Source organism: Anabrus simplex, chromosome 8, assembly GCF_040414725.1.
Source record: "Anabrus simplex isolate iqAnaSimp1 chromosome 8, ASM4041472v1, whole genome shotgun sequence".
Lineage (NCBI taxonomy): Eukaryota > Metazoa > Arthropoda > Insecta > Orthoptera > Tettigoniidae > Anabrus > Anabrus simplex.
The window spans coordinates 67,939,823-68,011,911 of NC_090272.1; positions in this window are offsets into that span (position 1 = coordinate 67,939,823).

Below are 72,089 nucleotides of genomic sequence, written 5' to 3' on the forward strand. Positions count from 1 at the left end.
GCTTGCATGTCCTCTAGTAAGCAAAGTGCATTATGTTGAACATGTTTAAAGAACGTTTCAAGCCTGTAATTTGCAATTCGACACTTACAGGCACTATCAATTTTCTCTATGTTTTATCATCTGCTTCACTACATGCATTATTTCTATGGATATTGAACATGAAGGTTGGAGGTGAGTACATCAACATCACACAGGTTACAGTGCATCATTACTGGTTCAACACCTTTATTATGAAATTGCTTTATGTTCATTGGTGAACAACTTTCCTCACACAATTCAGAACTGATATATTTCCGCTTATTAGTTGCTGAGATTTTCTCTCAGTGTGTGTAGATTCTTTCTTACTCGATGATTCTTAACTATAACATAACCACACCTGTTGATGTACGTCTGCTATGTGAGATTGAAGCTGTTTCGTATTATGGAAAAATTGTTTACAGGTTTCACATTGTACAGATGTTGATTGCACATGTTTAGAGTTAATGTGAGGTTCAAGATTATCATGTCTGTTGAATGTGTCAGTACAATAAACACAAACAATTGTTTTTGAGTTATATTGAATCCTTTTATGACGCTGAAAGTTATCGCGTCTTGAGAACTCTTTAGCACACAGATCACACTGGAACATACTGGTTGCTTAGGGAATGACCTCTTCAATTCAGTGGTTGTCAGCAAACTGATGATTAGACACTAGACAAGCGCTTATTCACGACAGTAGAAATCCGTGCGTTATCTTAGGTAATTAGCACCTAACTGATGATTATACAGCAGACTGTCGAATAGTTTGGGAGCACACTGAAAGGAGAAGTGAACACGTTAGTAGCCAACATCAGACTAGTGATTACGCACACAACATTAGCTTTATGTGTTTTATACATTACACATCAGGCACTTCCTCTTGGAGATATTGAATACAAGACGTATTTTTAGTTTTTCAAAACATTACTTCATTACTCTTTATGCACTATATCTAGGCTAGAAGTTACACATATAAATGTAATAAATATAACACCGCGAACTTCTACTCTCACAGAATAGCTTTTTAACATATTTATGAACAATTCGCAACAGTGTGATTTCAAAGATATATGCATTGTAAGACAATCAGGACGTTAGAAGCTAGAAACTGCCATTAACACCACTGCGAAGGTTGTAGCCCCGTCTTACCGAAGTGTAGCAAGTTTCTCTACACCCCTCTGCGGGAGTTCCAACATCGACGGATCAAAGCTCACATACTTTACATAATGTACGTGGAAGACAAGCTCAACTAATCTACAGACGCAAAACTGGCGTATTTCAGCACCTTCAAATACCACTGAACTGAGCCTCCATCGAACCTGCCAAGTTGGGATCAGAAGACCAGCGCTCTATCGTTCGAGCTACTCAGTGAGGTAAGGGCACGCAATTGTGAGCTTGCATTCGGGAGATAGTGGGTTCGAACTCCACTGTCGGCAGCCCTGAAGATGGTTTCTATTGTTTCCCATTTTCACACCAGGAAAATTATGGGGCTGTACTTTCATTAAGGTCTATCTGCACCACTGGCTACAAAATGGTCCCGGTATTCGTTTGTTGTCTCTTCTGTTATTTATAAGTGACCAGAACCTTTTACTGTTGTGTCTTACTTCAAGACAGGCTCGATTAATACACTGACTGATAGAGCAAATGCAACACCAAGAAGGAGTGGTCAGAACTTTATGCCAATTGCAGGGTAGACTGACGTCACTGAGGTATGCTCATGATGTGAAATGCGCCGCTGTGCTGCGCACTTAGCGAACGATAAATGGGACACGGCGTTGGCGAATGGCCCACTTCGTACCGTGATTTCTCAGCCGACAGTCATTGTAGAACGTGTTGTCGTGTGCCACAGGACACGTGTATAGCTAAGAATGCCAGGCCGCCGTCAACGGAGGCATTTCCAGCAGACAGACGACTTTACGAAGGGAATGGTGATCGGGCTGAGAAGGGCAGGTTGGTCGCTTCGTCAAATCGCAGCCGATACCCATAGGGATGTGTCCACGGTGCAGCGCCTGTGGCGAAGATGGTTGGCGCAGGGACATGTGGCACGTGCGAGGGGTCCAGGCGCAGCCCGAGTGACGTCAGCACGCGAGGATCGGCGCATCCGCCGCCAAGCGGTGGCAGCCCCGCACGCCACGTCAACCGCACATTATTCAGCATGTGCAAGACACCCTGGCTGTTCCAATATCGACCAGAACAATTTCCCGTCGATTGGTTGAAGGAGGCCTGCACTCCCGGCGTCCGCTCAGAAGACTACCATTGACTCCACAGCATAGACGTGCACGCCTGGCATGGTGCCGGGCTAGAGCGACTTGGATGAGGGAATGGCGGAACGTCGTGTTCTCCGATGAGTCACGCTTCTGTTCTGTCAGTGATAGTCACCGCAGACGAGTGTGGCGTCGGCGTGGAGAAAGGTCAAATCCGGCAGTAACTGTGGAGCGCCCTACCGCTAGACAACGCGGCATCATGGTTTGGGGCGCTATTGCGTATGATTCCACGTCACCTCTAGTGCGTATTCAAGGCACGTAAAATGCCCACCGCTACGTGCAGCATGTGCTGCGGCCGGTGGCACTCCTGTACCTTCAGGGGCTGCCCAATGCTCTGTTTCAGCAGGATAATGCCCGCCCACACACTGCTCGCATCTCCCAACAGGCTCTACGAGGTGTACAGATGCTTCCGTGGCCAGCGTACTCTCCGGATCTCTCACCAATCGAACACGTGTGGGATCTCATTGGACGCCGTTTGCAAACTCTGCCCCAGCCTCGTACGGACGACCAACTGTGGCAAATGGTTGACAGAGAATGGAGAACCATCCCTCAGGATACCATCCGCACTCTTATTGACGCTGTACCTCGACGTGTTTCTGCGTGCATCGCCGCTCGCGGTGGTCCTACATCCTACTGAGTCGATGCCGTGCGCATTATGTAACCTGCATATCGGTTTGAAATAAACATCAATTATTCGTCCGTGCCGTCTCTGTTTTTTTCCCCAACTTTCATCCCTTTCGAACCACTCCTCCTTGGTGTTGCATTGTCACTGTCAGTCAGTGTATATTCTGAGTAACCCAGCCTTAATAAATACTTGTGGTGTTTGCGAAGGTCAGAGAATATTTTATAATTACTCTAGGAGGGCGCATTCTTCCATTGTCTCCAGGCTTCCAATGTTTCAAGTTCTGCACTTTTAGTATCACTCTTCTTCCATGGGGGGGGGGAGGGGATTTTCTGGACATCTAACGAGTAGGAACGAGGTCACGGATCACAGCAAGGGACCAATCGTAAAATAAGTCCACGGCATCTTGAACTCCATCCTTATAACAAAAGGCCAAGCATTAGAGAGGCTTCGCTTTGTCAGGAAGTCGAAAGGGCATGGCAGAGGCTACTCTAACCGTATAAGAATGAAATAACAAATAAAACTGAATAACCAAAAGCAAAATTTAAGACATGAATAGTAAAAAATTAAAACAGTCTGTTGTGGAGTCAATGGCCTGTTTGGGAACAACGTGTTACAGGAAGCCCAGGGTGTTGAGGGAGAAAAATAGTGTTCCGCTTCAACTCAAAGGTTGTCGGCTTTGGGCACAATGGGCGTGGCGACTATACTACGGTTCTCCCACGATCAAAGTCGACAGCCTCCTGGCATGACTGCTGCATTCCTCAATGAAACAGTGGTAATAACATGAATTAATAATATTGGTTTTGTGGTGGTGATGATTAATGTTTTAAGATGATGTATAACTAGGCAACCATCCTCTAATATTGCCATGGGCAATCCAGACCTGAAAAATGTAATTCCTTAAAAGTTGTACCATACCAGATCATGGGTAGGCTCCATGTGCCTTTTATTATACAGTACGTGTCTTGCATTTTCTCTCAACTTTCTTATGGTGGAAACAGAACCTTTTGAATAGACCATCCTCAATTACATTTGATTACTTCTTAATTACGAGGCCTATAGTAAAGATACTACGAGATTTGTGAATACTATTCCTCAAATAATCAGCTATACAAATTAGGTAAACATTTAAACTTTCTGTTATGTAATTGATTTTCGAGATTGAATATATTTATTTTATTTCCTTTACATTTTTCTTCTTATTTCATATTAAATTTAAATGAACAACTACGTCCTTCCCAGCAAGCCAATGGATGTGGTATATTGTGAATTATAAAACCATATTACAGTCTACCGTTCATCGACACCTCACCCCAGTATGTGATGTTCATGATATCTCCCTGAACCGCCGGCAGTGAACCAAAATAATAATAATAATAATAATAATAATAATAATAATAATAATAATAATAATAATAATAATAATAATAATAATAATAATAATTGTACCAGAGGTACACCTTTGCCCGCTACTTAAACTGCGCGCCTTCTCTATGTCCATCCATGTCAACGGACACGAATTTTTTAAAACCTTCAGAAACTTTCTTCTTCGACGGTTAGATGGCTCTGCCGTCTATTTGCTAGTGACATCTTATGGCTGGGTACCAAGTAATTGCTGAAGACATTTTGTTTTTGTAGTTGGTAAACTTTTTACCTGAGGATTGTCTTTTTTAATGTACTGAAGTTGTCAACACTTCACCTGGTTCCTCATCTATACAGTAGTAATCTCCCTATCACATACTTGTAACTATTTTCTCTAGCCAATGAAACTCAGGGGTGTGTATGGAAATTCAGCCTATCAGCGTATTGTATTTTAATTTAGTCTGGAACTTTCCCCTACGGAAATATTTAAGGAGAGCACTTTAGAGCCGTCTTGTCTGAATTGCTCCAGTTCTTGAGTGTGCGACTTGACGGAGGCCATAGAGGACTAAGGGGCCAGGCGCGGCTGGCTTGAAGAAGATCCAGCGCTACAAAGTAATGGCAGAATTTAGTTAAACATGTGATCATGCCTGCGGGTATTTTGAGGGGTAGGTTTTATCAGCTTTCATAATATCTAACGTGTAATCTTTTCTTTTTGGGTTGAAATGTAGGACCTTCTGCGCATTCTTCAGATTCTATTTCTATTCCCTACTGGGAAATATTTAATTTAAGGGAGCACGAGTGGTGACACTCAGTTATCTCCCCTTCAACTTTTGAATTGGATGACTAACGTTTTCAACCTCTAAATGATGGAAATTTTGTCTCGGATTTTAATTCTCCCCCTTTAGTCACCTTTTTTAGTATGGGATTTGCCTCTGTGTCATTGGGCCTTAATCCCCACTTAGGTTCTATTTTCCTTAACACATTAGCATAGAAAAATGAACACAATGAAAATTATTCTGATGGACTGCATTCTAATATGTGACTGGGAGGCGGGACAGTCTTATGGAATATATTGGGTAGGAAGAGCATTGGGACATACGAGGTTTTGAAAGAAAGTCATCGATATGAAAGAGTGTAATTGATTCTGACAGGTACAATATTAAGAAAGAGCATAGTTGCTCCGAATAGGTACAATATTATAGGAATCTTAGGTCCAAGATACAAGAGGATAGCCTTAATTAGGCAATCATTTTGCTTTTCACAATCTTAGTCACACTCAGCAACCCCTAGAGTGACCACACGTCATAGTGTTCATACACTGGGTGCCCCATGGCGGGCTTATCTATTATCAAGGTCCACAATAAGTTTAAATACTGTTCCCAAGGGGAACCAAAACATAGACACGTTTACCCTAAGAACTATAAAGAAAAAACAGGGGCATAATTGCCCATACTACAAGACCTTGTGAATAAAAGGGAATGGTTACACACAACAGGCCATTAACAAAAGGCAAGGAGACAAAACATCAGCACTCCTTAACGAACATTCTGGAAGAGACGAGGACCTAAGGCAAAAGGGGTCAATTGGATTGAAAATGAGGTACTGAATCAACTTCGTCAGAAGAAGACCAATTTGATGAAATTTGAACTGTACAAGACGTAGATTTATATCTCGAATTTTCCAGGATATGTACATTTGGTTTTGGAGCGAAGGAAAAGGGATGTGAGAGGTAAGGCTAGGACAAGACTTGGATATGAAAAACAAATTGGCAATAGTTATGTTGAAGTTTCGGAGGAGTGCATCATAGCAGTCTACGTACTGGTGGCCCAAGCAACAACACCATCACACTGGCTGACTCTTTCGGATCAGCCTGCATTGAGCCATTACTGAATGATCGAAGGGAAGTAAAAAGACGCGTTAGGATGGTATTGGATCTTAAAGTGGGCGATATTGGCTGGAGAGGAATGTGTTTTACAGCAGTTTTACAGAGCACGTACCATGCTCTGCCGCTGCTGAACTCCCCTGAGGTGAAAGAGCCTCGTGCTATCCCAAGAGTGGTCTGCTGTTGGCGGGTAATTAATCGATTCAATTTGGATTCTTTACAGTCAGTTTAGAAAGAGTCACCTCATCTTTTCAACAGACTCGTCCACTAGTTCTAACGTGTAAGTATTGCCCCATTATGCCTTGTTTTTGTTAGTATAAAAGAATAATGCCTGGCCGTCTAATCAAATCGTAGGTCTAAATAATCATGCTTAAAATAAAAGAACGTCATTCCCGTTAAAACTGGTAGATATGCTGAAGAAATATATATATACACACACATATATATAGTATACCCGTCCATATTTTGGTTTGTTCTCCGAAAAACATTACAAAGTATTTAGTGGGATGTAAAGCCAATACGATTATTATTATTATTATTATTATTATTATTATTATTATTATTATTATTATTATTATTATTATTGTTGTTGTTGTTTCCGCGATTCTGTGGCTCACAGAGGAATAGGAAGCGACTGGGTTGAATGGCTGGACGGGAGATTACTTAGAGTAACTTTTACTTTAACAAATTTGGAAATTTTATTTCTGTTCTGCTTCGATCTCCTTCTTCTGATTAGATCCTGACTCAGTCCAGTGGTATTTGAAGGTGCTCGACTAAGTCAGCCTCGTGTCGGTAGTTTTACTGGCACGTAAAAGATCTCCTGCGGGACTAAATTTTGGCATCTCAGCTTCTCCGAAAATCGTAAAAAAGTAGTTGGTGGGATGTAAAGCCAATACCACTAATTAATTAGAAGTAAGTCTGAAAGCAGTATGGAATGTCTAAGAAGTGTTGGTAGTTCTTTGTGTTTGAAGCCCAAATTTTGGCAGAAGACCCGGAAAATCTGAATTTATCGAATGTGTTGTCAAGTAAGCAGATAATCTTGTAACATTAGGATTGTTGGCTTGTAAGTTAATTAACCTAGCGTTGATATCGTGATCCACAGGTTTACGTCTTCCAAGAATAATCGTATGACCTGAGCTATCGATATGCAGATCTTCTGGAAGTGATGCCACTAATTTTCATATTCTGATTGCGCTGCTATCTAGCAACGAAAGTGAAATTCTTCTTCTTCTTTATTTGTTTACCCTCCAGGGTTGGTTTTTCCCTCGGACTCAGCGAGGAATCTCACCTCTACTGCCTCAGGGGCAGTGTCTTGGAGTTTCAGACTTTGGGTCGGGGGATACAAGTGGGGACGATGACCAGTACCTCGCTCAGGCGGCCTCATCTGCTATGCTGAACAGGGGCCTTGCAGGGGATGAGAAGATTGGAAGGGATAGACAAGGAAGAGGGAAGGAAGCGTTCGTGGTCTTAAGTTAGGTACCATCCCAGCATTTGCCTGGAGGAGAAATGGGAAACCACGGAAAACCACTTCCAGGATGGCTGAGTTGGGAATCGAACCCACCTCTACTCATTTGACCTCCCGAGGCTGACTGGACCCCGTTCCAGTCCTCGTACCACTTTTCAAATTTCGTGGCAGAGCCGGGAATCGAACCCGGGGGTGGCAGCTATTCACATAAACCACTACACCACAGAGGCGGACAAAGTGAATTTCTACTGGACGTATATTGTGGTTGAGATACACTAAGCTCGTCACTAACATGCCACCAGTATCGACATGGTGCGCCACGATCTTTGACCAAAACCTGGGAAGTTGAGATTCGTGAGTCAGACACTCGATCACTGATCTACGACGACAGCTAAATTGTTGGGTTTATCCCATGAATAACTAGATTTGTTAGAAGAGTTTAAGATTTTAAAAAATAATCTAAGTAAAATTCTTGGACTTTTATTATATCTCATCGTAGAAAGAAAGAACTGCACTAACACTCCGTCTTACAAATATATTTCAGTTGAGAGGGCATTGACTTCAGGAGTGTATGAGGATATCCGCCGATAGTTGGAGCGCTTCCTCTGTGACTTCGTTCAGAGATATCAAGAGCTATCAGCACGCAACTCTCTGTGACAATAATATTAAAAGTCTCCGACGCAATGTACAAGTCATACTATACCGTGGGCTAGAGGTTGTCATCTTACAATATCTGTTTATAACACCGCCGTCTCGATCCTCCTATACCGTACCGCCTGCTCTATGCAAGGCTTTTTGCGAATGGCGTGCGACAAACTTTCTCCGCTAGATGGCAGGCATAGACGCACCAAATTCTTAACGCGTTATTTTGGCGACAGCCTACAAAACACTATGCAGTATACTGATATGTTTACCGAAGCTCGAAAATTACATCATTAATATTAAATATGATAATATTACCTGTTTGAAGTGGTAGTTGGCTTCTTCATGTGACAATTTAAAGATATTCCTGGACGAAGGCTTGGAGTGATATACCGGGCAGTTACTATTTTCTGTTCTTTCTTTCTGTCTTTGTTTCTTAATCTGCTTACCCTCCAGGGTTGGTTTTTCCCTCGGACTCAGAGAGAGATCCCACCTCTACCGCCTCAAGGGCAGTGTCCTGGAGCTTCAGACTTTGGGTCGGGAGATTCAACTGGGGACAATGACCAATACCTCGCTCAGGCGGCCTCACCTGCTGTGCTGAACAGGGGCCTTGTGAACGGATGGGAAGACTGGAAGGGATAGACAAGGAAGAGGGAAGGAAGTGGCCGTGGCCTTAAGTTAGGTACCATCCCGGCATTTGCCTGGAGGAGAAGTGGGAAACCACGGAAAACCACTTCCAGGGTGGTTGAGATGGAAATCGAACCCACCTCTACTCAGATGACCTCCCGAGTCTGAGTGGACCGCGTTCCAGCCCGCATACCACTTTTCAAATTTCGTGGCAGAGCCGGGAATCGAACCCGGGCCTCCGGGGGGTGGCAGCTAATCACACTCACCACTACACCACAGAGGCGGACATTTTCTGTTCTTGCCAACGCAATATCGGTTAATAGAGGTCTTACGAATTTGGTTAGGATAATATCACTAACGGTTTGCTGATATTCTTTGACCTCACACTGTAATAGAACACATTCTGAAAGGGAAAAAACTTCTGCAGATGTTTTATCAGCGCAACAAAACAAGGTTTAGGGTATAAAAGTCCTCCTTTTTCCTGATGAATAATCAGTTCCATTTAGTGATGTCAGAGGCTGCCTGGCCGAGGCGGTAAAGGCGTGCTCGGTTCGCCCGGAAGGACGTGGTTCCGAATCCCCGTCAGGAAGTCGTAAAATTTAAGAAACGAGATTTCCACTTCCGGAGGTGCATATGGCCCTGAGGTTCACTCAGCCTACACCAAAAATGAGTACCAGATTAATTCCTGGGGGCAAAGGCGGCCGGGCGTAGCTAACCACTCTACCCCATCACGTGCCGAAGTTAACAATGGTGGAAGCCTTTACCTTCCACTCCTCCAAGGATCTTCATGGCCTGTACGGAGGTGACTTTGCTTACTTGCTAGTGATGTCGAAAGCTCTAGGCAGTGAGATGTTGCTGGGCAAATGTCACACTGCATCCTCTCTCCAGCCACATGAACCATGTACCCGAAAATTAGGAATTGATTTTTTGTTTCTAGATTAATTGGGACATTATCTCATTTGGATATTTGAGGTTGTCCAAAATGTCTAAACATGAAGACGTTTGTTTTGTGATTGTTCGTCACGATTCTTATCACAAGGAATCCACTATCCTCCACGGCTTTAATCATCTTCTGAAACAAAGTGTAAAGGTGTAAAGGCTACAGATGCGAGAGTAATTTGAGGTTTATTAGGACCTTCCCTGGATATAGTCGACAGCCACGCTTTTCTTTATTCCCTTTTAGACGGTATTTCATGGAATCGTATCTATTCTCGCAGCGAACCACCTTACCGAGATTTGAAAAATGGAACACGACAGTTGAATATTTTTGGGGGAAATCTGGTTTCAGTTCTACAAAGCAAAAAATTATAACGGAAGGAAAAAAGTACACTTTAAAATAACTTTTAAACTATCTATAAGCACAAAATGATTAATTCATTTCACAGTTCTATACAAAACACCACTTGTACAAGCGGAAGTGAACAGGCAAATTTACTGATTGTACGAAATAACTCCGTTTTTCACACACACATACATGCATCAGTAAAACAACGCTACGCCCACACCACTGCCCGCGAAGACTGTGCGTCTATGACTGCACGCTTACGGCGATTTTAAGAAATATTGGTATTCGTGCTCTCTTTTTTAAAAAAACTAGTGGCATAGAGCTTCATAGAGCAGGCAATATAAGAGGATCGAGACGACGGTGGTTTATAACAACATCACGTGAGAGCGCTCTATCGAATTTTCTCGAAACTCGATAAAGTTAAGTCTCCTTAATCTGTACCCCCGATAGACCGAAAAAAGAAGTCGCACTCGTACGTTTTCTCTACTACACGAAAAAATCGTAGACTCATGAGTATGTTTTTGGGTTTTTGAAGACGAGAGAGCAAGTTGTTGTTCCCCTTTTAGTAGCCTCTTACGACATGCAGCTGGTACACATTATGCACCCTTTGACTCCACCCACAGGGGAGATAAAGAGTTCCGATAAATCGAGAGAAAAATTAGTTTATCCACAAAAGAATGGTAACTCATGAATTGTGAGAACATGAAAGACAACCTAGAACTCGTAAATATATTATTATTATTATTTATTATTATTATTATTATTATTATTATTATCAGTGGTAGTAGTAGTAGTAGAAGTAGTAGCTCTGTTGTGTAGAGATAGCATGTCTGTCTCTTATTCCAAGGCCACGGGCTCGTTTTCTGGCCAGTACAAAGATTTTAATTCTAGACTGAGGAATAGAACGGCCTTCACTTGATACGAGCTTTTTTCAAGCTTTTATACTATTATCAGAGAGGGACTACAGTTGGGCGATGGTCAGACCCACTCACAAACACGCAGCTGGTACACACACATGCGCAGGGGATTAGGACTAGCCGGACTGTTACCCTATTAGTCACCTAATGGGCTTCAATTGATCAAACCTTGATTTATTTGACATTTTTCTTAAAATTTTTAATTATATATATTTATCAGTCCTATACACCAATAGAAGAAAAATGGTTCCAAACAATACTGAAATTCCCAATTCCTTCTTTCCCGGGTTATTGTTGGATTTAGTTGGGCTTCCCGCAGGTCTTTATTTATTACGAACATCCGGTCATAAAAAAAAACCGCCACGACAAATTCACCTCACCTCATACCCGACCTCGTAGGGAAAACGGGACAAGGGTTGGACAAACAAACATCCAAGTTTGACGACATCTTTCTGGACTTCTGACTGTTTTTTCTATTACTGTCCGAATCACATGGGTCTTCTGTGCTTCTTGTGAAATGACCATACCATCCTACGTTTTTCAGTGATGGGTCTGACTTTTAAAATGACACGAATGTTGTATTTTCTCGCTTTCCAATAGAATGACTCCACCGAGCTGTCCAAGCAGCATTTCTTCCTTACTGCACCCACGCAAAAGAAACACACACACAATAATGAATGAAAATACTTCCCTAATTACTGGCTATTTACAAAAGTCTCTTGTCCTCACAGTGGGTCCTCAGATGGCAGTCTTTACATGGAACTGGCGATCCTCCGTAATCATGACTTACTAATCTCACCCTTCAATTCACTCCGTACGCACCACAGTCACTTCTCACGGCAGCTTAATGCAGTTAGGCTCGAACTCACGTCTATTGGCTATTACAACACAACGCTTGGTTCGACTCCAGACAAGGCCGATAACATGTACCATTAATTCACGTGACCACTCCACACACACTGGACCCTCTGCTCACGACTCGTAACTGACTACTCAACACTCAGCAACAACACAGCCACCTCTTCGAGGTGAGCCTGACTTCATATACCTGGTAATGAAGTTCTAGTATCTTCGGAGTGCGTGTATTCTAGTTTCGGCTTGCAGAAAATTCGCAGACACGCCAGGCGAAGGGGACAATAGAAGCAGAGATTGTCACGTGCCCGCAGGCCAACGGGCAGCTCTCCAGCCTAACTCACTCATCCCTTCTGGGAACTACTGGAGCAGGCTTCAAGAGAGCTGATAGTCGCATTAGTCGAGCATCTCGTCTCCTTACTCTCAAATATTCCCAGCGCAAAGTTCGCAATATTTTCGTAACACTACTCCTTTGTCTGAAACCACCGAGAACAAATCGTGCTGCCTTCCTTTGGATATTTAACAGTTCTCGTATCAAGTTGTGCGGGTGTGGGTCCCATACATTGGAACCATACTTAAATTTGGGTCTTAACATAGACGTATACGCCCTCTCCTTTATATCCTTACTACAATCTCTAAATACCCTTATAACCATGTGAAGAGATCTGTAACCTTTCTTAACAACATCGTTTATACGACTACCGCAGTGAAGATCACTCCTTATATATATTAAGAGCTAGGTCAGTGACGTATGCTGGGATCAAGATGTGGGCTACCACTAGACTTAGATTACCCCTTTTCGATAGTATTGGTTTAGTGTCCGTCAAGCCTTAAGAGTTTTGAGCTGTAGCCAATAGCCAACGGAGAAGCCTGCTGTGTTATCAAGGCTGCTTCACAAGTTACTGCCCTGGCCTCTGCCACTGCCAATACTCAACACCTGATCAGTCGAGACGGTAGCCTAAGGTTTAGCAAATTGAAGTCCGGCTTTTTGGCTGAATGGATAGAATGCTTGCCTTTGGTCCGATGGCCCCGGTTCAATTTTCAGAATCAAACCCCTCATACTGTTAATTCCCCTGGCTTGGGGACTGGGTATTTCGCCACTCATTTTATCAGTCTCTGAAGCCTTGTTCTCAGAAATACGTGCGACGTTTTTTCTCATTGCTTTCAAGGTTTGGAAATGGAACAATGTGTCAGATGCTTACATTATAATGTGCTTTAGATTCCCATCGTTCGCATTTGAGGTTTGGGCTTCACTGATAGCCTTGGTAGTCCTCAGTATACGCCACTGAGCTAGGTGCTTACAGAGATTGCTATGAGGTACTCTCACCCAATCAGCACAATAATTAAAACTGAGAGGACTTTTCCTGTTGGTGAAACTTACAACCTAGCATTTTATCCCGTTTACCATCATACCACTGTCCGCTGTCCATCTCACAGCTTTGTCTAAGTCCTCCTGCAGTCACTCCCAAACTTGCAACTCATTGACTACTCTATACAGTGCAACATCATCCGCATAAAGCCTTCTCTGTGATTCCAGTTCTTTACTCACACCATTTATATATGTAAGAAAACATAAAGGTCCAAATGTACTGCCCTGTGGCCCCATTCTTAATCATTACAGGTTCAGATAATACTTTGCCCCCAGTGGCGGTTCGTGACATTTTACTCTGGCAGGGTTGTGCCGCCATCTCTTACCCAATCGGTCGAGGTTTCACTGACCAGCACCACGATATTTTTTTTTGCTATGGGCTTTACGTCGCACCGACACAGATGGGTCTTATGGCGACGATGGGATAGCAAAAGGCCTAGGAGTTGGAAGGAATCGGCCGTGGCCTTAATTAAGGTACAGACCCAGCATTTGCCTGGTGTGAAAATGGGAAACCACGGAAAACCATTTTCAGGGCTGCCGATAGTGGGATTCGAACCTACTATCTCCCGAATGCAAGCTCACAGCCGCGCGCCTCTACGCGCACGGCCAACTCGCCCGGTACGATAATTTTAGATGAATAATAATAATAATAAGCATAATAATAATAATAATAATAATACAGTAATAATAACAGGCAAATGATAAGAGACAGAAAATAATTCAGAAACAAAATTAGGAATACAAAATTTATAGTAAATGAGAACAAGAAGAAGAAGAAGAAGAAGACAGGAACATTGTGGACAGAACAAAGGAAACAGGAGCACAGCCAAAGGATGAAGAGATTTTGGGAAGAGAAGAGGAAGAAGAGAAAGAAGTGAAAATTGTGTCATCATGAGATATTCGAGTTCAAACACTGTCCATAAGGGAAAAAAATGATATGAATAATAATAATAATAATAATAATAATAATAATAATAATAATAATAATAATAATAATAATAATAATAATAATAATAATAGCAATAATCCGATGGCATTGGCTGAATATAAATCTGCTTGCATTACAACATTAATTAACTACACTACATTGGCATTTATGCACACACATTAATAGGCTAACAGCTAATGCAATCCCGACTACTATGGAATTGCACTGTTTCATTGATCACAATTACAAGTGATAACAACAACATTCTTGAAAACAAATAAACAATACACTCCCGAATTTCTCTCTCCTTGCTCAAATTTCAAAACATGACAACGTATTTAACAATTTGATAACACTACAAATAGTAATGTCACGTTAATGGTTACATTTTGAATCTTTATTTTAGCTTCTTTATATAACTGAATTGCTTAAATAGTCACTATAATGGAATTCATTGTTTTGTAAAATGTTTTGGAATTAATCTCTTTTTTGCTAGGGGCTTTACGTCGCACCGACACAGATAGGTCTTATGGCGACGAGAAATTAATCTCTAACAACAGTTAATATAGGACGTGGAGGGAAAAGCCTAGGTACATTGTAAAGTGTTGGTGATGTGCTGAGGGCTCCGCCGTTCAGCACTTACACCCGCCTGCACTCTTCCTTCCCCTGACAAGCCCACATCGTTCTTCCAGGCTCCTCCCGCACCCCGCACACTTGCAAAGTGCAGGACTTGCTCAGGGCTCTGCTGCCACAGTCCGAACGCCTCACGACTACAGAGAAAATATCGAGCGTGCTGGACAACGGCCACGGTCCGAAAGCCGTTGCCATTTTCTTGAAAATAAAAAAAAGCAAAATGTTTACAGCCGAAATAATAAAGACAACATTGTATAACTGAAGAGCACACCACTAAAAATTCGACTTCGCTACATTTGCCCATTTCTTTCTGCAATCAATTACAGAGTGAAATAACGTTAAATGTTTTTGAAATGGCGGTGAGGCGGCGCCCAAAAGCCCTTCATGCACGAAACACCACTGTTTACCTCCTCTAGTTCTCCGAGTTCTATTTTCAACCACTCTTCTGTTTAATCCAACAGCCCTCAGTAATCTCCCATGATCTACCCTATCAAAAGCCTTGGATAGGTAAATAGCGGTACAGTCCATACTGGACGCCTGGAAATATGTGTGACACTATGTTCAAGGCGCAAACAGTAATTATTTTTCATAAACATTTTCCCTACTACTAGAAATAACTTGAGCTGGAAAGAGTTGTGTATTTAGTATTATAAATGGAAAGTGCTTCCTCCGGGAAAAGTAGAATTACATCCTCTTCTTTAGAAAAAGAATAAACACCCACTTTATCCTCAAAACAAAGTGGTGTCTGCGTGCCTGATGTCCATAGATCTTAGCCTGTGGGAGTGTTTCTGGACCAGTAGCCCAGCACACTTATTGTAATGCAAGACAACACGCGAGAGAGGCCGGAAGAGTCTGGTTTGGTGTGGTCTGCACTTCCCGGAAGCAACAAGTGTTACGGAGAACTATCAGCTGGTAGCACGCGCTGTCTAGACACCTCTACCACCCTCTTGCCTTCCTGGTTTTAAAACACTCCCTCGCCAAGGGTTTAAAATGGCCATTAATTCTAACAAACTCCCACGTATATCTGAGATAACAATATGTTTATATTAGACTTTCCACCGATTGTCTGCGGTGGTCACTAATGTTGACCAGTCTAGTTTTATGGTGGAATGTCCTGTTTGACGTCAACCCTATGTTGAAGGATGCATTTACAAATACAGCTCAAGTCCACGGCCTGGGCTGACTAGGAATCGAACCCGAGGCTCTATGAATCGAAACTTATTACGCTGATCATTCACCCAAGGAGCTGGACGTTAGCATTGGATTCATTAATTTGATTCTTAATAATAATAATAATAATAATAATAATAATAATAATAATAATGAAATGAAATGGCGTATGGCTTTTAGTGCCGGGAGTGTCCGAGGACAAGTTCGGCTCGCCAGGTGCAGGTCTTTTGATTTGACACCCGTTGGCGACCTGCGCGTCTTGATGGGGATGAAATGATGATGAAGACGACATATACACACAGCCCCCGTGCCAGCGAAATTAACCAATGATGGTTAAAATTCCCGACCCTGCCTGGAATCGAACCCGGGACCCCTGTGACCAAAGGCCAGCACGCTAACCATTTAGCCATGGAGCCGGACATAATAATAATAATAATAATAATAATAATAATAATAATAATAATAATAATAATAATAATAATAATAATAATAATAATTTCCGCAATACGTTTTCTCATCTACTCATCTGGTGTCATTAAACGGCTTTAAACAAATTTAGTGGGCTTGGAGAGACAACTAAGGACATGTCTGACAATAATCAGAATGCTTCATCGTAATTCTGCAATATTGATCTGTGCAGACAGACAGGACCATAAGATTAAACAGTCCGATATTGTCCTTATCGACAAACATCTAAGGAAGATTGATCTGCTGGATGTGACGGTCCCTCCAGATCACTATATCCACTAGGCTTATGTCCAGAAAATTGAGTGAACTCGCCACGTCTAAATGGAGGAAGGAGAATACTCCCCCGCAGGAAGGTATATTATACTATAAACAGACAGAAAACTTACGAAGATATTTCCATTCTAAGCGTGATCAAAATATATTCGCAGCTGTTTGTTGTGCTGGTGATAAATTCACTCCACTCGATCTTTAAAGCATAACAACTGCTCAAAAATTTGCCAACACAGAACAACTACAGGGTATCTCATATAAACTCAGGAAGAAGTACTCTGTGCTACGGTAGCTGCCTCGGTCGAACTGAGGTCGTGGGTGGCCGCCCTGCTTTAAGCGTGTATACAATCTCATATGAAATCTTACCTTATAAAACAGGGCCTCTCAAACGCCCAAAATCTCACGCGTGCAGAGCGAGGCGCAAGAGCTCCGTGCACTGTGCACCGGTGTCGCTCGGTGCCGCTCGGTATGGCTCGGATCAACGCTTCGTCTCTGGGCTACTCGGCTATGCTCGGCTCTACTCGGCTATACTCGGCTCAACTCAGCCCGGATTTGGAGCGCTACGGCGCAAGTGGGGGAGAGAGAGACAGGCGGAGCGAGCGAGAGAGGCGTGAGGAAAGAGAGAGTTAGCGCTATTGCTCCAAATCGAGGAGTGGGGGGTCTGCACTCTGGTCAACCAAGCCAAGTCGTCTTTTGCACCGTGCACAGTGCATGCACCACGCGCATGCACCCTGAGAGGCCCTGTTATAAAAGATGCTGGAAGCGTCGTCCTTCCTGGGTTATACAGACATTGCACCTGGTAACCACATTCTGGATGACGCGAGTGAATTCTCCATGTTTCTGATTTCATTCGTAATATTTTCTTTCAGTTCCTCCAATGTGTGAGGATTTGTTCGACACATGTTTCTTTAATTTTCTTTCATTTTACCCCACAAGTAATAATCACACACTGTTAGATCTGGAGAACGAGGGGGAAATGGACCAGCACTGATCACTTTGTCTGCAAACACTTCCGAGATTGTAAGAAGGGAATCTTCTGTTTTACGAACGAGGGCTGAATCTTGTGGAAACCATCAACGGGATTTTTCTTCTTCAGTTAAGTTACGGAAGAACGGCGTCAAAATGTCATCCTGGTACCTCTCTTCATGTACTGTCGTCTCGAAAAATAAAAATAGGCCCAATTATTCGTCTTGCACCAACAGCACACCAAACACCAATCTTTCTATCACAATGAGGGACTTCATAAACACTATTATAATTGTCTGCACCCCAGTAGCGAGAGTTATGACTGTTCACACGACCATTAACCCTTTATAAGGCGGTGGGAATTATTTTCTCACCTCGGTTTTTTGTCATTTCTGGGCGCTGGGAGTTTATTTCACATTTATTAATGTGTGCTGCACTCTTGTGAATATCTGTGGAACTATTCTGATCTCCTTGGAATCTTTAGCTTCTTTGGAAAACATCTGAATAGCGATATTGTGCCAGCGCAACGCCTGTTGTGAACAAGATTTATGAAGTGAAAATAGGGTAAGAAATCAATATTTTATAAGTCTATATACTATTTACAACAATTTTCTTTGTTTACTGTGCAGTTTTCTACCTTTTACCAATTGAAGAGTTCTGAGATATAAATTTATTTCACATTGTATGTGGGAATATGCTTCCCATAGCCCACATAGGTGTCCGAAATATTTCTGCTAAATAAAAAGTGAACTAACTGAACTGAAATTGTGTCCGTAGGCGGGCCATGGGAAATATGTTCTCACTTCTGAATGACAGACAGAAGGCGGTGGGAAGTAAATTCCCATCTTCTTACTAACCCCCTGAGCACTAGATTGTCTTTTTTTCCTGTTAAATTGTATTATTTAGCACTTATAGAGCTTGTAAATAAAGTTAGTTAGTAAAGTGTTTTAATGAGTACTGCCTTATAAAGGGTTAAGATGAAACCAGAACCTCTGCATACGAAAATACGGTGTTGCAGTGATAACATTCTCTACTAATTTAACAGCTGAGATTCAGACTGGCGACTCATGCTTGCCAGGTCGAACACGTGCAGGCTGCTTGCAAGAACTATGTGCGCGCCTCCCATACTGAAATGCCATAGCCCAGAGTACAAACACCGTACATTCGGTCTGGGTTTAGATGAGAGACCCTGTATAGAATGTCTGGAAGCAGAAAGAACTCCGTGGTTCATATCTTTGCCATCTAAGTCAACCATCTATTGAGAGACTAAAATCCACTCTCTGGCTAAAACACGGCTACCTTCACGGAGAAACAGAAGGGTTCTTGAGAGTAATCCAAGACAAAATCATAAGCACTCGTAACTACCGTACGTACTGTATATCTTAAAGGAAGAAGTCCATGACAAATGCAGGAAATGCGGAGACGGTAGAGCATATTGGGGGTGTATGTAATGTAATGCCAATTAAAGAATATACTCATCGGCATGATGAGGTAGCGAAAATTGTGCACCGAGGGCTGAATATTAAGTCGGGACTTAGGATGAGAAAATCCCATATAAAGTGGCAGGGAGGGATTCAGTTAAGTGGAAATGTAGTAAGCAGTCTAGCCTATGCTGACGACTTGGTCTTAATGGTAGATTGTGCCGAAAGCCTGCAGTCTAATATCCTGGAACTTGAAAATAGGAGCAATGAGTATGGTATGAAAATTAGCGTTTCGAGGACTAAATTGATGTCAGTAGGTAAGAAATCCAAGAGAACTGAATGTTAGATTGGTGATACAAAGCTGGAACAGGTAGACAGTTTCAAATATTTAGATGTGTGTTCTCCCAGGATGGTAATATAGTAAGTGAGATTGAATTAGGGTGCAGTAAAGCTAATGCAGTGAGTCCGCATTTGTGATCATCATATTCTGTAAGAAGGAAGTCAGCTCCCAGACGAAACTATTGTTACGTGCCAGCCCCGTGGTAGCTCCTTTCGGTATTTCCAGGAAGGGGCTGGTGACACAGACGACCTGGAATCTCCCAGCCGGTCTCTGGGGTGGCTCTGGTGTATTGTTCTCGGTGGGCGACTTACCTGTGAGTTTCTTTGAGATTCAACGGGATTGTTCAGCCTCCAGTGATATCGTGAAATTTCTGGATCAAATTACGTGAGCTATAAAAAGAGAGACTAGTGTGGGACTCGCAGTCAGAGTTGGACTCCGTGTGGGAGTCAGTGTGACACTCAGTGAGTTGGGGTTCGGTGGCTGGGCTGAAGGCGACAGAGGCGTTGGCTGTTGCTAGTGTCCCACCGAGGTTGAACCAGGAGCTGTTGTTGTGGTTTCGGAGTGTCCAGTAAGTACCTGCATGGGAGACGGCGTACGGGACAGAAGACTGTTTACTGCCTTAGAGTACTGTGTGTGTGTACTTCTGTGGATTGAGGACCGCTGTGAATCAGCGATTGAAGCAGTTATCGTGAGTGTGAGGATAACTGGACGTGTGCTAATACTCGCTGTTGTGAGTATCGTCCCGCTATTGGATACTGTTGAGCTGTTGCTGATTGTCGTTCACTTCATGTGATTGTGTGAAGTATCGGACTATCATTGGAGTTCGAACCAAAGAACAGTCGTCGTGTGTTGTATATTCAGTGACACTGTGTTCAAATCCAGCTGTCTACGCGCAACCGCTGTATGAGTTGGTTGACTGGACTTGGGGAAGTGAAAGTGAGGCTTAAGCGTCCACAGGTAGACGGGCGGGCTAGACCTCCTACCGTGTGTACAGGAGAGAGATTTGTAAATAGACTAGTAATTAGTAGTGTGGCCATGCATAACTGGTTAGAATTGCTTGTGTTTAAATATGTGTGTGTGCATTTATTAGGTCATCCTGAAATAAATTAGAGTAATGAAACAGATGGAGTTTTATATTCGTAATACTATCTTTACATCGGTCTGTTTTCAGACCAACTTTGCTTTACAGGAGTGAAAGCTGGGTGGACTAAGGATATTCATAAGTTAGAAGTAACATACATGAAAGTAGTGAGAGTGATTGCTGGCACAAACAGGTGGGAACTATGGCAAGAAGGTGTTCGGAATGAGGAGATGAAGGCTAAGTTAGGGATGAACTCGATGGATGAAGCTGTACGCATAAACCGGCTTTGGTGTTGAGGTCATGTGAGGCAAATGGAGGAGAATAGGTTACCTAGGAGTATAATGGACCCTGTTATGGAGGGTAAGAGAAGTAGAGGGAGACCAAGACGACGCTGGCTAGACTCAGTTTCTGACGATTTAAAGATAAGGGGTATGGAACTAAATGTGGCCACATCACTGGTTGCAAAGGATTGTGGCGAAGTTTAGTAAATTCACAAAGGCTTGCAGACTGAACGCTGAAAGGCATAATAATAATGATGATGAAGATGATGATGTATGAATACAGACCATCCGAAGTGCTTGAAAATGAGAGGTTGAAGCTGTACTGTAATCGATGTCTTCAGAAAGACAGGACCATAATATTAAACAGGCCGGATATTCTCCTTATTGACAAACATCTCAGGAAGACTGATCTGCTGGATAAGATCACAATGTCCACCAGGCTTATGTCCTGAAGATTGAAAAGTACGCTGACCTCGCAGCAGAAGATCGAAAACTGTAGGAAATGGACCCGGCAACAGTGAGGCCTATAGTCAGGACTTGTGCACGATAAGCTGCAACAACACGTACGGGATCTGCACACAGCCCATACATTTCCACAAATGCAGAAGGGCGAAGGGTGTCATTCTGAACACCTGCCGCATGAGAAGAACTTTCCTATCATAGCAGTAGAGTTCGAGAGAACCCGACAACAGTCCGTCTTCTGATCGATAAGCAGCCACGGCGAGTGAAAATAATAATAATAATAATAATAATAATAATAATAATAATAATAATAATAATAATAATAATAATAATGTTGTGGCTCTGGAAGATGCTAAGAAAAAGGCAGGAAGACAATAGGATTACAAATCAAGAGTATTTAGATTCTTGAGGTAAGGCACAGATGTTTGAATTTACCGACTGAGTTGGCTATTTCTTCAGTGTAACAGGACCGGCAGAAGAAAATGAATAAATAATAAAAATGTAAAGTTGAAATAAATTTCAATGTCAACAAGAATACAAACTTTTGTTGTTTTAAAAAGTGGAAAAACAATTCAAGGTAGAGCGTGTGTCAATTTGCAGCAGAGAAGTATGACGTTGTCCGCCTCTGTGGTGTAGTGGTTAGCGTGATTAGCTGCCACCCCCGGAGGCCCGGGTTCGATTGCCGGCTCTGCCACGAAATTTGAAAAGTGGTATGAGGGCTGGAACGGGGTCCACTCAGCCTCGGGAGGTCAACTGAGTAGAGGTGGGTTCGATTCCCACCTCAGCCATCCTGGAAGTGGTTTTCCGTGGTTTCCCACTTCTCCTCCAGGCGAATGCCGGGATGGTACCTAACATAAGGCCACGGCCGCTTCCTTCCCTCTTCCTTGCCTATCCCTTCCAATCTACCCATCCCTCCACAAGGCCCCTGTTCAGCATAGCAGGTGAGGCCGCCTGGGCGAGGTACTGGTCATTCTCCCCAGTTGTATCCCCGACCAAGAGTCTGAAGCTCCAGGACACTGCCCTTGAGGCGGTAGAGGTGGGATCCCTCGCTGTGTCCGAGGGAAAAGCCGACCCTGGAGGGTAAACAGATGATGATGATGATGATGAAGTATGACGTTAGCGTTGTTGTTGTTGTTACCAAATTTATACTAAATTTTTACTATATATTTGGGAGTAAATACGAAAGAATATGCACTAATTTTGCAACAAATTGGAGCAAAGTTTACTCCACAAATGTACCACAATCATAGTTCGAAAGATACACCAGCTTTACACCAAGATTACACCAATTTTGAACCATTATACTGTATTTGTGTGGTAAACACAAAGTAAACTGCATAAATTTTGCACTAAAATGACACCAAGGTGATTTCACAAATGCGCCCAAATCCTTGGTGTAACACTGGAGCCTTTTTGAAGCAAATTTGTTTCAACAATGGTGTTGGCAATGACGAAGATTGAAAGAAAAACTTTGGTGTACTTTTGGCGCGAACTTGGTGCAGAAATTGTCTGATTAATGAATTTCATTTTTGGAGTAACTATGGTGTAAAATGTCACTTCTCTTGCACCAACTTTGTTGGTGTAAAATGGTGTAAATGAATGTGAAAACATGTGTGGTGTAATTATGGTGCAGTTTTGGTGGATTTTTCATTGGTGTTAAATCCATTGTCGCTTTTGCATCAAATCAGCACCACAAATACATCACGTATGCACCGAAAATATTTGGCACCAGTATTACACCATTATTACTCCAATTATTCGTGCAAACTCCGCCGCCAATCCTAATGCACGTGGATTACAGGGGTTTTCTAAAAACAAATTCTGTAACAAAAACTAATTTTCCGGTCAAAAAGAAACGTGTTCTACATTTACTATATACACGAATTTAGTTGATACAAATTTCAGATAATTCAGGTACTGCAAGTTCGCAGTTCTGGTCTAAATTAAGTGAAAAAGGCGGGGGGATTTAGGGGCTGTCCAGGGACCCGAGAATCTTGTCACCGGGCCTGAGTGTGACCGGCACGTCACACTGAAGAAATAACCAATTCGCTCGGTACTTTAAAACATCTGTGCCTTACCTCAAGAAACGAAATGGTGTTGATTGGTGATTCTTTTTTTCCTGCCTTTTCTGAGCATCTTACATAGCCACAAGATTATTATTATTATTATTATTATTATTATTATTATTATTATTATTATTATCATCATCATCATTTCATTGAGTTAGACGAAATATTGCAGAAGTTTTGCAGTTTTAACTGTTGAAAGGTCACACCAAAAAGACAATTTAAAAAATATATAATGTGCTGTATACTCTAATTGGTTGTGTTACAAGATTCTTTTGTACACTTAACAATAGATGGGGGTAATTTTAGTACAAATATAAAAATTCCGTAAAAATGAGGCACCGTTTTATTATGTTTTTCTTTTCAAAGCAATGCCAAAAGGGTCGATTTTTCCTTTATCTTGTCTTGTATGGCCAAAGGTTTCTGGGAGAGCAGATTCCTTATCTGTTGTTTTCCTACCCTTTTCTTAAATGATTGTGAAGAAATTGGGAATTTATTGAACATCTCCCTTGGTAAGTTATTCCAATCCCTAACTCCCTTTCCTATAAACAAATACTTACCCCAATTTATCCTCTTGAATTCCAACTTTATCTTCATATTGTGATCTTTCCTACTTTTAAAGACGCCACCCAGACTTTGCAACATTTTTGTAACGCTACTCTTTTGTCGGAAATCACCCGGAACAAATCGTGCAGCTTTTCTTTGGATTGGCTCCCAGTTCTTGAATCAACTTATCCTGGTGAGGTTTCCATACACTGGAAGCATATTCTATTTGGGGTCTTACCAGATGCTTATACGCCCAGTCCTTTACATCCTTACTTACAACCCCTAAATACTCTCTTAATCATGTGCAGAGATCAGTACCCCTTTTTTACAAACCCATTTATAATAATAATAATAATAATAATAATAATAATAATAATAATAATAATAATAATAATAATAATAATAATCGTATGGCCTCAGCTACCGTGTGCAGACATTTCAATTTGGCGCCATCTGGCTGTCTGCTCGTCAATTTCGAAGTTCCGTTTTACTCTAGGCCCACTAGATGGCAGACCGAGTAAACCGAAACTCTCTTGGGCATCTATAGTTGCGATTTATGAATTTTGTCGGGTAAACACCAAATGTGTCACCAGAGATCTTGTACATGCCAACATCGTACGACATGGAGTGTCGAATGGACTTTTTACCGCCCTTTAAAACTCCTGCTACCTCTGCTGTGTTTGAACCCGCTATCTTGGGATCCGGAGGTCGACACTCTACCACTGATCCACAGAGGCAGCTAATCCAATTTATGTGATTACCCCAAAGAAGATCTAGGCACTTACAATGATCCGCAAAAGGAACTTTAATCCCATCAACGCAGTAATTAAAACTGAGAGGACTTTTTCTATTTGTGAAACTCATAACCTGACTTTTAACCCTTTTTTATCATAATACCATTGCCTGCTGTCCATCTCACAACATTCTTGAGGTCATTTTGCAGTTTCTCACAATCTTGTAACTTATTTATTATTCTATACAGAATAACATCATCCGGAAAAAGCCTTATCTCTGATTCCACTTCTTTACTCATATCATATATAAAAGAAAATATAAAGGTCCAATAATACTGTCAGACTTATCTGTCCTGTAGTTTCAGCTGCACTCTACAGATGGCATCCAAGAACACATTGCTCATGCCAATAGCTCGCCCTGATATGTATACTACTACTACTACTAAACCTTTTCGTTCCTCCCCTGAAGGGGGAGGCGGGCCTCTTAAACGGTGACGCTGTCTCTCAGGCCGGGAGATTTGTTACGGTGAAGGAGATGTGCGGAGAAGGTGTGGGGGTGGGCGGCTGTGGCCTATACTACGAACTGTCCCGGCATTCGCCTTAGTGCTGGAGAATGGAAAACCACGGAAAACCATTCACAGGACAGTCGACGGGTGGGGCCAGGCGTGAAGTCCGGCAATGTGTCCCAGGCCCGTCTCCCGAATGCAGAGGCGTAGAGCCACGGTAAAGCCGTGGCCAACTTTCCTCTGCTCGGTTGGCCGGTCAGAGTACAGAGCTGTTGAACCACGGCAAGCCGTGGCCTCTTAAGGGACGAGACCCAAGGGCCGAAACCCACTCTGCATCCACTGACCTGAGCTCTATAGCAAGGACAAAGAAATATCGACAAACTTATCGCTGTTTTCTTAAAGGAAATAAGCGAAAAATCAGTTCCGCATTTTTAATTTTTTTTTTTTTTTTTTTTTTTTACGTTTGTACTGAAATGACCCCGACATATTGCTAAGTTTACAAAATATCTTGAAACCAATTAGAGACTAAAGTAGGCTTCATTATATTTCCAAAACATCTGATTTTTTGGTGTATTCTAACCTTCCAACAGTTAAAAATGTACAACCTGTACAATACTTGCCCTAACTCAATGAAATCAGGCGGCATATGTCCTGTTAAATGTAAGAGCTCAGAAAGAGTTTACAGAGGTCCAGTGGCACAATTCAGTGCCACCTTTTGACCGGTAATGTATATCGTCGCTGCGCGAGCAGTACCGCGTATCTGACAACGCTCTTCCTATCCGCTATTTTTCCTGAAGACTGGTCATGTCTCCCAGTCACACATGGACATACAATTTATCAGAAAAAATTTCGTTGTGTTCATTTCCCTATGTTTGTGTGTAAAGGAAAATGAACCTTACGGTACCACACCGTATGAATGTATGTTTGTATGACGTATTTACGTACTCCTACAGTCTAATGTATTTAAGGCTTTCCCCTCCTCCAAGGGCCTTCATTGCCTGTACGGAGATGGCTTTGCTTTTGCCCTTTTTTTGCTATAAAAGAATTGCACCCATACCCTCCCACTATATTCCACCGTCTCAGATCTTATGTAGTTTATTCCTGTTGCTTTATCGTACTGCAATTCATTTACCATTCCCTCAACTTCCTCGAATACAATTTCATTGCTATCATTGTTACCCTTGAGAATTAGAAGTTAGAGGGGGATTATTAACTGTTTGTATAATTAATATCACCACCATCACTCATATTTTGTTTAGAACCAATGCTAACTATTCAAAGCAATAAATAAATCAATTAGCTCCATTTTTCAGTCGACCAGCACGTTAATTATGTGTAACTGGCATGTGTGGCTAATTAAACCATATAAATTAATAAATACGCTAATAAATTGAGCATTACCATATAATAATAAAACAAATAGATTGTATTGATAAAGAAGTGAAATGCACATTTATATGGCCATTTTTTCGTCATTTCAGTGTTTTATTTTCACGTTATTATCAAGGTGTAGTGAAGCCAATGGAGTGAGCTTGCATTTGCGATCAACAGTATTCTGTAAGAAGAAAGTCAGCTGTCGGACGAAACTATCTTTACATCGGTCTGTTTTCAGACCAGCTTTGCTGTACGGGAGTGTAAGCTGGATGGACTCAGGATATCTTAATCACACGTTAGAAACAACAGACATGAATGTAGCGAGAATGATTGCTGGTACAATCAGGTGGGAACAATGGCAGGAGGGTACTCGGAATGAGGAGATAAAGGCTAAGTTAGGAATGAATTCGATGGATGAAGCTGCACGCATAAAGCGGCTTCAGTAGTGGGTTTATGTGAGGCGAATGGAGGAGAATAGGTTACTTAAGAGAATAATGGACTTTGTTATTAAGGGCAAGAAAAGTAGAGGGAGACCAAGACGACGATGGTTAGACTAAGTTTCTAACGATTTAAAGATCAGAGGTATAGGACTAAACGAGGTCACAGAGCCAGTTACAAATAGAGGATTGTGACGGCGGTTTGTAAATTAACAGAGGCTTGCAGACTGAAGGCTGAAAGGCATAACGTCGATAATGAAGATGCATATATGTATAAAGTTATTTTTTCCTTTTTGTGGCATTATCTTGTCATTTTTAATTGTTTGTTTTTCCTTTTTCGGTGATTTTTAAAGTATTTATCCATCTTTTAAGTCATCATCAATCCATTTCTCTATCTGTGAACTAGAAAGTTAACGTGAATGTTAATCTTCAGAAGTTTAGTGTACGACTATCTTTATAGTAAAGTTATTTCAATTTTCGGATCATTTCTCTTCACGGGATACATTGTTTCAAATCAGCTACGACCTACACATTTTCTCACATTTTGTTTCCAATGAAAACTGTGACCAGAACTGAAATATTGTAAAGTAAAAATTACAAAAATGTAAATTATGAATACTTTTCATACCTATGTAATTTAGTTTATGATAATAAACAGTTGGTGTTTCAGCTCATTTTTTGTTAGATTTAGGACAGTGATTTGAAAATGTTGAGTTCATTTTATAGGTCATTTTTTAGCATTTTTAGGTCAAGAAAATCGATCATAGTCACGGCAGCTTCAGATTTAAGTGGGTTCCAAACCTCAGTGACGTGTCCCTGTCTTCAAAATTCCCCAATACACTGATCGGACTTCCTGTAACTAAGGCACGTCCCAGTGCACTTTGCCAGAAATCATCTGACCCAAACTATTGTCGTCTATGTCCGGTATGACCATGATGCACGTACATCTGATTCACTGACCAAAAACCAGGAACTCGATAAACGAATCTTTGTCCGCTTTAGAATACAGATAATATGTGGTCATCTTGTGGAAGGAAGAGCTTCCGGGTGGTCATCCAGCTGTGTTTCAGAACCACCAGCTTCTTCTGAGACACACAGCGGATGTGGTGTCAGAGACACCTACGTATCTACGAACTCAGTTTAAGATGTATTATAGCCACTTCGTTATCTTAAATGTCAAGGTGGCGTGATATCAAATTCCGTACCATGTATAGTTTGCTCTCTGAAGGCAGCAAGGATCCGGTTCTTTGAGAACACAAATGATGAGTTCAACTAGGATGTCCTTACCATCACAGAGTTCAGTGCTCTAGATTACTACATCAGATTCCACAACACTCGACGAATGTGACTCATTATCGGAAAAAAGTATAGATCCGTTTAAAAAAATAATGTTCAGGGTGAAATTCTAGCACACGAATAGGAATGATATAAATCATGTATTCTTCTTGTTTTGTATGTTTGCCCAGTAACTGCGCATTCTCTGGTTGTGTTGTTCCTTCCTCTCCTTTGTTCAGAGTTTACCTGTCTTCCTTCTCGGTGGTTTGTCGTGGGACCTCTTTTGTTTAAGCATCTTCCTGAAGCATGTCCAGTATTTTAAGTCTCTTTCTGTTTCTCCCAGTTCCTGTAGATCTTTGTTTACTTCCATCAACCATGGTGCCAGTAACCGAGAAGCTGGCTGGACAATCTGGCATGATGCATCCTGTAGACGTATCCATAAATTGCTAGGCGTCTCTTCCTGGCCACGTCAGTGATTTTTTCATAGTATTTGTAGAGCTCTTGGTAGCTTTGCCTATTGTATTCGTTCCCTTCCTAGACTGGTCCTAATATCTTCCTCAATAATTTTATCTCCTGGATTTCGAACTTGTCCGTGAGTTCTTTCCTGTTGAATGTTAGACATTTTGAAGCATATCAGGCTTCAGAGCGGATGACTGTCTAGCAGTGCTTCGTTTTAGTGTTTCTGGAGAGACACTTCCTGTTGTAGGTGTTTTTGGTCAGTTGGTATGCCAGTTCTAGCTTATTAACTCCAGTTGATAATGCTATCCCTTCGGTCATTCTCTCAGCTACTTAAACCTGTTGGTTTTCTTGATCGTTCCTTGCTACAGATGCAGTGTACAAGGAGATTCAGGGATGTTTGTGATGTATAGTATTTTCTCAAGTGAGGTGTGTAGCCCTACCGTTGATGCTTGTTGTCTGAGAACATTGAGTTGTTTCACTGTTGTTTCTATTGAATTAGATAGAAGTGCCAGGTCGTCGGCGAATGCCAGACAATCAACATTCAGTCCATGTATTCTTCTTCTGCAAAAGGCCTCTCCGAATGCCACATGCCATTATTATTATTATTATTATTAGAGACAGGATGCTAGGAAAAATGCCTATCCTTTTTTTAAAGATACACATATCATACAAACGTTTTACGGTAATATACTGTAAGTTCATTTCGCTGTCATACCGTTAGATACGGAAACAATCATTTTGCACACATTTGCCTATTTTATTGTATAATGCCCATAAATGCCACAAAATATGGAGAAAATTACAGTATCTCAGAGTTTTAGAAAACCAGGTTTATTTGAATAGCATGAAAGTGGGTAACAATAATGTGCCTATGTGTGTAAGTAATAATGTGTCAACGATTAACATTTGAATACTTAATTGTACGTAAGCTTGCAGACTCAAAGTTTCTTATGCACATGTGCATACTTGGGCATATCCTGGAGTATATTTCCATGCATATTTTGGGATTTTAACCGCATGTAATATATATTACAAGTTGCTTTATGTCGTATCTACACAGATATGTCTTGTGGCGATGATAGGACTCGAAAGTTCTAGGAGTGGAAGGAAGCAGCCGTGACCTTAATTAAGGTATAGCCCCAGTATTTGCCTGGTGTGAAGATGGGAAACCACGGAAAACCATCTTCAGGGCTGCCGACGGTGGAGCTCTCCCGAATACTGGATACTGGCCGCACTTAAGCGACTGCAGCAATCGAGGTCGGTATATGTAATTTTCAACACTGCACATGACAAAATAAAAGGTAATGTAAAATGTACGAACACAAGCAAGCATGCTAAAACTGCATATCAATACCACTCCTCAAATAAGAGAGACTTTGGAAGACCAAGGAAAAGATTGAAGCTTAAACAGGTCATCGAGCCTAATTCTTGTCAGGAAGAAGTAGAAGAAGACGAAGAATTGTGAGAGCTTTGTCTTCTATCTAATCTATTAATAAAAATGAGAAGGTATTTGTTTGTTTCTTTCGGATAGGCTCAAAACTACTGGAGAGAATGAGCTGAAATTTGGTAAGGAAATACAGTAGCTTAAACTCCCGAGTCACGCAAGAGATACTTTTGATTTTAATATATTTCACTGTTTCGAACTGGTGGAGGGATTTTACAGGGGTATGTCCTACATTTGGGCAAGTTTTGCCCTACGGTACATCAATTGAAACATCGAATCCGACTCTTTGGCTGAATGGTCAGCGTCGAGGCCTTCGGTTCAGAGGATCCCGGGTTCGCCCCCCGGCCGGACTGGGGATTTTAATCGCTTCTGATAAATTCTTCTGGCTCGGGGACTGGGTGTTTTTGTTTGTCTCAACACTCTCCTCTTCAAACGCACCACACTACCAACCGCCACACAAACACACAATCGTGGGTACATGCCTGCAGATAGTGTCAGGAAGGTCATCCGGCCGTAAAAAGGGCCAAATCTACATGTGCGACATAGTTCGCACTCGCGACCCCATAGCGGCAGAAGGAGATCATTTGAAATGATGGGTACCCCATTGTCCCATATCAAAAAATGAAGTGCACCAAGTGACCATGAAATCAAATTTTCTGCAACAAACGTCATATGCATTTTCCTCGTAACTCTGAAGGTTTTCGAGAAAATTAACCTTTTTTGTAGTTTTGGCTCTATGGTCGCGTTCACTAATGAATAGGCTGTTCATTTCGTGCCTAAGTAGGGGTCACGTGAAGCCATGTTCGCCATCCTTAGTCATTGCTTTTTAGTAAAGAGGCCAGCTGAAGAATGAGCTCGCCATTCAACGGAAAGCGCTCGGAGACTAGGCCTACATTGTATTTTTGAGTTTGCTAAGCGTGCTCATCCATATTTGAGAACTGTTGTGGTCTGTAGTTTATTTATTCACTGGACGAGTTGGCTGTGCGGTTAGGGGTGCCCAGCTGTGAGTTTGTATCCGGAAGATATTCGGTTCGAACCTCACTGTGAGCAGCCCTGAAGATGGTTTTCTGTGTTTTCCTATTTTTACACCAGTCAAATGCTGGGGCTGTACCTTAATTAAAGCCACGGCCACTTCCTTCCCACTCCTAGCCCTTTCCTATACTATCGTCATCATAATACCTATCTGTGTCACTGCGACGTAAAGCATATTGTAAATAAATAATTTAAAATATTTATTCAGCCATTTCCCTTATCATCATCATCATGGTATTACTGTATTTTTACATTCCATCTTTCTTTCTTTCTTTCTTTCTTTCTTTCTTTCTTAATCAGTTTACCCTCTAGGGTTGGTTTTTCTCTCGGACTCAGCGAGGGATTCCACCTCTACCACCTCAAGGGCAGTGTCCTGGAGCACGAGACTTTGGGACGGGGGATAAAACTGGGAAGGAGGACCAGTACCTCGCCACACCTGCTATGCTGAACAGGTGTCTTGTGGAGGGATGGGAAGATTGGAAGGGATAGACAAGGAAGGAAGGAAGGAAGGAAGGAAGGAAGGAAGGAAGGAAGGAAGGAAGGAAGCGGCCGCGGCCATAAGTTAGGTACCATCCCGACATTTGCCTGGAGGAGAAGTGGGAAACCACAGAAAACCACTTCGAAGATGGCTGAGGAGAGAATCTAACCCCGTCTATTCTGTTAACCTCCCGAGGCTGAGTGGACCCCGTTCCTGCCCTCGTATCACTTTTCAAATTTCGTGGCAGAGCAGGTAATCGAAACCGAGCCTCCGGGGGTGGCAGCTAATCACACAAACCACTACACCACAGAGCCGGACTTCCGTGTTTCTATCTCTGTAAAATTGTGTACATAGGTTTAGGATTCATATTTAGTGAGTTTTTAATTCACAGTTTATTTTGCGTTATTAACCACCTTAATCCTTGCTCATAAATCTGTACGAAAACCGGGTACTTAGTTTGAAATATATCAAGAAAATAAATAAAGACTAAATAGCAATAAGAACATCTGTGCCATCACAGGACTACAAAAAGTTGAGGTAGATTAATAGCGCAACTTTCGGGTGATCGCTTCTTTATAGACCCTCTATTACCGCAGCAGTACACAGCGCGTGCCAGTGTTTACTTCGCTGTGGTGAGGCGGAAACGTCTTTGTGTGGGGTCATATTGCTGCCCTGTTGTGTTATCTCCAGCTGCGGAACAAAGGACGACCGCCTCGCGCTCGCTGTGCACTCCCAGCCGTGGCGGAAGTCTTCTTCTACACATTGCTATCTCTCATTCTAGCGGACAGCTGAATGGTATCACCAGAAAATTAACTCCATGTCTGACAGCGAGCACCCTATTGTGTTAAACACATACACATGTGGCAAAACCGGACTACGCTAAATGTGTCTAAATGTGCACAGTGCAAGGTATGTAATGATTATTATAATAATAATAATAATAACAGGAAGAAAACGGAGGCTAAGATTCTATGGACAGGAATGCATCCAAACAAATAGTTCGTGTCTATGAAAATAGGAGTAAGGCTTAAACAGACACAATGAAATGGATTGGCGAAATCAAAACCAATTTGAAACAGGCAGGAATTTCACCAGCAGATGTCCAAAACAGGATAATCCTCAGATCCAATATTCACAAATGGCAAGTTGACCAAGAGGAAAGACCGAAGAAGAAGACTGGAATAACCTGATCTGAAGACAGAAAGGAAGCCCGCAATAAAAGAATGAAAGAAGTATAGACACAAAGAAAGGCAAATGCACTCCTCTAAATACTCGTCTTGGTACTAATGGAATTTTTCGTATATAATAATAATAATAATAATAATAATAATAATAATAATAATTGTTACGAAGATATCCGTGGTAGTTAGAGGTGAAAGAAGGTGCGGGCTGGAATAGGTCTCAACTACAAAATTAAAGTTAATTTAGAACTTTAACAAAGGTTATATTTTCTTTTCAAAACCAACAATTAACAGAGTATCACAGGTACCAAGTAGCAGATCAACAAATTAACAAATTACATTTCGTTACAAGATTTGGGCTTCGAGCCCCAAGTTTAATTCCTGAGCTCTCAGCTCACAACCACAATTGCTGAAGGGCAGAAAACCCCTAAGTATGAGGAGCACTTGCTCCTAATTACAATGTTAAGAAAAACAGCAGTCCCGCTCTCAATTTTACAAGCCTATCAAAGGCTACAACAAACTTCATTTCTATCTGCCCTTAAGGCACACAAGAAAACAGGGGTAACTAGTACCCAATCTACTGGGCCTTCGCAGGAAGGAAAAAAAAATGGGTTAAGTAAATGGCCCAAAATACAAAATGAATGGAGGCGATAACTTGCACTCCTACACCAAGTTTTTGTCTAAAACCTATGTGGCGCTAGGCCGATAACACAGGGGCTAATCCCAAGCTAGGGAGGTGACACGTATGAGAAAACTTTACTACTTTAAAGAAGAGAAGAACGATTATGAAAACGTAGTCACCTCCTTTTCAAAAATGAAGGGGAGCTCGAGAGGGTGAAGCACTCTCTATCTCCGCTTTACAGTAATTTATAGATTTATAATTTATAGATTTTACATAGACAGAAAAGAAAAAAGGTAGGTTACATACTAAAGGTTTCGAACCCTCCCCAAGAGTTAAACTGCTGAGCTAGCAAGAAATGAAGATGTTAACCGGCCATTACCTTGTAGGAGAACTGCTGCTTGAAGAAAGAGGCGCTTCCCGCCCCCTGCTACATATTCACACACTAAGAGAGATGTTACTGAAGTGGCCCCGAGACAAGAAAATCAGCAGTTTATATACCCTCGTGGAACATTCGAGACCTTTCAGGAATGAGTAGACACACCCTTTCGTTTTTATTGGATAACAGCAAAAACTAATACACAAGACGAGGAAGAAACCCCTTATTGGTGGAAAATTAATTACGTAATTTCCTGATTGGTTACATTCAAAAAGGGCGGAAAGAAAGGATTTATATTGCCAACCCACAAACCACAGAACAAAATTTAGTAAAAACAAAACTTAGGAATACAATATTTCTTCAAGAAAGTTCATTCCATTGCACGAGTGTGTTACCACAGTTTTTGGTAGAGACATCTGTTAGAGATTGTCCACACTTCTAAATTGTTGAAAAACAAAAGGCAAATAAAAAACACTCAGTGACATCTTCTGAATAACAGTGAAATTAGTTCAGTAGTTAAAGTTCCAAGTTTCTCCAGTAGAGAAGCTTCAATTGGCGCAATATTTGAATTAGCGGCGTGGAGGTGTACCGCCCGGTACAATAATAATAATAATAATAATAATAATAATAATAATAATAATAATAATAATAATAATAATAATAATAATAATAATAATAATAATAATAATAATAATAATAATAGTAATAATTATATATTTCATGGACCTTTTAAACTGTGAATTTCCGAAAGAACAATTCACCTATGAAAAACCAACACCTAATCCAGATTCAGAACCCCCCACATTACAAGAAGTCAAACAAATAATCAGAGATTTAAAAGACAACAAAGCACCAGGAGAAGATGGAATAATCGCTGAAATGTTGAAAATTGGTGGTGACAAACAGGCCCAGAGTATTCAAAAAATCTTACAGGACATCTGGTTTTCTGAAGAAATTCCGGAGGATTGCAAATGTGCATTGATTCACCCACTTCACAAGAAAGGAGACATATCAGATATTAATAACTACAGAGGAATTTCTCTCCTCTCACTCGTATATAAAATCTTCTCTAAAGCTCTACTTAATAGATTAGAGAAACAAACAGACCACCTAATCGGAGATTATCAGGCTGGATTCCGAAAAGGGAGATCCTGCGCAGAACAAATCCTAAACCTAAAAACCATACTATAGCTTCGCAAAACCAAACAAACAGTAATCACCTTTGTTGACTTCAAAAAAGCGTATGATTCCACAAATCGGCAGACCCTGTTCAACATACTAGAGGAATTTCAAGTCGACAGGAAAACGAGGGAATTGATTAAACAAACTCTGACCAACACAACATCAAAAGTTAAGTTCTTGGGAGAAATTTCTGAACCGTTCGAAATCAGAACTGGTGTCCGACAGGGAGATGGACTATCCCCACTACTATTCAATTTAGTTTTGGAAAAAGTGATTCGTGAATGGAGAAAAGAAACTAAAGGTATAAACATTGGCAGACTTCTTAAAGACAAAATTCACCTTGACTGCTTAGCTTTCGCAGATGACCTTGCGATCCTTTCGAACAACAGACAAGAAGCAATCCAATCCATAGAAAAATTGAATGAAATAGCTGCAAAAACCGGACTTCAAATTTCATTTGAAAAGACGCAGTTTATCGAAGGAACTAAATCAAGATTCGACAATCAACCATTAATCACCAATTGTGGAATAATTTCCCAAGTAGACAAATTCAAGTATCTAGGTGAAATTATTCAGCCAGCAGGGTTAAATCACGAAGTTAACAAAGAAAGAACTGCTAAACTGCAAAGGGCTTACAAAATCACATGGAACAGATACAACAAAAGATGTATATAAAAAAATGCAAAATTACGACACTACAATACAGTCATCAAACCAGAGGCACTATATGCATCTGAAACACTGATCATTGGCGGCAGGTCAAAAATGAAAAACATTGAGAAAAAAGAGAGGAACATTCTCAGAAAAATCCTAGGACCAAAGTTTGAAAATGGAATTTGGATGAAAAAGAAACCACACGAAAGTTTTCAATTCACAGAAAAAATCACAGATACCATCAGAATGAGACGACTAAAATTCTACGGACACCTACACAGAATGGATAACAACAGGCTGACAAAGAAAATTCTAAATCTAGCTCTAACCCTGAAAATTCGCAACAATTGGTTAGCAGAAATTCATGAAGATCTACAAGAAATGGGTATTGAGGACGAAACCATTCAAGATATAATGAAGTTTAGAAGCTTAGTAAGGTAAGGGTTACTCTGCCCGAAGGCAGGTCCGAACCTCCGCAGAGGTGCTCCTGAGCCGGAGTTTACGTGCGGTAGGGTGGCCAGTTCCTTTCCGCTCCTCCATTCCCTTACCCCCCACCAACAGCTCTTGGCAACCCATCCAACTCCTGACCACGCCCAATGTTGCTTAACTTCGGAGATCTCACGGGATCCGGTGTTTCAACACGGCTACGGCCGTTGGCAGAAGCTTAGTCAACAAACATAAATTTGCAGAGAAACCAACAAGAAAAAATACAGGCTGGACAGAAACACGCAGAAAGGAACACAGTGAAAAAATGAAGAGATATTGGGAAGAAAAGAAGAAGAAACATTGTGCAAAATAAGTTCAAACGCGCTCCACAGTTGGGCACAACGAATCAAATAATAATAATAATAATAATAATAATAATAATAATAATAATAATAATAATAATAATAATAATAATAATAATAATAATCCACAGCCTGATTCCAGTCATTCGACCAGGTCAGGAATGGAATGAATGAAGCCACCATCTAGCGACGAGGATAGGAATTGTGCCGGTTGCTGAAGCCTCTCGCACTCCTCTGGGGTAATGCTTAATGACTGACAGATGAAATGAAATTATATTGGAGAGTGTTGCTGGAATGAAAGATGGCAGGGGAACCAGAAATACAAGGAGAAAAACCTGTCGCGCCTCCGCTTTGTCCAGCACAAATCTCACATGGAGTGACCTGGATTTGAGGTAAGAGTCTAGCGCGCTGCCGCCTGAGCCACGGAAGTTCCCAAACAATAATAATAATAATAATAATAATAATAATAATAATAATAATAATAATAATAATAATAATAATAATAATAATAATAATAATAATAATCTATATCCGCGAACCTACTACGTTATCGTAGCAGGGGAGTAGGTGATACTCCGACGTGATGCTTCCCAGGGTGCGGATTGGGTTCTTCACCGGCTTGCCGGCGGACTTAAGCGAAATAAAATAGTTTTCGCGGACCAAACATTATTTTGACAAGAAGGTCAACGACTCTGAAGGCGAAAGAGGATTATACGTAGATGCCCGAGGACGGAAGAACAGTCTAGCCTGGTAAGTCAGGTAGCGTCTGTGCTCCAGGTTAAGAGCTGCTACTAATAGCGTCTGTACCCTGTGTTTAGGGCAGCTAATTGAACTCTAGAACTACAAATTTCAATTTTAAGAATGAAATTATATTAATTTCCCCCCTTTGAAGTTTAAATAACTCCCGAATGCATGATGGAAACTTCTTAGGAAACAATTATTCCTGGAAGTATCCTGAAAGGGGAAACCTCCGTCGCCTTAGACGAAGAGCTTCATCAATGAACAACGTTCTGGATCATTGATCTCCAAGTCTGTTGTGATCTAGCCCATGGAACGTGAGCCAACGTATGATGTCGAAGCGGATGTTTCCTGAGGGGTCCTCTTGAATACAGAGCCCTATCATGGAGTCTACTGCGCACATTGTGGGTACTGCGTACTTGCAGTAACTCTATGGCGTCCCCCAGCTCGTGACGCAGAGTAGGCCTAGTAGCTGTGCGCGTAAGGTGTCTATGTGCATATATTCGTATACATATACCCATCTTGAGCTGCTATTGCAGGGCCTCTCAAACGCCCAAAATCTCACGCGTGCAAACCGAGGCTCAGAGGCTCCGTGCACTGTGCATCGATCCGACTAGGCTCAACTCGGCTCGAAGAAAGCAAAGACTTCCGAAAGTCTATTTCAATCGAACTGGGAACTTTCGTATTTTTTCTCAGTCGTGACGATAAAGCAAAATGTTTAATCTGCGGGACAATAATTACGTGGTCATAAACAAATCTATTTTTCAATACAAAGGCTTTGCTCGAATTCTACGAATTCTAGGAGAATTTGTCGAAGGACGATTTCCCTAAGCTGCATCGTGAATCAGCTAAGATTGTTTCTATGTTTGGTTCCACGTGCATATGTGAAAGTTTTCTTTCTGTATTGACTTGTACTAAAACTAGATTGCGTGCGAATATTTCTGATTGTAATTTAAAGAACGCTTTCAGAATTGCTCCAATCAATCAATCAATCAATCAATCAATCAATCAATCAATCAATCAATCAATCAATCAATCAATCAATCAATCAATCAATCAATCAATCAATCAATCAATCAATCAATCAATCAATCACTGATCTACATTTCGGGCAGTCGCCCAGGTGGCAGATTCCGTATCTGTTGTTTTTCCTGTCCTTTTCTTAAATGATTGCAAAGAAATTGGAAATTTATTGAACATCTCCCTTGGTAAGTTATTCCAATCCGTAACTCCCCTTCTTACAAATGAATTTTTGCCCCAGTTCGTTCTCTTTGAATTACAGCTTAATCTTCATATTGTGATCTTTCCTACTTTTAAAGAAAGCAATCAAACTTATTTGTCTACTAATATCATTCCACGCCATCTGTACACTGACAGCTCGGAACATACCACTATTGGAGCAACTCGTCTCCGTTCTCCCAAGTCTTCCCAGCCTAAACTTTGCAACTTTTTGTAAAGAAAAAGAAGAGCTAGAGAGGGTACATTGTCTGCTCAAACCAAATTGAAAGAAGATATTTTTAACAGCGGTAACATTGTCCCATACAACGGAGTGTCTCCGATCACCGCACATAATCGTTTCACAGTGAGGGGAGAATCAGCGGGGAAAGTGAAGAAGGCGGAGACAGGCCGAACGGGCGAGAGAGATGTGGGGGGAGTGGGGCTTTGCACTCTGGTCAACCTAGTGAAGTCGTCTCCTGCATCTTGCGCCGTGCAGTGCACAGGTGCGTGCACCCCGAGAGGCCTTATGCTATTGTTTTGCGTGGACGGAATTTACAAGCATAGTAAATCTAATAAGTATAGACTACAATATACAACTATATACAGAAAAAAAAGTTGGCAGTCATCAATTCCGCGTCAGTCCTATTGTAAATATTTTCCTGGTCGTTTTATTTTGACCACCCGGTATAATATTCGCAGTCGGTGAAATTGAAAGATGGTTTCCTTCTGCGAATTTAATGTTTTTCATATAATATCTTTTTTTTTAAATATCCATGTATCAGATTGATATCCAGAGATGCTAGCCGAGGTTCTAAAAGCGTGCTCGCTTCGTCCGCAAGGAAGTAGATTCAGCTTTACGTCAGAAAAGACGAAGGTGAGATTCATTCAACCTACATTAAAAATTAGCTGCGGGTTAATGTCTGGAAGCATGGGCGGCCAGGCATAAAGCTAACTGTTGTGTCCCAATTCGTGACGTGGTCTCCCATACCTTCCACTCCTCCAAGGGTTTTCATGACTCGTATGATGATGGTTTTGCCTTTTGTACAAACAGAGAGATAACTTATGCATACATACAGTATAATATTGTACAATCCTTCTTCTCTTCTGATGCAGACAATATTATATTTGCAAAACCTAAAGAGTATTTCGGGCCTCTCATAGCCCTTTGTCTGACTCCATGGCTAAGTGGTTAGCGTGCTGGCCTTTGGTCACAGAAGTCCCGGGTTCGATTCCTGGCAGGGTTGGGAATTTTAACCATAATTGTTTAATTCCCCTGGCACGAGGACTGGGTGTATGTGCCGTCTTCATTATCATTTCATCCTCATCACGACTCGCAGGTCGCCTAAATGCGTCAAATCAAAAGACCTGCAGCAGACCTCTCCGGAGGCCGCACGACATATAATTTCATTTCATAGCCCTTTTCTTTCTTTAGCCGACTTTGACACTCCTCTACTGGCTGAAACTCTTCCTCGTTCCGTTATATTATTAAGAGAGGCCGGTAATTTCCTTTTTGTCAACCGTCACCACCAACATAGCTTCCTTTTTTTCCCCCCCTATTAGGTAAAATTTCCTTGAAATCACTAAAGTTTTAGAGATATGACTTTGCCTTTACGAATATACTGGGATATAAATAAAAAGAAAAGGCTTTTGCCTCCTGCTCGCTTCTTTGACCAATCTCACTCTTGTTTCTTGAGTTCTTCATGCAAGTGAAAATGTTTTGCATGAAGCATCTTCTTTTGATGAGACCTCGTGATGGCTGCCGGTCCCTTGAAGCGTGTGTATGACTGAGGAGTTGGGTGACTTCAAAGTTAGGATTAGCATTGGTCTCCTCTGCACGTGGTGGGGGCGTTGCCAAGCTGCAGGCAAATAAATCCCTTTGACAGGATTTCTGCTGGCAACAGTCGCGTGGCTTGGCTCCTGTGTGTGTGTGTGTGTGTGTGTGTGTGTGTGTGTGTGTGTGTGTGTGTGTGTGTGTGTGTGTGTGTGTGTGTGTGTGTGTGTGTGTGTGTGTGTGTGTGTGTGTGTGTGTGTGTGTGTGTGTGTGTGTACGGGCTTCAAACGCGCCTCTCCATCTCCGATGATGGTATTAGCACATCTAATGTAGAATGGATAGCTGATAAAATGGACTCAATGTAGAGCAAATAGGATGCTTTGTCTGGTAAAGTTCGCTATAGATTAGACTTCAAACGGAAACAAGCTAATTAAAATCAATTAATTCCGTTGCGGCACCTTCATTGTGAGATCCACGATATGAATAACACAGAATTTATAAAGCATAGAGGGTGGAAACATTTCAAGAACAAGAGATAATGAAGGCATTCTGAGAAAATTATTACAATAAATCTCCAATCAGTTAGAAATAATCACATAGACGGGATTGTAAATAAGGGTTACAGATCTCTTCATATGTTTATCAGATGAGGGTATTTAGGGGTTGTAGTAAAGATGTAACTCCGCCTCTGTGGTGTAGTGGTTAGTGTGATTAGCTGCCACCCACGGAGGCATAGGTTCGATTCCCGGCTCTGCCACGAACAGGGTACACCCAGCCTCGGGAGGTCAACTGAACAGAGGGGTGTTTGATTCCCTCCCCATCCATCCTCAAAGTGGTTTTCCGTGGTTTCCCACTTCTCCTCCAGGCAAATGCCGGGATGGTACCTAACTTAAGGCCACGACCGCTTCCTTCCCGCTTCCTTGTCTATCCCTTCCGATCTCCCTCCCCTCCCCCACAAGCTCCCTGTTCAGCACAGATAAGGCCGCCTGGACGAGATACTGGTCCTCCCACCCAGTTGTATCCTCCCGACACAAAGTGGCACGCTCCAGGACACTGACCTTGAGGCGGTAGAGTTGAGATCCCTCGCTGAGTCCGAGGGAAAAACCAACTCTGGACGATAAACAGATACAGAAAGAAAGAAAGAAAGAAAGAAAGAAAGAAAGAAAGAAAGAAAGAAAATATGGTTCTAGAGTGTGGGACCCCGCACCAAGGTTATTTGATAAGAGAACTGGAAAAGATTCAAAGGAAAGTAGAACGATCTGTTCCGGGTGATTTCCGACGGAAGAGTAGTGTTTATTTCATACCACCAACAGAGATGTTTCTCCAATTACAGGGGGCTTAGTCACTATACATTAATTATTAAAATAACAACTGTCAGGAAGAACTTAATATCTTATTTCTTTCTTAATCTGCTTACCCTCCAGGGTTGGTTTTCCCCTCGGACTCAGCGAGGGATCCCACTTCTACCGACTCAAGGGCAGTGTCCTGGAACGTGAGACCAAGACCGACTCCATTCCTCAGACCGTAATGTAAAGAAAACATGGCGGCCGAAGTAGCCGGATTGCTGGTGATGGCTAACACGAAAATATCAGGTACATATTACATAAACGGCGGTAAATTAACATGATAAATGTAACATCATAGGAAGCTTATTATTTAGAAATTTCAATTCGCCAAATAACGCTTTTTCTTAGATTTCATTTCGCTGGATAGATGAATATACACGATAAAACTGTTAAAATGATACTTCTAACATCGTTTTGAATGTTTCAAAATATATTAAGGTACGAAATTCCTCGATTTATTCGCTCTCATGAGAACTGTAAAACACAATTTGTTGCCTTAGTTTTGAAGTGGTGGTCAATTTCTTAAATTCAGCACCCATCGAATAGGAAGTACACCCGAAATAAAAATGTTATTGGCTTTACGTCCCACTAACTACATTTGTTACGGTTTTCGGAGACGTCGAAGTGCCAAAACTTAGTCCTGCAGTAGTTCTTTTACATGCCAGTAAATCTACCGACACGAGGCTGACGTATTTGAGCACCTTCAGATACCACCGGACTGAGCCAGGATCGAATCTACCAACTTGGGGTCAGAAGGCCAGCGCCTTAACCGTCTGAGTCACTCAGCCGAAATGATTATGTTAACTCAATGAACGGCCCTGGTAATGCTAACAATGTTGGCATATGGCATAACAGCACTTCACACAATGATAGAAACCTTAGTAATGAAACGTTCAGACACTAAAGATATAATAGGTTTTTAGCTATTAAAGAATATGAGTGCAAAAACTCTATTGACTAAACTCTGATATTTAACCACATGCACGAGCTTCAGTTCGACGCAGTCTGCTTGATAAACAGATAACCACAGCATGAATCGGAAGGTGTTGGTAGTGAAAAACCCTACGTTACAAACCCAGCTAATCCCTCTCTAAGTCACTATTTCTTTTGTGTAACAGTATACAGATTGCTCCAACTGTCACACTTATAAGTTTTTGTTATACTCCAAGATCCAGCCAAACATTTCCGCAGGCAAAGCACAGATTATTGTAAAATAAACTTGCATCTAAATCACTCGACACTTTGAAGCACATAGACACTGACGAAATAACACAATATAAATTATATTCTATCTAAATGAATATTTTTCGAGGAACACGAATAGTTTGGAAGTAGAGAAATGGCTTCCCTAACCTCAGACTTATTCTCAAAATGATGTATGCACGCTACAGTTTTGTCACGGACTTCAAAATAATGACGATGTATATTGCTAATCCATTTCTATCTTAATGTTCTATTCCGTAGGAAACTTAAGAATAGTTGTATGAGAGGCATTGCCATAGTTAGACTAAAAGCTGGTCCACCTAGTGCACTCATGTTCTTGAATGGGTAAAAACACGATCAAAACAAGCACATTCTCACATTACTGCGTATAATTACAGATCGTGTGTGTCCACTGACTCATATAAATACACTTGCACACTTATATTCTATAAAGAAACTAACATTTAGCGTCAAGTTTCATAAAATACAGACTACATACGATAACAACAAACCAAAACAAACCCAGATTTCCATCAATTCCGGCTACTCTATTCACCATCTTTGAACGATCGAAAGTAGCATTAAGGTCTGAGGATTGGAGTCGGTCTTGGTGAGACATTGGGTCGGAAGATAGAACTGGGGAGAATGACCAGTACCTCGCCCAGGCGGCCTCACCTGCTATGCTGAACAGGGGCCTTGCGGGGGATGGGGAAGATTGGAAGGGATAGACAAGGAAGAGGGAAGGAAGCGGCCGTCGCCTTAAGTTAGACACCACCCCGGCATTTGCCTGGAGGAGAAGTGGGAAACAACGGAAAACCACTTCCGGGATGGCTGAGGTGGAGATCGAACCCATCTCTACTCACTTGGCCCCCCGAGGCTGAGTGGACCCCGTTCCAGCCCTCGAACCACTTTTCAAATTTCGTGGCAGAGCCGGGAATCGAGCCCGGGCCTCCGGGGGTGGCAGCTAATCACACTAACCACTACACCACAGAGGCGGACAGAACTTAAATATCTAAAAATAAAAATACACAACATTATTAAGAAATAAAGCAGCAAACGGCATTTACAATACATTCATACTTTTTCGAGTTCGAAGTGGGCTTATGACCTAAAATACTTAATATCAAAAAATAAGTAAAAAAATAAAAGTAGAAATATACAGAAACATAAAAGAAATTAAGAATTAGTATCTAGAAAAGAAATAACTTAAGTCGTAAATTGACACCAGTTAAAGCAAGGCATGTAATACATATGTTTGATTAGATATGAGATGTGGCAATCATTATGAACAACACGTTAAATCTTAAGTACAAATAGACGGTAGTAATGAAAATTTGTTTGCAGTTTTCTTTACTTGTTTATTTACATTTAAATTACATAAATTTAAATACAATAAAATGGAGCACAAAAGAAATTTAAACCGTTTTCATGAAAACATCACGAGTAAAATAACGTTCCTTATGTGGATTTTCATCGTAATGAGACGACATAATCTACGAAAATGTTGCAAATTTCGGGCTGGGAAGACTTAAGTAAGAAGAGCTGATCGACTAAGCGGAATGTTTCGAGCTATCAGTGGAAAGATAGCTGCCTCTGTAGATCAGTGGAAGAGTGTCGGCCTCCGAGTCCCAAAATAGCGGGTTTCAAACCCGGCAGAGGTAGTCGGATTTTTGAAGGGCGGACAAAATGTCCATACGATGTCGGCATGTAAAATATCTCCGGTGACACATTTGGTGTTTACCGGACAAAATTCATTAAAACCCAGCCATTGACGCCCAAGAGAAAGGAAAGATCTTTATAGTTGAATAATTCAAGAAGACAAATTTGGGAAAATATTCTCTTATAGGAAGACGAATTAGGGATTGGAATAATGTATCAAAGGAGATGATTGATAAATATCCAACTTCTTTGAAATAATTGAAGAACAGACTGGATTCAAGAACTGATAGGGCATCTGCCACGTGGGTGACAGCGCTAAGTGCAAATTAATTTAGATTGATCATGGTTTATAATTTTCTAAGCATATCAAATATCAAAGCATATCAAATCATTATTATCAATCACTACTGATTTGCATTTAGAGCAGTCGCCCAGGTGGCAGATTCCCTATCTGTTGTTTTCCTAGCCTTTTCTTAAATGATGGCAAAGAAATTGGAAATTTATTGAACATCTCCCTTGGTAAGTTATTCCAATCCCTAACTCCCCTTCCTACAAACGAATATTTGCCCCAGTGTGTCCTCTTGAATTCCAACTTTATCTTCATATTGTGATCTTTCCTACTTTTAAAGACACCGCTCAAACTTATTCGTCTACTGATGTCCTCCCACGCCATCTCTCCACTGACAGCTCGGAACATACCACTTAGTCGAGAAGCTCGTCTCCTTTCTCCCAAGTCTTCCCAGCCCAAATTTTGCAACATTTTTGTAACGCTACTCTTTTGTCGGAAATTGCCCAGACAATATTATATATTGTCCCACTAACTACTTTTCGGTTTCCGGAGACGCCGAAGTGCCGGAATTTTGTCCCACAGGAGTTCTTTTACGTGCCAGAATGTCTATCGACACGACGATGACGTATTTGAGCACCTTCAAATTAAGCGATTATGGCAAGGTCTCGGCTTCGCTTTCGCGTTTGACTCGGATGTGCGTTGCTTATGGTATCGTTAACTGTGTATGTTTCTATATTAATGTAGTTATTTATGTTTTAACAATTTATTCACGAGTAAAACGTTTCCACGATTGCACAGTCTCTTTTTACTCTTGTGAGATTTACTAACATTTTCCATTATTTATATAGCTTCTATATATAAAATATCTTTATGTCTGCCTGCCTCTCAAAGCGATATTGAGAAAACGAGAAAGTTTTAACAGCTTAAATATTGGCACTCGATATAGGTTGTTATCTCCCCCTTACAAGAAGAATGCAATGAAACTCGCACGACCACAAAACACATTTATTTCAACGAAGTTATTGTCATATTCGCCATGTTGACGCGTACAGCACTATCTAACGGCATGAGTTCAAACTACGGCATCAGTGAGTTCTGTCGTCTTCCACGGCGTTACTAAGAAAACGAGAACGTTTGGGAGACTGTAATTATCACCACTTATAGGCTACAAGAACAGTACAGAGATACTGTTTAGTAATAATAATAATAATAATAATAATAATAATAATAATAATAATAATAATAATAATAATAATAATTTCGTGTGGCTATTTCTAGCCGAGTGCAGCCCTTGTCACGCAGACCCTCCGATGAGGGTGGGCGGCATCTGCCATGTGTTCGTAACTGCGTGTTATTGTGGTGGAGGATAGTGTTATGTGTGGTGTGTGAGTTGCAGGGATGTTGGGGACAGCACAAATACTCAGCCCCCGAGCCAATGGAATTAACCATTGAAGGTTAAAATCCCCGCCCCGGCCGGGAATCGAACCCGGGACTCTCTGAACCGAAGGTCAGTACGCTGACCATTCAGCCAACGAGTCGGACTACTGTTTAGTAAAAAATATCATACTTAAGTGAAGCAAATTAATCATTTTCAACATTCTGGTGCATGCATCGACAATACTTCCATCTATAATCATGAGATAGAGCTCCTGCCGATGATGCTACGGAGTGATATGTATGAAATTGTGAGCGTGGATGCTTTGCTGTAGTTATTTTTCCACCGGGCTGAGTGGCTCAGACGGTTAAGGCGCTGGCCTTCTAACCCCCACTTGGCAGGTTCGATCCTGGCTCAGTCCGGTGGTATTTGAAGGTGCTCAAATACGACAGCCCCGTGTCGATAGATTTACTGGCACGTAAAAGAACTCCTGCGGGACTAAATTCCGGCACCTTAGCGCCTCCGAAGACCTTAAAAAGTAGTTAGTGGGACGTAAAGCAAATTACATTATTATTATTATTATTATTATTATTATTATTATTATTATTATTATTATTATTATTATTATTATTATTATTATTATTCCGAGGTATCTGTGGAACAGCAGAGGTGAAAGAAGGTGCGGGCTGGAATGGGTCTAACTACAAGTTCGAAAGATGAATTAAAATTTCAACAAAGGTTATATTTTCTAAACTTAACAATGGTAACATAGAATTTGAAAACTTAACAAGCCAACAACAAGCCAAAATCAGATACAAAGAAATTACAAGTGTTAGGGGATTATTACAAGGTCTGGGCTTCGAGCCCCACAATCACAATCCTTGAGCTATTAGCCCAACTTTACCAAGGTACAAAATTGAACAAAGGGGCAGAAAACCCCATCATGCCAAGGAGCACTTGCTCCTAATTACAATGTTAAGCCTCCTAGAGGCACACAGAGATCAAGTTTAGGAAAGAGCAGACCTGCTCTCAATAGTTCAAGCCTATCAGAAGGCCATAAACAAACTTCACACTTGACTGCCCTTATACTTACAAGTAAACAGAGGTATCTCGTACCCAATCTACTGGGCCTTAGAGTGGAAAAACCAGGTTAATTTAAATGGCCCAAAACAAAAGGATGGAGGCGTGAATTTGCACTCCTAAATCTACATTTTAAAATCTAAGTGGCTCTAGGCCGATGCACAGGGGATAGTCCCAAGCTAGGAGGTGACCCGTATGAGAAAACTTTAATACATTAAGGAAGAGAAGAAACGGTTATAAAAACGTGGTCACCTCAATTTCAAAATGAAGGGGAGTTCGAGACGGTAAAGCACTCTCTATCCCCGCTTTACAGTGAAAGAGATTTGTAGTTTTTACATAGACCGAAGAGGAATTTACATTTTTAAAAGATGGGTTACATATTAAAGGTTTCGAACCTTCCCCGAGAGTTAAACTGCTTGTCCCGCAGGAGTTCTTTTACTTGCCAGTAAATCTACCGACATGAGGCTGACGTATTTGAGTACCTTCAAATAATGTCCGACTCGTTGGCTGAATGGTCAGCGTACTGGCCTTCGGTTCAGAGGGTCCCCGGTTCGATTCCCGGCCGGGTCGGGGCTTTTAATCTTCATTGGTTAATTCCAGTGGCTCGGGGGCTGGGTGTTTGTGCTGTTCCCAACATACCTGCAACTCACAAACCACACATAACACTATCCACCACCACAATAACACGCAGTTACCTACACATGGCAGATGCCACTCACCTTCATCAGAAGGTCTGCCTTACAAGGGCTGCACTCGGCTAGAAACAACCACACGAAATTATTATTATTACCTTCAAATAACACCGGAGTGAGCCAGGATCGAACCTGCCAAGTTGGGGTCAGAACGCCAGCGTCTAGTTGGACAATGCTGAGAGAGTAGATTTGAGACTACGCTGAACCATAGACAACATCCGTGTATCACAACACTCAGTACTGATTATGCAAAAATTTTATAATACTAGAACTGGTGCGACCCATTGGCTGAACGGTCAGTGTTTTAAGGCCTTTGGTTCAGAGGGTCCCGGGCTCAATTCCCGGCCGGGTCAGGGATTTTAATAGTGTCTGATTAATTCTTCTGGCTCGGGGACTGGGTGTTTGTGTTTGCTTCAAAACTTTCCTCTTCATATTCAGACAACACGCTACACTACCAGCCACCACAGAAACACGCAATAGTGATTACATCCCTCCATAGAGTTGGCGTCAGGAAGAGCATCCGGCCGTAAAAAGGCAAAATCCACATGTGCGACACCATTCGCACTCGGTGTAGGACAAAGCGGTAGAAAAAGAAAAAGTTATAATACTACAACTGTTTTGATTCTAATAAAATATATAGCAGTCGTAAGAGAAAGCACCCGAAGCACACCATATGAGATGTTAACGAAAAACGAAGGCTTCACATTGTACGTGACACATAGCGTCTTTATAATCTTGTAACAAATTTTTCGTTTGACATTTCTTACTCGGGGTTTCATTGACCTTACTCTTTAAACGTCAACTCATCAGTCTTATTTGGCTAAATGGTTAGCGTGCTGGCCTTTGGCCACACGGGTCCCGGGTTCGATTCCCGGCAGGGTCGGGAATTTTAACCTTAATTGGTTAATTTCGCTGACACGGGGGCTGGGTGTATGTGTCGTCTTCATCATCATTCCATCCTCATCACGACGCGCAATTCGCCTACGGGAGTCAAATCAAAAGACCTGCATCTGGCGAGCCGAACTTGTCCTCGGACACTCCCGGCACTAAAAGCCATACGCCATTTCATCAGTCTTATTTAGAAATGTGACTTTATTACAGGAGGTGTTTCGTTGTTATATTTGAGGAAATTCAAATTCCACGGGAATGATCGAACCCGCCAACTTGAGCTCAGAAGATGAGCGCTCCACCGTCTGCACTACTCAGCTTAAACGGTTAATTCTCTTAACTCGGGGAGTGGGTGCTTTTGCTGTCCCCAACATTGGTACAAGTCATATTATACAACATATTACACTATCCTTCACCACCTACATGGCAGATGCTGCCCATCCTTGAAAGAAAACACCTGCGGAAGCGGGGCCGGTATAATACACCCACGGTATCCCCTGCCTGTCGTAAGAGGTGACTGAAAAGGGGACGCCAGGGACTCTCAATTAGAAAGCGTGGGTTGGTGACCACGGGGCCCTTAGCTGATTCCGACATTGTTTTCGTTTACTTGTACCAGACTCTTTAATTACATCTTTTTTAACCAAACACCTTTTGTCGGCTGTTGTTCTTTTCTGACCCCGAAGCTACCAGATTTGCGAGGCCTAGGGAGTCTTCCATTTTCACACCATTTATGGGCCTTCCCTTTCTGTTCCTAATACCCTCAGTCTTTGAAATGTCGGATCTCTTCCAATTTTCCTTCTGATCAGTGTTTTTTTATTTTTATTTTGTTAGTGTTTTCTTCTTCTTCTTACAACTTGCTTTACATTGTACTGACATGGCTAGGTCGTATGGCGACGATAGGATAGAAAAGGACTAAGATTAGTTGGGGGAGGGGGAGTGGCTGTGACTTTAATTAAGGTAAAGTCCCAGCTTTTTCCTTGTGTGAAGATGGAAAACAACGGAAAACCATCTTCAGGGCTGCGGACGGTGGGATTCGAGCCCACTAGCTCCAGTATGAAAGCTTACAGCTACGTAACCCTAACCGCACGGCTAACGAGCTCGGTGCTTAGTGTTCGTTGCCATGTTGTACTTCCTCTTAAAACAATAATCATCACCACTACCACCTTCGTCAGAGGGTCTGTCTTAAATGAATGCTGCATAACGCTAGCAATAACCTCACGAAATCAAACGGATTGTGAAAGCGGTTCCGCAGGATGGTGACTGATCCTTTAATGGCGGTATTCTTCGATTTTTAAAACTAAACAAGCAAATTTGTAGCTTTACTTGTCTATCGTTATCGTGATCATAGCCATAGGACTTCCATGACCTTTTATTTCAAAACGTTCCATTCCAATTGACCGAGATTCAAACCGTGGCTATCTTGGTGGAAAACTATACCACCTGCTAAACTTATTTTGATTTTAACGTGGATATATTTTTGGGATAGGGCCTGCCTGGCCGATGCGTTGAAGGCGTGTTCGGTTCATCCGGGAGGACGTAGGTTCGATTTCCCGTCAGAAAATAGATAAAATTAACAATCGAGATTTTCACTTCCGGAGGTGCCCATGGCGCCCGAGGTTCACTCAGCCTACACCAAAAACGAGTACCAGGTTAATTCATGGGGGCAAAGGCGGCCGAGCGTGGAGCTAACCACTCTACCTTATCAAGTGCCGAGGTTATGGATAGTGGGAGTCTTTTACCTTCCACCCGCCGAAGTGCCTTCGTTGCCTGTGCGGATTGACTTTGACTTTGACTTGATGTTTTTGGGCTGGGGGTCTGTCAGGAATTAGCATCATCATTTCCCGACATCATTGTAACCATAGCAACCAGTGTGAGTCTATGTATACTCGGTCAGTAGCGTCATCTCCTCACTGTGCGCTTCTTTCCTGTAATTAAGAGCTCCAGTAAATCTCGTATCAAGTGAATCCCGATGTACTCCTCAATGAAACTCATTGAACTGGCCGGAAAACGAACCCAGAGCATTGATATGAGAGACAGACACATTAACTTTACATCACAGGGCAGGATAATAATAATAACAATAATAATGTCAGATATATTTAAATATATTGGTGAATGGATCCAGCCAAATGGGCTTGATAAAGAAGCAAATGAGGTAAGGGCCAGAAAAACGGAGTTAGCCTATAGATTGGTACAGAATAAATACAATAAAAGTACGATATCTCAAAGAGCAAAGATCAGACACTACTAGAAGGCCCGAGCTCTTCCACAGCTTTCGTTATCAATAGGTCAGATAATTCGTCTCGATATGCCTGTCGTGGTTATATTGTTTTCCCTGCCCTTTTCAATGGTTTTATGAACATTTATTAAGAAGCGCGTTATGCCATGCCGCAGTTAGTAGTCAGCATTCATCCATCATGCCGTGTGTTTGGTAAAAATATATCCATATATTCGCTTTCTTTATCCTGCAGTTCTTGATGTAAAGCTTGGTACTGTGTCGTAGAAAGCAATGGTATTATTAACAGCAGTTCTTCTAATACAGAACGGTTGTCTTTTGAGCTCATAGGTTAGTCTTGAAGGAGCTGTTTTGTTTTGTTTTTTGTTTTTTTTTGCCAGGCAGAGATACATGGCCATCACTCTTTCTAGTGTAGCTAGATTATCCTTCAATAGGTGTTCCCAGATAATATCTAAGATGTGTGCCATGATGTTGTCTGTTTGTACGTAGACTTTTTTCTCTCATCAGCATGTAAGTTATTAGGAATGCTCTGCCGTTCTGTTGAATATATTCGGAAGCTCAGAAAGGTTAGAGAATCAAAGAGTATCTAGCAGAGAGTAGTATTCTTCCGTGATCAGAAGAAGTGTATACTCTCCGGCTAAGTGTTAGTCGCTTAGCAACCCACTCACTACAGAATGTATTGTGGGTTGGGGTAAGCCTTCACCTGCAATATTATTGGAGTGATCATTAAATGATTTGATTTTACGATTACTCGAAATTGGCTGAATTTAGAGACCTATCAATGTCTATCAATGATTCACCGGCAGATAATTCCGGAGAGAATAAAACAAAAATGAAGCAAATCAGTCTTGTAAAACGGACATACGGATTTGCCAAAGCTGTTTTTAGTAGGTAGGTAAGGGTTATTCTGCCCGAAGGCAGGTCCGAACCTCCGCAGAGGTGTTCCTGAGCCGGAGTTTACGTGCGGTAGGTTGGCCAGTTCCTTTCCGCTCCTCCATTCCCTTACCCCCAACAACAGCACGTGGCAACCCATCCAACTCCTGACCACGCCCAGTGTTGCTTATCTTCGGAGATCACGGGATCCGGTGTTTCAACACGGCTGTAAACTGTTTTAATATATAGATACCTCGGTTATAAAACCAGAGGGTCTTTACAGTTCAGAATGTCTGATACTGAATAAGAAAGGGGAACTGGATGAGCTAGAGAAGAAAGAAAAATCATGAGAAAGATCTTAAGACCCGATAAAAGAAAGAATTATACATGGGGGAATAGGAGAAATGAATATACAGAGGGTCAGAGAAGATCACAGACACTATACGTAAGAAGAAACTGCTGAAGTTGTATGGACACCTCACAAGAATGAACGACAGTCGACTAACCAAGAAAATCTTTCAGTACATCATCAGATTAAAAGCAACTACAAATGGGTAGAAGAAACAAGAAAAGACACGGAGGAAGTTGGCATCAATCCAAAAGAAAGCTTTAACAGAGATATGTTTCGAGCTAAAACTGATAAATTCAAGGGGTTCGAGGAAGAACAAAATGAAAAGTCCAAGAACATGTGGTCAGAGGGGAGGAAGAGGAACCACAGCGAAATGATGAAGAAGTTCTGGAAGAAGAAGAAAGAACTAACCAGCAAGTCATTGTTTACCGCGGTCCAAAGTAGGTCAAAATGAAGTAATAATAATAATAATAATAATAATAATAATAATAATAATAATAATAATAATAATAAGAGTAGTGTTACATTTACGAGGTCTGTAATGTGTTTCATGTTTTCACAATTCATGAACTTTACAAAGTACACTCATTTTTTTGTCGATTTATCGGAATTCTTTATCTCCCTTGTCGGTGGAATCAGAGGATACATTATCTGTACTCCTGCATGACGTAAGAAGCGACTAAGAGAGGACCAACCAAAGAATCTCTACTCGATCTCTCGTCTTCTGAGATCCAAAACATAGTTAAGATTCTATGCTTTTCCGTGTAGCGGGAAAAATGTACGAGTGCGAAGTACGTCACGCCGACACTGATAAGTCTTATGGCGACGATGGAATAGGACAAGGCTAGGACTGGGGAGGAAGTTACTGTGGCCTTAATTAAGGTACAGCCTCAGTATTTGCCTGATGTGAAAGTGGGGAAACCACGGAAGAACATCTTCAGGGCTGCCGACAGTGGGGCCCGAATCCACCCTCACCTGAATGCAAGCTAACTGCTAAATGCCTTGAACCGTCTAGCTAACTCGCTCAGTAGGCTTTGTATATTCTTAACACTAGTAAAAATAAAAATAAAATCTACCGAGCTCGATAGCTGCAGTCGCGTAAGTGCGGCCAGTATACAGTGTTCGGGAGGTAGTAGTAGCAATGAAGATGGTTTTCCGTGGTTTCTCATTTTCACACCAGGCAACTGGAGCTGTTCCTTATACTTCGCACGGCTTTACTTCTGAATTTACGTTTTGCAGACCAAATGAGCATCGCCTTACCTCTGTTGCCAGCGCACTACTGACGCGAGAACAGCTGATACAATACGACCGCGGTAAACAGCCCTTGTAAAATGTAAAACCGCAGTCAGAAAAGCTAATGAATCTGGATTGAAAACAAATAAAAAAGTAAATAAAAAAGCTGCGCTTACTAAGAACATCCAACAGTAAAACGAGAATACATCATTCATCGGTAATGGATGACACAGGAAGGAGGTTATGGCTTACAAAAGGAACACTCCACTGATCTGAGTCACTTTCTTGCCACTTGTCTTTCCCGAACTACACTGAGACATGCTAAATACGCACGAACTAAGTACTGTACACTAAAGGCCTCTACACACGACCCAATCTGCTGGGCCCGACCTGCAGGCAGTTGGCATGGTAAAAATCGGGTGCTGCTCTTCACACGGCACACCAGGAGCGAGCTGACTGCCGTAGTGAAAGGACATACGTGCCTCTCGCTGCGCTCTCTCTCTCCTTGCCAGGCGCTCTGTACTTTTCAAGTATCAGCCAGGCACTTGTACTTATTAGTCCATTTTCGAAGGAGCATTGTCTGAGCTGTAGCACTTCTCAGTGCTCGCTCTTTCTTCTGTTTCAGGTTGTCTTACAGGAGGACCAAGATGGAGAAGCCGACCCTACCAGTGAGACTGGTCGACTACGACTACCAGGGAGCCGTCGAGAAGCTGCTGGACGCGCTCGACACGGCGGATGTCCCCAGCTATGAACGCCCGGGACTGGTGGTGTTCAACCGGCCAGGGGAAAGCGACTACCAGGGGACGCTGCGCGTCTTCGACCACCTGAATGCGACTGCGGAGTTCATCGGAGAGCCACTCCTGCCGATCATCGGCATTATGGTTGCTTCCTGGGCGATCATCATCCGCCCTAACGACGCTGCCAGCTTCAGGGTCTACGAGGAGCGCGCGTCCCAGCAGTTCCAGGTCGCCCGGCTACCAGGACTCAGGGAGCACCTGGACGTCTCGGGCTACCAGGAGGCAGCCTCGCAGACGGAGCCAACGACCGAGAACGACGGCGGCGCTCCCGAGCGCCGCGACGGCGCGACTCCAGTTGGAAAGCTGTACTCCACGAAGTACACGCAGACCAACAAGGCGACAACCAGGGCGAAGTGGTCGCAGACGCAGGCCTACCAGGAAGGGCCTGTTACCCGGGCGCAAACCAGGAACGCGCCCGTGTTGGTGGAGAGCAGCACAGCGGTGGAGAAGGACGCCCCCTGGCGTACTGATACTGCTGCCCAGGTCCAGCCTGCCTGCACGTCTGTCGAGTTGCAGACCTCGATGTGCGCCCCCCAGGACAGGGAACGCAGTCGAGTGTTAGCACCGACCGACGCCACCGCCGCCGCCAGCCAGGAGAAAGAAGAAGATGGTGACGCAGAGGAGCCGGCAGTTACCCCGGGGTCACCAGGCCGGGAGGAGGGCCACCAGGGCGAGGCCTCTTCCCCAGCCGAGAAGCAACCCTTGGGACCAACCGACGCCGACGCCGCCGCCAGCCAGGGGAAAGAAGAAGATGGCGACGCAGCGGGGCCACCAACTACCCTGGGGTCACCAGGCCGGGAAGAGGGCCACCAGGACGAGGCCTCTTCCCCCGCCGAGAAGCAACCCCCGGGAAGAAGAAGAAGACGACGCCGCACCAGGAAGCAGAAGGCGACGCTGGCTCACCAGGAGAGGACCGCCAAGCCGCAACCCAGGACAGCAGTCAACCGAGGAGCCAATCAGGAGAGGACCTCAGCGGGTAGCGGCAGTCAGGTGAGAGTGAAACGTCCCCCTCAGCAGCTCTTGCAGTGTTTCCGCTGTCTGAGGTGGGGCCACCGTCAGGTCAGCTGTGGGCTCGAGGTGAGGTGCAACCGCTGTGGTGGTGATCACTACTACACGGCCTGCGCAACACTTAGAGACGCGCCGGTGTGCGCCAACTGCTCGGGGGGCCACCCGGCCTCCCATCGCAGTTGCCCTGTCTACCGGGCCATGGCGCGGGCAGAGAGGAAGGAGGCCCGGCGCCATGACCCACCCCTTTCCAGGAGGCCCCCGCCTCGGCGGGCTTGGCCTCATTCTCCGGGATCGGAGACTGGGTACGAGGTACCCCAAGGAGGTGGAGTCGTGCGACAGGCCCTAGTGGTACTTGACGCATGGCTCCGCAGCCGGCAAGGACCGCGCTAGTCACAGCAGTGCCCAGAAGGACTGATCCCCTGAATAACTGGAACGGCGAGGAATTGGTTTATGTTTTGTGCATGTTACCTGTTCCTAACTAACATAACCTCTGGTCTTTTTCCAGCCCACATCCTTGCATGTGCTATCAAAAGATGTCAGGTTTTACATGTAGGCTCTTTCTTCTTTCTGCCTATGTGGTTTTTCCCTGACCCTTCAATACCATACTTCAACACCATATACCTAATACAATCTCGCCTGGTAGCGTGTCTGACATGGAAACAGGCAGATACTCCTTGTATCACTTCCCACTCTTCCCTGCTATCTCTTTCTTCTTCTTAGAAATAATAGCATGTCGGAGGCCATGTAGATTGAGTCGTTGGTCACGCGGGGGGAGCGGGCTTCGGGGGCCCCCCCGAAAAAAAAAAAAAAAAAAAAATTCACACGGCACAATCTGCAGGGCCCGATCTGCAGTAGGCTGGCTCGCTCCGGCCTGGAAACGCGTGATCATGGCTCCTTCATTTTCTGAATTTCAAAAAATAGGAATTGCATTGACTTTGTTGTCATTGAAGTCGATACGAAAGAGAAAATATTGGGCTAAAAGGTGGTTATTACAGAGAAAGAAATTTAGTCATACAAATATTATGAAAGAACTAGAATCATTCGATTTTAGAAATTTTCTGCGATTGGATATCGAGACGTTCAATGACCTGCTCTACCTGGTGGTGCCTTTAATAAAGAAACAAGACACTATAATGGGGGAAAGTGTGAGTGTTCAAGAGCGATTAATCGTAACTACGATTTTTAGCTACTTGAGCGAGTTACAGAAATTTGCAATTTAGTGCAGTCGTGTCACCACAGCTTTTGCCCGGCACCATGGCTAAATGGTTAGCGTGCTGGCCTTTCGTCACAGGGGTTCGATTCCCGGCAGGGACTGGAATTTTAACCATCATTGGTTAATTTCCCTCGCACGGGGGCTGGGTGTATGTGTTGTGTTCATCATCATTCCATCCTTATCACGACGCTTAGGTCGCCTACGGGAGTCAAATCAAAAGACCTGCACCTGGCCCGAACCCTTCCTGGGATCTCCCGGCACTAAAAGCCATACGCCATTTCAATTGATTTTACCACAGCTTTTGTGTAAAATCATTCCATAAACATGTTGCGCTATTTTCAACAGTCTGAAGGGATACATAAAAGTGATTAAAATATATATTTCTTTAATGTAAGAGTATTTATTTCTGAAATTACGTATGAGTAGAAAATACGAGAAGAAACTAACCTAAAATTATAAACTAAATTAATCTAAACTGTATTATTGTCAACTAGCTGCCTCTGTGGGTCCGTGGTAGAGTGTCGGCCTCCGGATCCCAAGATAGCGGGTTCAAACCCGGCAGAGGTAGTCGGATTTTTGAAGGGCGGAAAAAATGTCCATTCGACACTCCATGTCGTACGATGTCGGCATGTAAAAGATCTCTGGTGATACATTTGGTATTTACCCGACAAAATTAATTAAATCTCAGCCATAGACGCCCAAGAGAGATCCGGTTTACTCTAGGTCCGCTAGATGGCAGACAGAGTAAACCGGAACGTCGAAATTGACGAGCAGACAGCCAGATGGCGTCAAATCGAAATGTCTGCAAACGGTAGCTGAGGCCATACGATTATTATTATTATTTTATTGTCAACTAATCTAACTGAATCTGCTCACTGCCCTCTGACACACGTCACACGTGCTAGGTGGCGACGAGGCAACTGATAGCTTATCGGCCGACTTCCGGAGTGTAAGTTGGGAGATTGTGTGGTCGGCCCGACCAACCACCCAACAAGAGTTTTGTCGGCCAATCTGGTCCCAACAAACCTACACACCACCCAATCTGCAGGGACCCTGCAGATCGGGCCCAGCAGATTGGGTCGTGTGTAGCGGCCTTAACCAATACACGGGCATAAATAAAACTACAGCTATCTTCGTACACTGAACCTGTATTGTACTAACTCACGCTATGCTAAACTATAAACTACGCTATCCTGTACTATACTAGAGAGATAAAGACTAATATGAAAAACACTAATTACTGAAGTCGAATGGAAAAGATCGCAAACCGTACTAAATACCAGACACGCTGAGCGAGATAGGTTAACCACGTGGTGAATGTAAATGTTAGAGTTGGCAACTAGGTATCGAGATCGTACTCTGCCGATATAAGTCGATATGAATGGCAGCTTGGGATTGGTTGGACGTCTATGTTTCGAATCCCCCCCCAGGCGCGCAATTCTTAGCGTTCTCCCCTTACGATAAAGCTGAGGCCTTCGCTGATACAATCGAAAGCCAAAGTGTACCCTACGATCTTTCTGACGAAGACGACGACGATAACGAACCACGGACCCGTGAGGTACACAGAAAGGTCTCATCTTTTATACAACAATGGACGCCTGACAATGACATTTCTGACGTCACGCCTGCAGAGGTCCGCAGGGCCATTAAGGATCTTAATGAGAAGAAGTCTCCCGGAGATGATAGGGTTAGTAACAAGGAAATTAAATCGCTGCCTAATAGGTCAGTTCTATTTTTGGCTACCATCTTTTCGGCTTGTTTCAAACAGGGGTACTTCCCTAAGGTTTGGAAGACGGGCCGTGTGGTCGTCATTCCAAAACCAGGGAAGGATAGATTGTTCCCTCAAAATTACAGACCTATAACCCTATTATCTCACATCTCCAAGATACTCGAGAGACTTATTCTAAACCGCCTCAATGCCTGCCTGAACGCCCACAACATACTGCGTCCGGAGCAATTTGGGTTCCGGTCGAAGCGCAGTGCCCCACTAGCGGCGCTGCGCCTCGTACAGTATGTCTGTAGATCATTTAATCTACGGCGTAGCGTGCCAGCGGTATTTTTCGACGTAGAAAAGGCTTTTGACACCGTCTGGCACGAAAATTTAATAGCCAAACTTTTGGACTTGAATGTAATTCCAAATTACCTTATCAAAATTATTACTTCCTATCTAACACATAGGGAATTCTACGTAACAGTGGACGGAGAAAATTCCACCCCCCGGAGGCTCCGAGCCGGAGTCCCTCAGGGTGGAAAAATCTCCCCCATACTCTACGCCCTATATGTAAATGATCTCCCACAGTGCCAGGGAGTAGAAATCCAGCAGTACGCCGATGATATAGCTGTTTACGCCTCTAGAAGGATAAACAGAGGTACCATCTCAGCATTGCAATCTTGGATCTCTCTATTCGAGAAGTGGTGCCTTCGGAACAGAATTAAAATAAATGCCGGCAAGACCCAAACAATTATTTTTTCTAGACGAAGGCCTAGTCTTGGCCATCTTCTTTTACATGATACCCCCCTGTCCTGGACCAATAAAATCAAGTATCTCGGCCTAACAATGAACAGAAGTTTTATCTGGAGAGGGAACGTAGAACAGGCCCTGCAACGAGCTTGGGCTCGTGTGGCTAACCTGGCACCTCTGCTTTATAAGAGATACATCTCAAACTCCATCAAGAGAAAGCTCTATTTAGCATGTGTCAGGCCCATACTGCTCTACGGGTGAGAGGCCTGGGGCTATGTCCCCAAGACTCCTCTTTCAAAATTAGAAATATTCCAAAACAAAATATTGAGAAAGATGACAAGAGTCCCCCTTCTGAGATCTAATAGAAAGATACGCACAGAAGTCCGTATTCCAACTATTAGGACTCAGATAAACAAGCTAACCAAGATGACCAAGGCTAGAATTCTCCAAGCCCAGTCTACAGATCAGGGCACTGCGCTATTAAAACAGGTCATAAGGACCAAGAAGCCGAATACTCGCTACAAGTATAGCGGCCCTTGGCTTCTTTATGACCCTTCTTAAAGAAAAAAAATCGGTCTTTTCTAAATTATAATACCACCCTTCTATTAAACACCTAGAAATTATACCCTGAAAAGCGCCGTTTGTTAAGAAGGCTCCTTCTTCTTCTCCGCTAACATTTAACTAATATGATACCAATCACGTAGCGAAGAGGGGGTTTTCTCCTCTGACTTGTAGGCCTAATGCCTAAAAGACAGATCGCTTTCTCCCCCGCCAGTCCATGACTGCGATATTTCCGACTCATCGGCTTTTCCTTGGACACAGATGAGTAAAAGGGCATAGTTTCCGCCCTGAGACTCTCCATTTCAATGCCCACAAAAAAAAACAACAAAAAAAAGCATAACAACCAGACAGACCTCAAATCGGCCCAAACGTCAATTTAGAAGTAAAGCAGTGTGGATTATAATTAAGGCCACGGCTGCTTCCTCCCCACTCCTATGCCTTTCCTATCCCATCGTCGCCGTAAGACCTATCTGTGTCGGTGCGTTGTAAAACAACTCGTTAAAAAGAATAAAAATTAAAATCTGTTGTTCTGTGTTGTTTGTTGGCCTCAAAAGGTTAAGGTCCAGTATGTGAAGTTCATTACTCCGGCCATGTCTGAATGCCATTATAAAGTGGTCGAAGGTCACTGGAACGTTGTTTACTCTGCTCTGTTCTGCTCTAGTCTGGTTTATCACAAAATGGTGTTGTGACCACAAATACGTTTAATTTGTTTCTCTGAACTGATAAGCTCCAGTCTGGTTCTCATAAACTCACCGCACTCAGATAACAATAGTAAAAGGTCAGTCATTTCGACCGGAAGTTCGCATTAATGCTATCAATTTTATCTCACTGCCGCGAACGTTTCCCAGCAGACGGATCGTGACGCAGCGCACTGAACAATAAAGACGCAGTTAGTTCAAAATTCTGATTGAATATTTCGTTTTAAGGTCACATAATTAATCAGTGAAGTCCTTAATTATGAAACTCTTTTATAAGTTGTTGGTTGTATTTATGAATCGGCCTGCCTCTTACCCAGAGGCAAGGTTCGATCCCCGGCCAGATCAGGAATTTTTACCTGCATCTGAGGGTTGGTTCGAGGTCCACTTAGCCTACCTGGTTACAATTGAGGGGAAATCTGACGGTGAAATGGCGGTCCCGGTCTAGAACGCCAAGAATAGCGGCCGAGAGGATCCATCGTGCTGACCACACGACACCTCGTAATCTGCAGGCATACGGACTGAGCAGTGGTCGCTTGATAGGCCACGGTCCTTCGGGGCTGTTGCGCTATGTGGTTTGGGTATTTATGTATATTTTCCTCCTTTAATCACGTGGTATCCGAAAAACGTCGCAGGTCCGTGAATCAGTGGTAGTGGTGGTAGTTATTGTTTAAGAGGAAGTCCAACTAGGCAACAATCCTCTGTATAACACTATAATCAGAAGGAAAAAATGCAAGGGATCTGAAACTTCGAAAAATGAAGATATTGGAAAAAAAGAAAGACAAAGGCGACGGAGGGCGTGAAAATAGAATACTCTCTAGCCGTCGAATGCTCTAATAGCGTCGGATTCCGAAAAGAACAAGAGTTGACTAACGGAGGTAGGATAGGATAAAAGAAGACGAGGAGCAAAGCACAAGTATGTGGAAGCAATGCCAGGAATCAGCTAAGTGCCCCGTGGTATCCAAACCCCCTCACATACTAAGATCCCTTGCAGCCCCTTTTAGTCGTCTCTTACTACAGGCAGGGGATACCGTGGGTGTTATTCCACAGCCCCCGCCCACACGGGTGTGTCGAATTTGAAGGGTGGAATAAGTCCATTAGGTAAACCATGTCGTATGATGTTGGCATGTAAAATATCCCTCGCGACACATTTGTTGTTTATCAGGGGCGGTAGAATAAGACACAGGGTATCCCCTGCTTGTATTAAGAGGCGACTAAAAGTAGTCCCAGGGGCTCTGAACTTGGGAGCATGGTTTGCCGACCATGGATCCCTAGCTGAGTCCTGGCATTGCTTCCACTTACTTGTGCCAGGCTCATCACTTTCATCTGTCCCATCTGACCTCCCTTGGTCAACTCTTGTTCTTCTCCAAACCTGACTCTATTATGTTGATAGGGCTATGGAGTCTTTAATTTTCACGCACTTCGTGGCCCTTGTCTTTCTTGTTGTTGTTGTTGCTATTTTGCTTTACGTCGCACCGACACAGATATGTCTTTTGGCGACGATGGGAGAGGAAATGCCGATGAAGTGGAAGAAAGCGGCCGTGTCCTTAATTAAGGTACAGCCCCGGCATTTCCCTGGTGTGAAAATGGAAAACCACGGAAAACCATCTTCAGGGCTGCCGACAGTGGGGCTAGAACCCACTATGTCCCGATTACTGGATACTGGCCGCACTTAAGCGACTGCAGTTATCGAGCTCGGTCCTTGTCTTTCTTCGGTCGATACCTTCATTTTTTGAAGTGTCGGATCACTTCTTTTTTTCTTTTCTCATTAATGTTATGTAGAGAATGGTTGCCTAGTTGTCCTTCTACCTCTTAAAACATTAATCACCACCACCACCACCTAAATCTCAGTAATAGGTCGCCCTATCCGTTTCTCCACCATTTCGTAGAAAACAACAACAACAACAACCGGAACGTCCAAATTTACAAGTAGGCGCAGTAAATGAAATCAGCTCAAAACGTCTGTCCACATTAGCTTTAGCCATATTATTATTATTATTATTATTATTATTATTATTATTATTATTATTATTTCTTAATATGTTTTCCCTCCAGAGTCGGTTTTTCCTTCAGACTCAGCGAGGAATCCCACCTCTACCGTCTCAAGGGCAGTGTCCTGGAACGTGAGACTTTGGATCGGGGGATACAACTGGCCAGGAGGACCAGTACCTCTCCCAGGTGGTCTCAACTGCTATGCTGAGAAGGGGCCTTGTGGAGGGATAGGAAGATTGGAAGGGACAGGCAAGGAATAGGGAAGGAAGTGGCCGTGGACTTAAGTTAGGTACCATCCCGGTATTTGCCTGGAGAAGAAGTGGGAAACCACGCAAAATCACTTCGAGGATGGCTGAGGTAGGAATCGAACCTACCTCTAATCAGTTGACCTCCCGAGGCTGACTGGATCCCGTTCTAGCCCTCGTAACACTTTTCAAATTTCGTTTCAGAGCCGGGAATCGAACCCGGGCCTCCGGGGGTGGCAGCTAATCACGCTATCCACTACACCACAGAGGAGGTCCTTATTATTATTCATACACTTCTCCACAGGAAATATGGGTAGTAATGGGGCACGGGATGCAATAAGTGCCTTACATAATTAAAGTATTTACACATTATAATACAAACGTTGATGTACAGGTATATACAAAACTGTAGATCATGGGATCTTCATTCTTGCGAGAGGAACGATCGCACAATGTTGCATGTTGACAGGAGGACAGAATGTTGCATAATTTTGTAGATGTTCGGTGGAAGACCCAGTTCTCGCAGACTCTTGTGAAGTGTATGTGGAATGAGGCCGTTGACTGACAGAATCACTTATTATTATTATTATTATTATTATTATTATTATTATTATTATTATTATTATTATTATTATTATTATTATTATTATTATTACGGGATATCCGTGGTCTGAAGTGAAAGAAGCTGTGCGTCCGACACTCGACAAAAGTACACCAAGAAAATTTTGCATTTAGAATGTATTTTGAAGCTTAACTTTCATTTTCCTTTGTCTATATTTTCAAAGCAACAGCAATTTAACAAATAGTAACAACTTTTATCAAGTATAATTTAGAAGGATATTCACAATATCGTAAGTTTTGACCAGGGAGAAGATGCTCCTAATTTACGACACACGATTTGAAAGACCTAAGATTACGATTGACCCGCTCAGCCAGAGATGGTTGAGGGTAATAAGTTGTAGTAGTTACATGTGATATAGACAGGTCAAAAGATAATTTACGGAATTAGATGTGAAGGCCTTAGCATTATCAGAAACTATATATTGACAAGGGCCAAAAGAAGCAAAAATAGTATTCAAACAAGAAATAGTGGACTGAGCGGTGGCCAGCTTAGTTGGAAATAACCAAAAAAATCTAGTGAAACCGTCTACACACACCAGAATAAATTTATTTGCGTTCCCCTTTGATTGTGGGAAAGGTCCGACGTAGTCTATATATAGACCATCACGACGCGCAGGTCGCCTACCGGCGTCAAATCGAAAGACCTGCATCTGGCGAGCCGAACATGTCTTCGGACACTCCCGGCACTAAAAGGCATACGCCATTTCATTTTCATTTCTTTGTTATTATTATTATTATTATTATTATTATTATTATTATTATTATTATTATTATTATTATTGAAAGTCTTCAGCGGAACAATGGCTTTTTACAAGTAAGTCTATCTTAGGTTAAAGATAGAGAACAAAGCGATTACAGTCTGTACGAATATGTTACACTTCAGTGGGGTTATAGAACCTTATCGAACATTAGAAGGAAGCTTCAGTCCCTGGTAATATGTCATTAAGTGACCAAAGATTAGAGAGCGGCGTGTTAGGAACAAATTTGAACAGGAGAGATGCAGGGGGGTGAACTTATGGGACTCATGAACCGCCGAATTTAGAGCAAAGTCCAACCAATGCAGGGAAGTATCCCACCTGGAATGATCCGCATCATGATAAGCGATTAAAGCAGAGTTGTCAGGTGGCGCTGATGTCGATGTGTAGTGTGCATCTGACGAGCATCCAGTTGCGACTGTTGTTGCTGTGTGGCGTTGAAGTGAAGAGTGTCAGTTTCAACACTCTAAATATGTTTTCAAAAGGTGATCAGCGTGCGTGGATTAAAATCGAGGTTGCCCGTAGAAAGAACGCATCAGAATGTTATCGAGTATTACGTGAAGCCTGTGGCGAGAATGCATTACCGTATAGGACGGTTGAACGATAAGTCAAGGCGTTTCGTGCGGGTCGGAATGAGGTCTTCTAGCAGCCTCCATACTCACCAGACATGAGTCCTTGTGAGCATGTTTCCGAAGTTGAAGGAACCTCTCCGCGGCCGCCGATTTCCTGATGTGGCATCTGTACTCCACGCAGTAGGGCGCTCCGCCGCTGTCATCAACAGAGAACGCCTTTTCAATGGTCCCCAAGGGCTTCTCGACATTTGGCGATAGGGGTGACTACTTGAAGGACCGTAATGCAATTGTACTTGTTAGTTCATTAAATATTGCCATTACTTTATTTACAGCCCTCGTATTCGTCCCTATCAAGGGATGCTAACGTTTTCAGAAAATAATGTCATATATGTTACAAAATATATGTAAGCAGAGTGCCTTTCAGCCTTTAAAATAACACTATCTGATTTAGAATATATCTTGAAGTATAATAAATTTACGGCCGGCCTCGTGGTGTAGGGGTAGCGTGCCTGCCGCTTACTCGGAGATACCGGGCGAGTTGGCCGTGCGGTTAGGGGCGCGCAGCTGTGAGCTCGCATCCGGTATATAGTGGGTTCGAATCCCACTGTCGGCAGCCCTGAAGATGGTTTTCCCGTGGTTTCCCATTTTCACACCAGGCAAATGCTGGGGCTGTGCCTTAATTAAGGCCACGGCCGCTTCCTTCCCATTCCTAGGCCGTTCCTGTCCCATCGTCGCCATAAGACCTATCTGTGTCGGTGCGACGTAAAGCAAATAGAAAAATACTCGGAGGCCCGGGTTTGATTCTCGGCCAGGTCAGGGATTTTTACCTCGACCTGAGGGCTGGTCCGAGGTCCACTCAGCCTACGTGATTAGAATTGAGGAGCTATATGACGGTGAGATAGTGTACCCTACAGGGCACTTTAGTACTGCAGGATGATACCTACCTGCTCTTCTCTTCTTGCATACGGGCACCAGCTCAGCTACCATCGGCAGACAAGGGTCGATAATTTGGGTTCTTATGACGAGAGGATCATGGGAAATACAATACTACATTAAACTACGAAATGAGGAACACAAACGCACCTACTGACATTTTGAGCACAAGTTGTGTATTCTTAAATCAACATTTCCTTTCTTTTATATTACAATTTATTGCACTAATAGTGCTAAAATGGATGCCCAACAGGCTCATATCATAAATAAGATAAACATCAAATAAAAAATTATTCGCTATCTGGTTGATTTGTCGTGCTGAGAATCGATAAGTGAATCCAAGAAACAAATGTGTCCTTACTCGGAACAGCCACGCTGTACCTGCACATAACGTATATGATGCTAGGGTGAGAATTTGTCATGCAGAAATAACGCCACTAAAAGATCCCCACACATATTTGGGAAAATGCACACACAAGATAATAAGTTTGAACCTACGACTACAGACATAACCCTTCTAATCTCGCATGAAATATCACTCCTTTATGGATATGAACCAAGGTCCATTCAAACAAACATTATATTTACAAAATTTACTGCTTAAGCAAGTTTTCTTAGTGCCTCGTTTCCATCTACCGCCCTACCATTTATAAACAAAGTTAATAAAGTATGAGAGAAAGACAGGATGAATGAATGAAACCCTCGTCACATGCTTGTCTCGCCTGCGGGAAGGAATTCCAGCCCTCGTCTTGTATTTTAAAAATGGCTGCGAGACTCCCTGCTGTGCAGGCAAGGGAAACGACCTCCAAGTCCTGGGCCGTGAAGCACCCTCGCACAAACAAAACAAAAACATAACCTAGTTTCCAAACATGCAGAGCTCTGCTCTACCTTGGCCTTGTCTCAACACATGACGAAAATCGCCACAGTAAATGAGTGAGGAAATCAACATGCATGTCTGCACTATCCAATGTCCGTGACAGACCGCCCTGGGTCTCGATTCTACCACCTGGAGTATTACACATTGTTATACATATCCATCTCGCCGTCCGCCTAATGCGACGTGTTCCAATTAACCCTCAAGTCTTGGGTTCAATCCCATACTTGGCATAGTACAAAGGGTCGCAAATATATGTGACATAGCCTACGGGTTATATTCATTACCCTCACATTCAATCCAACACAATCTAAACATGGAGTAGACACTTAAATTCTGGCCACATGCGTGCTCTACATTATGCAGACGGATTCCCTTCCCAACATAAGGGTACCCTATCATGATTAACGTATAAATACAAGCATATATTGTCTGATGCCGGGCACTAAGAAACATTGATTTAAGCTCGTACATAAGCTTCCCTACAACTATGTGTACCGTCATGCTATCATAAACTACCTTAATCCTTGCTTACTAAAGACAGTAAAATAAAAATGTGTATGCCTTAATCTAAATTATATAAAGGAGATACCTCAATAAATGGCCTAATGGGCCGTAATCCTACTCCTTACTATATTTACAAATTAATCACCGTATTTCTGCATAACAACCCCCCAACCCTACACATATATTAATTATTGTTCACTTATCTATCATCTTGGAGACCTCTTTCTCCCTCCGTCGGGGTTAAGCTGCCTGCTCAGCCCATCATGGTAGCGATGTGGTCCTGTGTCGATTCTCTGCGTCCAGTCTCCATGGGTTGCTCGTTCATGAAGCCGTCTTCTTGAGGGATGGCTCGTTCATGAGGCCTTCTTCTTGAGGTTGTGGTCGGCAGGTCTCGTATCACACGTCTCTCGAAACACAGCACGAGTCTTCACTGGAATGAAATGCCTAATTTATTAACAGCACAGCATTCCCGGTACTTTTATTTAATTTTCGATGCAAAAATCAGTACTGGCGATCTGCGACGTTGAAGTCATTGTTCCCCTTTAACAACTTAACCGCACACGAATGTATATAGGCAATATCTACTATCTGAAATCAGCAACCTAATCGGTCGAACAAATTGTCATTATCTCATGCTCGACTGATTCATACACATACGTATAGCAGGAATAACACAAATGACTTTAGTTTATACTTGCACTTCTTCCGCACTTTACACTATATTTACGTGGTTACCCGTACCTCTTCATGATGAAGTCTACACGTACGGCATTGTCTACAGTCGGTTAATTAGGCACTTGCGACCTCACTGTGAAACTTCTAAATACACTCGTATGATTGAATAATTACTGAAAAGTTTACGGATCACCGATTCATTGAATGAACATTATCGCAACTGCATTAAAGTAATCACCGTCTTTGTCATAAACAAAGGTTTCTGGCGCGAGTATCAGCAGAACGCGACATACACGGACAGCGGTCTTATCATGGACTGATCACCTCCTTCCACCTTTCTCTGCTCTTATAGAATCCAGGAACCCACGCGACTCGCTGGGAAGTCCCGGGAAACAACTTGAGATTGGCATGTGGCCTCGAAACATTTTCTCACGGCAGTCGGCCTCCCACGTAGTTATTTATCTATATATATAAAAGCAAGTCGTGCTAGAGCGATGTATATATAAATATTTAAAAATGAAAAAAGACGTGAATTAATGAGGCACTTCCAGAAATCTCAGAAATTTGAAACTTGGTACGGGAGAAACTGATGACCCCAGGATCCCTAGAAAAATCGGAAATTCTCAAAATTCCCTGAAGGGGGCACGCCAGGGGGGCTCAAATTTTGGGCTCAGCATAAGAACACAGTCGTATAGTATATCCAAAACGATAACCTATAGGTTTCGTGGGCTTAAAAATTTTCGGGAATTTCCTCATTTTTATCCCCCATCCCCCCAAATCAAGATGGCGGCACAACCTGCCAGACGAGGTAGACAATTGAAATTTGGTGAAATTATAGCTTTTGGTCCCTAACCGACGGGAAAATTCCAAGATGTTCAAATTTTTCACTTTTTACCCCCAAAGATATCGAAATATGGAGGCAATTTTAATGACTGTGCAGACATTCCTTTTGAGCTATTTTGTGGCTAAACGGTAAGCCGTATCACAAAACGGATGGCACAATGTCCCTTCAATTCGGAGTGATCTACAACTTTGGTCCTGTGACATTTTGTCGTATCTCTCTCCCTTATACGTTAAATTTGGCCGTATTTCTGGATTGTTCGTAAATTTGGTGATTTTTACACGTATATGTCATTGTTTGACACACTTATAAGAATGATAGGATCATCACGTTGGGTGCGCACATTGGCACGATTAAGGGACATGTGTGTACCAGATTTCATGATTCTAGCTTATACATAAGTAGGGAAAAAGTAATGTAAAATGTTAAAAATGCACCCAAATTTCACCCTATTCAAAATTTGAACTCAATTTACCCCCTTAATATGGGAGATACGAGGATATGGTTTAGAAACAAACATGCAGAGCAATAAATGAGGCGTCTGATGGCGCAAACCGTTTCTTAATATCATAAACCGTTTAGGAGATATGAATCTCGAAGTGGAAGTCTGCACTTTTCAACGTGCTCATGCTTATCCGTCATCTATATATATAAAAGCAAGTCGGGCTAGAGCGATGTATATATAAATATTTAAAAATGAAAAAAGACGTGAATTAATGAGGCACTTCCAGAAATCTCAGAAATTTGAAACTTGGTACGGGAGAAACTGATGACCCCAGGATCCCTAGAAAAATCGGAAATTCTCAAAATTCCCTGAAGGGGGCACGCCAGGGGGGCTCAAATTTTGGGCTCAGCATAAGAACACAGTCGTATAGTATATCCAAAACGATAACCTATAGGTTTCGTGGGCTTAAAAATTTTCGGGAATTTCCTCATTTTTATCCCCCATCCCCCCAAATCAAGATGGCGGCACAACCTGCCAGACGAGGTAGACAATTGAAATTTGGTGAAATTATAGCTTTTGGTCCCTAACCGACGGGAAAATTCCAAGATGTTCAAATTTTTCACTTTTTACCCCCAAAGATATCGAAATATGGAGGCAATTTTAATGACTGTGCAGACATTCCTTTTGAGCTATTTTGTGGCTAAACGGTAAGTCGTATCACAAAACGGATGGCACGATGTCCCTTCAATTCGGAGTGATCTACAACTTTGGTCCTGTGACATTTTGTCGTATCTCTCTCCCTTATACGTTAAATTTGGCCGTATTTCTGGATTGTTCGTAAATTTGGTGTTTTTTACACGTATATTTCATTGTTTGACACACTTATAAGAATGATAGGATCATCACGTTGGGTGCGCACATTAGCACGATTAAGGGACATATGTGTACCAAATTTCATGATTCTAGCTTATACATAAGTAGGCAAAAAGTAATGTAAAATGTTAAAAATGCACCCAAATTTCACCCTATTCAAAATTTGAACTCAATTTACCCCCTTAATATGGGAGATACGAGGATATGGTTTAGAAACAAACATGTAGAGCAATAAATGAGGCGTCTGATGGCGCAAACCGTTTCTTAATATCATAAACCGTTTAGGAGATATGAATCTCGAAGTGGAAGTCTGCACTTTTCAACGTGCTCATGCTTATCCGTCATCTATATATATAAAAGCAAGTCGTGCTAGAGCGATGTATATATAAATATTTAAAAATGAAAAAAGACGTGAATTAATGAGGCACTTCCAGAAATCTCAGAAATTTGAAACTTGGTACGGGAGAAACTGATGACCCCAGGATCCCTAGAAAAATCGGAAATTCTCAAAATTCCCTGAAGGGGGCACGCCAGGGGGGCTCAAATTTTGGGCTCAGCATAAGAACACAGTCGTATAGTATATCCAAAACGATAACCTATAGGTTTCGTGGGCTTAAAAATTTTCGGGAATTTCCTCATTTTTATCCCCCATCCCCCCAAATCAAGATGGCGGCACAACCTGCCAGACGAGGTAGACAATTGAAATTTGGTGAAATTATAGCTTTTGGTCCCTAACCGACGGGAAAATTCCAAGATGTTCAAATTTTTCACTTTTTACCCCCAAAGATATCGAAATATGGAGGCAATTTTAATGACTGTGCAGACATTCCTTTTGAGCTATTTTGTGGCTAAACGGTAAGCCGTATCACAAAACGGATGGCACAATGTCCCTTCAATTCGGAGTGATCTACAACTTTGGTCCTGTGACATTTTGTCGTATCTCTCTCCCTTATACGTTAAATTTGGCCGTATTTCTGGATTGTTCGTAAATTTGGTGATTTTTACACGTATATGTCATTGTTTGACACACTTATAAGAATGATAGGATCATCACGTTGGGTGCGCACATTGGCACGATTAAGGGACATGTGTGTACCAGATTTCATGATTCTAGCTTATACATAAGTAGGGAAAAAGTAATGTAAAATGTTAAAAATGCACCCAAATTTCACCCTATTCAAAATTTGAACTCAATTTACCCCCTTAATATGGGAGATACGAGGATATGGTTTAGAAACAAACATGCAGAGCAATAAATGAGGCGTCTGATGGCGCAAACCGTTTCTTAATATCATAAACCGTTTAGGAGATATGAATCTCGAAGTGGAAGTCTGCACTTTTCAACGTGCTCATGCTTATCCGTCATCTATATATATAAAAGCAAGTCGGGCTAGAGCGATGTATATATAAATATTTAAAAATGAAAAAAGACGTGAATTAATGAGGCACTTCCAGAAATCTCAGAAATTTGAAACTTGGTACGGGAGAAACTGATGACCCCAGGATCCCTAGAAAAATCGGAAATTCTCAAAATACCCTGAAGGGGGCACGCCAGGGGGGCTCAAATTTTGGGCTCAGCATAAGAACACAGTCGTATAGTATATCCAAAACGATAACCTATAGGTTTCGTGGGCTTAAAAATTTTCGGGAATTTCCTCATTTTTATCCCCCATCCCCCCAAATCAAGATGGCGGCACAACCTGCCAGACGAGGTAGACAATTGAAATTTGGTGAAATTATAGCTTTTGGTCCCTAACCGACGGGAAAATTCCAAGGTGTTCAAATTTTTCACTTTTTACCCCCAAAGATATCGAAATATGGAGGCAATTTTAATGACTGTGCAGACATTCCTTTTGAGCTATTTTGTGGCTAAACGGTAAGTCGTATCACAAAACGGATGGCACAACGTCGGGCTAGAGCGATGTATATATAAATATTTAAAAAAGATAAAAGACGTGAATTAATGAGGCATTTCCAGAAATCTCGGAAATGTGAAACTTGGTACGGGTAAGCTGATGGCCCCAAGATATGGCCAGAAAGTTCGTCTTATCGTACAATCTGTTTTTCGATTTGATGTACTGTTTAGCAGCAGTTATTCTGTAAATGATGGTTAACATCCGTATACTTCCGTATGACGACTATATTCTTTAATTGACGTCGATTTGTAGCAATCGAGAAAGTGTTTGTCTGCCATTGGTATTAAATACAGTGCAAATCGATAGTGACTCTCAGAAGGAGGACCTCTGCTATTGTTTTCAGTCCTCCCCACATCGACTTTGACAGGCAATAAGAATGGGGTCGTCCTCCATCTCTTGTGCACTATTTTAATGCATAAATCCCTTCTCGATTCGACTAGCAGAACTCTAGGGAGCGTGTCTTCCATTTTAAATAAATTGACCCGTCTAAAATGTGACTGACGATAGGCATAGTGGCCTGCTAATTATAATGGAATCTCACCCACTCGGTGTGACTTGCAGGAAGCTGACTGGCATTAGAAAATGCGTCTGCCATTATAAAGATAAGAACGCAACTCACTTTTGCCTGCAGTAAGGAAGGTCCTTGCAAATAAAATAAAAGTTCCTCAACTGTAAT